Genomic DNA, 72,089 nt, shown 5'->3' with positions numbered 1-72,089 from the left:
CATCCCTCCCTTCCAGCATGTCAACAGCACTACTCAGCTTGGTGTCATCAGCAAACTTGCTGAGGGTGCACTCTATCCCACTGTCCATGTTGCCAACAAAGATATTGAACAGGGCCAGGCCCAACACAGACCCCTGAAGGATGCCACTCGTAACCAGTCTCCACTTGGACATCGAGCCATTGACCACCACTCTCTGAGTGCGGCCATCCAGCCAACTCCTTACCCACCAAGTGGTCCATCCATCAAACCCATGTCTCTAGTTTAAAGAGAAGGATGTCGTGCGGGACAGTGTCAAAAGCTTTGCACAAGTCCAGGTAGATGATATCCGTTGCTCATCCCAGTGCTGTCACCCTGTCATAGAAGGCCACCAAATTGGCCAGGCATGATCTGCCCTTGGTGAAGCCATGTTGGCTGTCACCAGTCACCTCCTTGCTCTCCATGTGCCTTAACATGGTTTCCAGGAGAATCTGCTCCATGACCTTGCCAGGCACAGAGGTGAGGCTGACCGGCCTGTAGTTGCCCGGGTCCTCCTTGTTCCCCTTTTTAAAAATGGGGGTTATGTTCCCTCTCTTCCAGTCATTGAGGACCTCACCAGACTGCCACTACTTCTCAAATACAATGGCCAGTGGCTTGGCAACTTCATCCACCAGTTCCCTCAGGACCCGCGGATGGATCTCATCAGGTCCCATGGACCTGTGCACCTTCAAGTCCCTCAGATGTTCCCAAACCTGCTCTTCGAGTACAGTGGGCGGTTCTTCATCCTCACAGTCCCTGCTTGTGCCTTCCACAGCTTGGGTGGTGAGACAAGAGCCCTTATCAGTGAAGACTGAGGCAAAAATGTCATTGAGTACCTCAGCCTTCTCCACGTCCCAGGTAATCAGGACACTGGTTTCTTTCTGGAGGGGGCCTACATTCTCCTTGGACTTTCTTTTGTCCCCTGCATACCTATAGAAGCTTTTCTTGTTGCTTTTTATATCTCTGGCCAGATTCAATTCCGTCAGGGCTTCAGCCTTCCTCACCCGATCCCTGGTCACTTGCACATCCTCTTTGTAGTCCTCCCAGGCTACCTGTCTCCGCTTCCACCCTCTATAGGCTTTCCTCTTCACTTTCAGTTGGTCCAGGAACTCTTTGCTCATGCATGCAGGCCTTTTTGTCCGACTTGTTCTTCATGGGGATGCACCTCTGCTGAGCTTGGAGGAGGTGCTCCTTGAATGTGGACCAACTTTCCTGGGCCCCTCTTCCCTCCAGGGCCACCTCCCATGGCACTTTGCCCATCAGGTCCCTGAAGAGGCCAAAGTCTGCCTTCCTGAAGTCTAGGGCAGAGAGCTTGCCATGTAGTTTCCTCGCTGCCCCATGGATCTTGAACTCCACTGTGTCGTGGTCGCTGCAGCCAAGGATGTCCTTCAGTTTCTCATCCCCCACCAGCCCCTCCCTGTTGGTGAGCACAAGGTCAAGCATGGCACCCCTCCTTGTCGGCTCCTCTATCGCCTGCAAGAGGAAGTGATCGTCCACACATTCCAGGAACCTCCTGGACTGCCTGTGCCCTGCCGTGTTGTCTCTCCTACAGATGTCAGGGTGGTTGAAGTCCCCCCAGTGTTGTAGAACCTGTAGCATTTTTGAAAACAAAGCTCCCCAATGCCTTTGTCATCATGTACTATGGATCAGTCCTCACATAGACCCTGCTCTGACAAGGTGTCCTTCCAGACAGGTACACAGTCTCTCAGCAGTTTTATGACTTGACCCAAGATGCACATGTAAGCTTTGGTCTTAATTTTAGACAATTGCTCCTGGCTGTAGAGTTCTGATGGAGTGATTTCACACAGCCTCGCCCAGGGTGAGTTATAAATCTGCCGTAGATTAGGCAGAGATCACTATAGCCATGGGGTGGATTGGAGATTGGAGCACAGCTGCTCCCCTTGCATGTGACGCGACGCATGTGCCACACCAGAGGAGCACAGACAGCCTCCCACTCCCTCCCCACCATCCACCAGCAAATCTCCTGGATTAAGCAAGTTCAGTAAAAGGTTGTCTGTTATCTGGCTTTATTTCATACAGATTTATTTTTTAATTCTGCATCTGAGCCCACTGCAACATTATTTTTGGTGAACTTCAATAATCTGTATTAGCTTCCAGATAAAGATTGGTAAAGGACATACTATGCATTTGTGCAGAAATATAACATGTGTGTTTGTGTGTATGTCTACAATTTTGCAAATCTCAGGAGGCAAATTAATGTAAACTATTTGTTGTTTGTCTTGTTTGAGTGGTTGTCTAAGGGCACTACATATAACAAAATTTACTTGCTAAAATGCTTCCTGGAAATTGTAAAGCTCCAGCTTTGCTTGCATAAATTTAAATCCTTGCACAGTCATAGTTGTCCTAAAGGATTTATGTGTATTTATCAGTTTTGGAAAAAAAAAATTATAAGAAAACTCAAAAGAGTAGATCATGACTGACATTCTACAATAGCAGAATAATAAAGACCAGCTAAAATTCCTCTTTCATCCATAGACACTCATGACATTTTTGTGATTTGCAGACATAACAATTTCCTATTCATGCAGCTGTCAAGACAGCTGTGGATTATAACCGACCTCACAAGTCAGCACAAACCAATTCTGACATAGAAAAAAATATTTGCAAGGGACTTTCTTTACTATTAAGACAACTTGAATGTTAACACAAACAAATCAAGCATGTCTTTTTATATACTTTAAAATATCTTGGCCTATTCCATAAGATCCACTTTTTCTAAAAATGAAGATGCTTGTTAGACTTACTTCTATGCAGCCCTATCCACTCCGGATAATGTGATAACGAATAACTTAGGACTTACAGACCGCCAAAGTTATTCCAGTTAGGAAAGAAGAAGCTATATAGCATGTGAAAGTGCTATAATTTTGAAATAACTCAAGAAGAGAAACACATTCAACGGACTTTAAAACACTTCTGCCTTTAGTCAAACACACAGCAAATCACAAACCCATGTTTAGAGTCTTGCATGGTTTTTTCAAGGGTGTTCAAGTCCCTTTTTGAAGTGTCCATGAGGTCCCTTTTTGAAGTGTCCATGAGGGATGAAGGGATGGGTCTGTAGGTTGTTTATTTGTAGTGCCTAAGTCAGTGAGAAAACAGCCATCACTGCCTTTGTGCACTTCCCTCTAACCATGGCCTTTCTGCGGCTTTCCGAGACCAGGCTGCACCCAGCAGCTGCTTCGAGGTGGTGAGGGCAGTGGGTGGCAGAGACACTCTCATCCCCATGAGAGTCTCCCCACCAGTGGCAAGCATGGCAGGCAATCAGAGGAGCGAGTGAGCATCCAAAACAAGATGCATACAGTCTGATAGTCAGGAAAAATAGGATTAATGGGGGCATAGGCAACACTTGCTGTCCGCTATATACTTACTCCCCTACTGTCCTGAACATGCTGTAGACATCTCAGCTAGGCAGAGTTTGTACAGGCAGGCAGGCACACACATGTGATTCAACAGTCCCTTCGTAAAAAATCACACTTCAGCACAGCTCCAGGCCGACGCTCAGGATGGAGGTGAGCCTGGAGGTGCAGGAGCCTGCTGGGAACTTGCTGGGACTTTACTAGGTGCTTGCTGGGAGCCCAGGCTGGCTGAGGGACTGCGCTCATCTCAGAGTGGCCGCACGCTGCTGCCCGTGGGCACGGACTGTCGTTGATAACAGCCAGCTGCCGGTGTGCCTGCAGCCACCAGCTTGTCCAGGCCAGGCTGGGCCTGCAAACATGACATTGCCACCACTGACAGTTTCTGCTATGAAAGCTGTCTTCTCAGCCAGCTGAGACTAAGCAAAGGCATTTCCCTACCAGCTACATCTCCAAAGAAGCTGTGCATCTTCACCTTTTGCTTAGCTAATGCCTGTTTTCACTCTTTTCCAGGTTTATTTTTTTTTTTTACTTTAAGCCTGTCTAACCAGACTGAAAAACATTTCCTTCTCTCTGGAAAAAAATATGAAGCAGGGCAATTTTGCCAGGAAGGTCTGTGCTTGTTTAACCTTTGAGGAGGCACGCCTAGCCCGGGCTCTGCAGGGTGGGGAGGAAGCCGTGGGCTTTCGTCTGTCACCTATCGTGCCATGGAAAATGGAACAAAATGCACAGCACTGGAATGCACCCCGAGCCAGGCAGCACAGTCCCCTGCGTGGGTGCTGCGTCCCCTGCAGCTGTGCTTGTTTGAGCACCTCAGCACCTCCTCTTGTCTGCTCTCCTGTTCCTATTCCTGCACAGCTATGTGTGCAATCTGTAGGTGCCAGTTACCTTTGTAGTGGAAACGTTCTTCCTTATGCTTATTTTTCCCATGTATGTATGTGGCATATAGTGGACAGACAATCCAAGTTGAAAAACATGTGACTTGCATTATTACAATGCTGGGCTTGAGCTAACAAACCAGGCTTGTCTTTGTATCAGACCACAAACCAAGCGAGTCCATGCCTGTCCATCATACGCAGAATAAACACAGAGAGAGTTTTCAAGTGGTCCCAAAGAGCTTCCAGTTTCTCTTGCTAGTTAAAGTATTCACATAGTTTAAGTCCACACTTTGACCCACTTGGATGGTTTTGTAATCTTGGGAAAGGTCCTCTGAAGTTCAAAAATTACTTCATATAGAAGCCACTTGTCAGCAGCAAAATATGTCTCCTACATTCCTGTTGCACACTAATTCTAAAGATCACAGTAAGAAACGAGCAAACTTTACAACAGCCCCCCCTACAAACATCCACTCAAGCATTTAAAACCACATCAGATCTGTGTACAAATCTTTTGCTTTCTATGAGTAACCAATGAGTATTATTAGAATATTATTATTTCCAGCAAACTGGGACAGCAGAGCCTATGAAAGCAGACTGCAGCAGAACACAGCGATCTCCCAATCTAGCATTTAACCAGTAAGGCCACCCTTGCTCCCACAGACAGGCTGTTGAGAGACCTAGCACTAGCATGTCATGGCCTTTTCGAAGCCCTTTGCTGGTCCCAGGACTGCTAGCCGGGTGTGTGACCCTACTCTGGCCTTCCGACTGACCTCTACAATGTTCTTCACCTTGGTGACTTTTCGCAACATTTTTGTGTCATGTCTAGGTAGACTGGAAAACATTGGGACCTCAAAAGGGTTTCAGGTTGGGTTTCAGCCCTGCATGACACCTTGGGAGCACAGTGCTTCCTTGGCCCTCCCAGTAACACCTAATTTCACAATAATTACAGTAGTTACTGTATAGGTGGAGGAGTCATCCATACATAGGTCTTCTAAGTCTGGGAATTGTGGTGTCTACATCAAAGCGATAACAAATGCTGCTGCAGCCTGGAGTCCTGCTGGGTTGAAGATTTGATGCACCTTCAGCAGCTGTAATAGTGTAAGTCTTAAAAAGGATAATGTTGTTTTGCCCAGTGTGCTTGGCTTTCCACTGAACCTGCCTCCGGTGCTGTGGCCTACTCAGCTGCCTAACTCCAAATTCTGATAGTGAGTGCACTACGTATAATGAGATAGCAGTTAAATGCTTGAATTTTTGTTTGAGTTTCAATGGCACAAAGCTAAATTGCCACTTCTGTGTAAGTATAATAATACCAAACCACAGACCTGTGTGCTCCATTACTACTAATGCACTTGTCACCTTGCAAACCTGAAGTAAAGCTCATAATCTGGGATGTGATATCAACAGCAGTCCCAGGTATGCAAGGAATGCAGGACTAAACCCTTTGTGCCACAATTTGCACTTTGCATGTTACAGACACCTTTTTTTTTTTTCTCATATCTAGGGTTTCAACATACCTGGGCAATAGATATTAAAATATTCCTAGTGAAAGACTTTAATGGGCACATACCTTCAATTATCCCAAACACAAAAGTTATCAGCTCATTCACTCCATATTATACGTCTCACTGTAATTGCACTAAAGAGAGTCAAGAGGAGCAGGTTTTAATGCAGTATTATGCCACTGCATTACTTACGCACTCTTTACCTGTTCATATCCGGACTACCCTGGTCACTGCTAAAGCTGGGCAAGTAACAGTCTGGTATGTGTCACTGCATTGTACTCACTTTTCCTTGTATGTGCTGGAGTTACTGTACAGTAGAAAAATTATCAGCAGCTGCAAAGGTAAACTGGTTCCAAGTTCTAGTTGTAAATAGAAAAATTGCACAAGACAATAACAGGACATTAATAGAGGAAGCAAAAAGTTATTCTCCTGCCACTGTAAATTCTGATGCTCAACTTTGTAATGACATCTGCCACTGCAATGTTACCCTGTCAAAATGCTTTTGTTTATGTTACTCCTTTTTCCAGCAACAAGTTTACTTTTCTTAGGTATAAATCTGATTTGTCACTGACTGTAGCCATGCCTTGATGACTTCCTCGCTATGCCAGCCAGCTTCCCCAAAGCATGCTACCTCCCCAGCCAGGTGGTGAGATGGTAAGCATGGTAAGGGCTGTAAGCAATTTCTGTTTTTTCACAGGTCAGACAGGAAGTGCCAGCATCTTAAAGATGTGCATTTACTCTGGCACAGAAACAGCCACTATTGTATGAAACTGAAATAGCTGGAAAGAACATAACGTAAAGATATGGGTCTGGAATTTAATCTTGTTCTTGTCCTGATTTCTCCATTAGGAGGCAGAGAAAAAGCTTAAAAGAAACAGGACTAGAAAGAAAGTGTGTGCTTCCATGGCTTGCTATAGAAAAAAAAATATGAAGCATGGCTGGCTGCTATCAGTATATTGTAAGCATTAATGAGGAACAAAGGGGGTTTGTGTGATATAATAATCCTATGACATAATAAATAGATTCCTGGGTTTTTTTACAACCAAAGCTAATTGGACTAGATCCTTTATATTTGCCTGTCATATAATAAAAAAGTGCTTAAAAGCAGAGGTTGTACTAGTTTATTTTCTACGTAGTTCCTCCAGGAATTGGCATCTTATTGAAGTTTCCTGTTTTCTGCTTTGCTGTGGTTGTTTGGATTTGTTACACTGCCAGTGTTATCCACATCTCCTATTGCAGAGTCCGGACACAACCACGACTATGGCAGGTAGCACTCCCAGAGCAGCTGACGCTCCCTCACTAGCTTGGCTTTGTGTGTCTCATAGGAAAACTGGTACAGCAAACACACAAATGCAGAACGGTGCAAACAGCCTTGAAAAGACATTCACACATCCATCAGGTATTATTGCTCTGAATCCAGTACAAGGATGCGTTGACCTTGCTGTCCCAGCAAAGTCAGTGGCCCAGCAAGACTGGGATTCCCAATATGTACATCCCCACCAGCTGGGGAAGAGGCAGCCGCCTTCTCCTGATTCAGTGCTGCAAGGGGTGACTTTTAGCTATACAGAGATAAACCAGTCATCTTTTTGATTCACTCTTTTCGATACTGTTTTCAGCCCATCTATAATTTGCTATCTACTTTTAAATTACCAACTTTTCTTGTTTAAGATAGAACATTTTGAAGCTGAAGAAGTAAAAACACATGTTAAGCTTTTCCTGTATTTTACCAAATTTACTGTCACAAAGGTTTACTGCAAGGCTCTCAAGGCTTACCAATCATAGATGATTAGTCATGCTCTGTACCGTTATTTGATATGTGGAATGGGACTTCATTAATTTGCAGGCATTCTTAATGCGCTGCATAAAGTCAAAGATTACTGGTTTCCCACAAATAAACTTTTCTTCGTCCACTTAAAAGGATTTAACAGAAAACCAATGCAAGTGTCTCTACTTAAGAGCTGCTTCTGCTGGTTCAAAGAGCCCAGTGCTGATCCCACCCCACCATCTACTGGAACTCTGCAGAACCACAGGACTGCCTGCGAGAGATTTGCTCTGCAGGCCACACTCTGATCAAGGCAAGAGACCGGGGGACTGCTCAGAGGAATTACCACTACACACTTGTCCTGCAGTTCACCAGACACTGCTGGTGAGTACTATTTCAACACTGCAGTTGCCAGGCTAGGTGAACTTTTGATCTGACCTGCAATAGACACTTTTTTTCCCTTACGTTATCTTGTAGAATGACCAATAACAGAATAAATGAAAAAATAAAACATGAGAGTTTGCACATAAATTTCCCTTTCCCTTTACCCTAACACCACATATGTGACATGCCCCGGCTCTAGCTCCTTGGTATCACAGACAGTGGAGTGTACCCAGGACAAACCTGCACCTTGACTCTCCAGGTCTTCATACCCAGCCTATCTGCTGCTCCACACCCACATCTGGATTACCCACTCCACCAGGCCCTTCACACCAGCCTTACACCATGCCAGAGGTACTGAATGCAGTTTTAGACCTGAAAATATCATGAGGAAGTCTTTGGAGGGTGACGAGGGAAAGCTACAGCACAGTAAAGGAGATAAACTCAGTGAGAGACTTCCCACTCCTTCTGAATTGGGCACAACAACCAGACTGAGAAAAATTTTAAATTTGGTTCACTTAATTACAAACAGATTATAATTTGGAAAACAATACCCATAAAACCAGTTACTGTTTAACAGCCCTAGGCTAATTACAGAGTGGACTCTCAGGTGTGATTGGCTTATTACTAAATTTGTCTCACAGGATGCCAGTGATATCCCAATAAATAGTACCATGGCAGATGCCCTGATCCCATTGAAAATAAGGGCAAAAAGTCATATTAACTTAGCAGAGGATGTATTTGGCCTTAGAAAGCAGGGAGCAGAGCAGAACAGATCCTCACTCTGTCTTACATTTCATGTGGGAACCTCCAAGATGTAGCTGTCACTTTATTCTTCTTTCTCTAGTCACTGTTTATCTTCTGGCATTTTAAGGGAGATTTTGCTCATTTGCATGGACCCCAGATCAGCCCCCAACAGAGAGCACAGCTGAATCCTTCTGCCTGGCTAAGGGTTGACTTCTCCACACATTATCAGATCATCCTTCCTCCATAGCATACTGTGTCAGGGTGAAAACGGATGCAGAACCTTTGCCCACTTGCCGATGTCCTCTGCAGGGGCAGCAGAAGAGCAGATGAGTAAAGTGAGTCTATGCCATGATGGCAATGTGGGACAGAGCAGTGGCTGTCAGCTGTAAGCACTGATCATCTCTCATCTTTCACTCTCTGCAATACTAGTCTTCAGCCGTGCTCTGCACGCCGGTAAATAACATTTACATAGCATTTGAATGTATGTTTCGACAATCCTCTGTGGTCTCACCACAATTTTTGCATTCACCTAATGAACAACAGTTAAAACGGTAAGCAGAGTTAACTACCCTACATACAGCCAAATGCTGATACACAGGAAAATGTGGGCAAACACAGAAAAAAAAAAAAGCTCTGTGTTTCTGCTACTCTCTTTTCATCAGTTTTCTGTACCAGGGCTTTCTTCCACTAAAAAAAACCACCCCAAAAAGACCCAATTACAACTGACAGTATAAAAACTCAGGAACACTTTGCTTAAATTAAAGAACCATGTAAATTAATAATATTAACACTATCATCTTCATCTGCTGTCTAGACCAGGCTCTGCCTCTTTTGTGGTTTTGCAGTCCTAGTCAGAGTTGCTTTCATAGCCACTGAGCACAGGATGCCCTGAGAAATTTAGAGACATTTGCTTCAAGTCTTCTAAAGAAGCAATAAAAAGATACTTACAGAGAAGTCAGTGACTCAAGCCCAACTCGTAAATCTCATCTTTTCTGGCAGCCTCTGAGCTGTGATATGTCTACCACAGCTGAGACACAGAGCTGTGTTCACCTGGTGCTCACATCTGCATGGGGAAAGGCATTTTGCTAAAGCATTGGCCTTGCTTCTCTTCTGATCGATGAGGAGGCCCGGAGTTGCCGGCTCTCAAACACGTTCTGTCCCTGCGGGCTGTGGAAACCTACCTCAGAGGAGGTGCCTGGCTCTCCCATAGCTGAAGGTAAGCTGAACCCCTGCCAAATGCACACAGTGCCATAGGCAATATTGTGCCCCACATGGGACCTGCAAGGAACCAGCTGCCATGTGTTCCTCCTCCAAATTCCCTGGCTGCCTGCCCGCGATGCACCTCCTTCCCAGGCTAATGCACTGCAAGAGTGAGACTGGAGCAATCTCCAAAGCCCATGCCTCCATCTCAAGAGCAGAATGGAAGGTCCAAGACCGAACAATGGTAAATGGGCAGGCAGAACAGTGAGTATTTAATTGATTGGATTGGGTAGAGGACTGCAGAGAGGCCAGCTAACTGCGTAACCTGCGTAAAGTAGCAGTGGCCAGGGCCAGGAATCCTGTGTACGCAGGGGACAAAGGGCCTCCTGCCACATGCAGGAAGCAAAGGCCACTTCGGGGGTCTTGTGAAGATCACCAGGGTAGGGGTGACAACTAGCAGTTCAAAATGCCTGACCCTGCTCTGGTGCCTCCTCCGTGAAGTCCGCAGCCGAGGCAGCACTTCGAGCAGAGCCAGGGCGTTAGGCCGGACCGACTGGACTGTCACCCCCGCTGTCACCCCCGGGGCCACCCTCCCGGCCAGCAGATGCCGGTTAGGAGCTGACCGGCTGCATAACGCTTGCTGTGGTCCCAGCTTGCACAGACAGCACTTGCCACACGGTGGATCCCTCCTCAACACAAAAAGGCCTGCAAGCAGCCAAAGCACAAACCCGTCACCAGCACAGAAACGAAACAGGGCCTGTCCTTGTCTCTGTCCCCGCAGTCCCACCTCATGCCTCTCCACAGCTAAGGACCCTTGAGCAGATCAGACTGCTGCATTGTGGAGAATTTCAGCTCTGGCCTTTCGTTTCAAGCTGTTGAGGCTGTACTTCTTCCTGGACCTGGACTATCTTTTTCCAAACACATACTTTGGATTCAGGTTCAGAAGCAGTTGCCTGGGATGTGAATCAGCTCCAGGTACAACTCCCGCAGTGTTCACACGTGCGTTATGTCTCCAGCATCCCTTGTAGCCACAGGAATCCATCAAAACACCAGAACAGAATAAACACAGTGAACAAAGTCTAGGGGCTTCTTAGGCTGACCAAACTTAGGCATAGCTTTAGTGGAGGTCCTGTCGGCGCTTTTGGGCCATAAGTGTCTCGCCTTTCCTAATTTTCATATATTAGTTTGCCTTATTCAGCAGTAGTGATGTGTGTCTTCCAGTGAACCACTGCTAAGTCAACTTGTTCGGTCCCTCCCATCCACCAGCCCCTAGGCGCTGTTGGTGATCCATTGCTCCACGTGAACTCTAAGTCAGCCCATTTATTGTTATTTCTTCCATGGAAACAACCAGGAAAAAAAATCAAAGCTCATCTGGGTCCCCTCCCCTTTACAGTAACAAGTCTGAGTTCTCAAGTTAGGGAAGCAGAGGCCCAGTCAAAAAAAAAAACAGCGTGAAGAGGTGGGTCTACAGTTAGTTTGGCAGACACTGGGTTTGGAGCATCCACTGTGAACTATTATACCTCTTGCACTATGCTGTTGGAGCTATCGCTATCCACTTCAGCCACGGTAATGTGCTCTCAGTTATTATCCCGTCATTATACATTGTACTTTAACTAACTGTAATTGGGTAGTAGGAAACTAAGGTGGAAAGGACTTGCTGATTTGTGTTCTCCATGCAGGAGTTAAATCAGGAAACAGGTAATGTCTGAAAACATAATTTCACAAACCATGCTCAGAGGCATGCTGACAGCACAGTGATACAGGCAGCCTGACCACCAGCTGTCCGGGAGTGCCATACACGCCGCTCGGCCGGCAGCGCAAGGATGTCTGCACCAACCTGCGCTGGCAGCTCTGCACATGCTCCGTCTGCCAGCCAAGTCCCACTCACCCTCTGAGGCTTGTTTGTCTACGGCTGAGGCTGGATGAGCTGCAGCATCCCTCAGAGCTGCTCACAGGCAGTTTCATTCGCTGAAGCAAAGGCATTTTTCAGAAGCTCAGTTAAGCTTCCAGGGATGTCATTTTAAGAGGGTCCATAACAATCAGAAAATACCATTTCCATCGGGCTACTGATAATGTCCTTGCCTTGACAACAACCTGCAGCCATAAAGCGAGTTTAATTCTCTGACAAGAAGATTGGCGACAGCTATCGTTGCATTGTTTACTGTAATATATGGGATTCTTCCCTGAAAACCCTGGAGATGGCATTTCTCTGGTCTGGTTGTAAATAATGAGATAGACCACAATGGATTTCAGTTCCTCATCAGTGTTTGATCAGCACAAAGGTAAGTCACCTGCTACTAATTTCAAAATCCTCTGGTCCTCCCATGCCTCCCATGCAAATGTAGGAAGATTACTTGACAGAATGAATAACAACAACTTTTTGAAAAGCTCAGGTCTCATAGAGATTTATTTTGATTGCACATGAAGGAATTTCTTCCATCAGTTTTAGAGACGGATATTTCAGCCTATTGCTACAGTGATTTTTAAAACTATTTTTTTTCAGCAGAATAGCAACAGCATCTGATTACTTTTATGCTTAACATTGAGAGATGTATGTATATATTTATTGTTTATATTACATATTGGTCCTCTTATGGATATACATATAAAAATAATTGCAATATTAGCAATCAGAGCAGTTTAAAATGGAGTAAAAATTTAACAAAAGCTGATTTTCCTAAGTCTTCTAGTTTGTATACATCAAAAAGACTAGATGCCGACAAGTGATCAACTTTGCTTCAGCAAATCTTAGCTATCTAGGTAAGAGTTGCCATAATTTTTAATTTAAGATATCTTTAAAAGCCCCAACATGAAGATTTTCTACACTGTAAGGTTGCTATGGAAATACAAATGTCTCTTTTTTGTCTGTTTTTAAGTCAAATGGTTGAATTTAATGTCTTTATTTGCCAATACCAGCTTTTATGTCTTACGGCTTAACCCACTATAAGGAAGGTAGTGGCATTCCTTTTATGTTCCCAAAGCAGGAAACTGTCATTGTTTGAATATCCGTGTTGCAACAAATTTCTCTTTAAGTCAGCTAGCCAAATAATTTGTGTGCAGTAGCCACAGTTTCCTGGCAGCACACCTGCCAAGTGTCCAAGCAGACATGGCCATGCTGGCCCCTCAACGAAGGTGCTGGCTGTAGAAAAAAAAAAGAAGGGCAGGAGCACTGCAGTGCTTTTTGGGTGGCTGGGTCCCACAGGTTGTACTTCTGTGCTTGCCTATGCTTCTTTGGGGAACCCAAAGTCAATACAGTCCACATAAAGCAGTGAGCTTATGGCTGCCTTTCAGCCACAGTAGTGCTCAAAGCCTGAAGCAACTCTACACCAGCCCGCCAGCACCTCAGCCTGAGTCGATGGGAAGGAGTAGGAAGCCAGCAAGCAAAACTGAGTGACAAGACAAAAAATACCAGCAAGGATAAAGGAGGAAGGGAAGTGAAACAGGAGAAGGGGGATCCGTACTGCAGGAATAGAGACAGGTGCTCCTAGGTCACGTGCAAATAGTATAAGGAGGATTTTCCCCAACAGAACAGACGTGTGGGGCGAACTGAGCTTCCGCAGCTCCAAACAGCCCTTCTCAAGCTTTCCATCTGCAGGCACTACAAGTGTGCTCGGTGCCACACGCCAATCCAGCAGTGCTCAGACTGGAGAGGGAGAGGGGAAACGCTGCACGCACAGCGCTGTGGGGATGGCAGCCAGGGAGCTGATGGAAGTGGTGCCAGGAATGAGGCTGGAATATGACCAGGGCTGGGGAAGGGGAAGTCATGTCTCCAGGTGGATAAAGGGGTGGACAACAGGAGACCACTGACCCAAACCACCTTATCTGGATAGAAGTGAGAGAGCTAGGAGGCAACATGTGCTTGTACCTCCCCTCACTCCTAATCTGCGGCCCCTCCTCCTGCCAGGCCACTCTCCACAGTGACCCATCCTTCTTCCTGTCCAGTGTCATCTCCAGCCCCATGTCACACTCCACTCACAGCATCTCTCCAGCAAGAAGGTCCCCTCCAGATAAATCCATCATCTCCCCTCCACCACCACTGCAGGGATGCTGGCTGTTTAGATGATTTGTGACTTACTGTTTGCCTTCCCTGGTAGCTGTGTGGGAGGCGGACGGCGAGCAGAAGCAGACAACACACAGTTAATGGGACACTGAACCCATTGGTTAGCATGCAAAGAAGTCTGTATTCAAAATTTACAGTGTATAGCAGATTTTATCTAAATAGCATGTTAATATCTTGGCACATTACTGATTTAAGCGGGCATAATATTTTTAGCAAAGAGAAGGGGTATATCTTTCATTGGAGCAATTTATAATAATGGAAGAAGACAGACTAGCTTTCAAACACACCAGATCAATATCTGTTGGTCCGATAAAATAATCCAACCCTCCCTACAGACCCTTTCTCCACCCTCACATTAGAAAACTATCCCAGCTACAGACCAAAAAAAAACCAGCATTCTAGGCTTGAAAATCATTCTGCCTCTTTGCAATACTTCCTATGGCACTGCTCATTAGTATCTTATATTACTTACCAATAGTAACAGCAGTAGCAATGTGAGACTTAAAGAAGCCAAACAACATCGGAAAGCCCTCCCCCCTAACAGTGCTTGGTGCCATTTAATTGTGTGTTGTACTTCAAACATTTTCCATGTAAACAGGGAAGCTAGACAAAGGCCCGGACTGGTACATTCACAGCCAGACACACACAGGGATTATTACTTCATTAAGCGATCAATAAATTCATAATATTAGAGAGTGAGTTACAATTTCCAAAAACTGCACTCATCCATCTCCCACTGACCCTTGACACTGACATGATTAAATCAAATAAACTGCCTAGTGTTGTGTCGTGCCGACAAGCTTTGGGAAATCACATAAGGCATCTGGCTGCCAGTGGAGACGAGAGGGTTTATAGGAAAGCGGGGAGTAAATTGTATACATAAATACTTCTTCTGCACAATGAACATAAATTATCCTGTTTTCCAGTCTTCAGTTTTCAAAACTTAGTTTTAGCAAGGTCTAACTCAGACATTGTCAAGATCACATACACTAAGCTTAAAAATCCAATGCAGGAGACAGCATGCACTTACATACATCTAACATGCACTTTGTAAAACAACACATCAGCCAACATCACAAATTGTGCAAAACATGCACTCTTCACAGGAGAGTCAGAGGAGAATTAATGTCATGAGCAGTGTAATTTCATTGCTCTGAATCCTATGATGATTCTGTGTGTTTCTTTATATACCCCCTTCCGACAAAAAGACAGTTACTTTATCTTAAAGAAATGACACATTTTTAAAATACTGCAGCTTATTTCAAATAGACTGGCTTTTAACATTTATTCTTTCTGAGGATTTTAACTACAAAAGAAGATGTCACAACCCTGTATGTCATTTGGTCTCTGCTCACTAAGATTCTTCCAGACCTTCCTACGCCACTGTTGTGCCAGCCTGCAATTTCTCCCTTATGCTTGCTCCACACGCAGTTTCTTAGCTGGAACTTCTGCCTTCCTGAAGCTGACTGACAGATTCCTTTCATCAGTAGCACAGCAATTTTCCCAAACAAAATGTAAAATGTATCTGAAATGGCACCAATACTCACTGGCATTTACAGAACTGCAAGATAATAAGCAAAGTACCACTAACACATTTGAAGGTGGAGGGTCAGGTATTTGGCTGCTCACAATCCCTTTATCCAACCTGGTGCTGGTGCCCCAGGCACAGCCTAACTCTACAGCAGGGTAAGCTCACAGATGGGACACAAGCACTCAGTGCCTCACTGTCACCTTCTGCAAAATACTCACTCTCTGAATCATTCCTATCCTGCCCAGGAAGGTGTCTACAAAAAGAAACAGCCGACAAGCTTTGCACAAGTCCCCTCATTCCTTGACAGGGTAGGCTGGAAGAAGATGGAAATGGAGATGTTGTGTCACCTGGAGCCAAGCGCATCCAGCATAAATGACATCCCAGCCCCCCTGGCATTTCCGCTTCCTCTCATGTGAAGCATCAGAAGACCACACATCTGTCTTCCTCCTCACCCGCCACCCAAAGCCACAGAGGTCGTGTTAAAGATACCTCACCTGAAATTGTGTCACCCTACAGGAACTGAATTAGTGTCAGTCTACTTTCTGCAGATGCACAATATGGGCACTCATCAATTCCTCCTGGCCCAGTCTCCTTTGCCAGCAGGGTCACAGCCTGGTCCACCTGCATCTCTTTGCTCTGACAGCTAGGACTCATGGGTAGGGAGGTGTCAATCTTCAATGTGGCCTCATGCCACCATCCCTTAACAGGAGTGGAGCCCATGTTCTGCGAGAGCAGGCGTGGGGAAAACGTCTTCATTCATTCATCCATCCATCCATTAATCCAGAATTAATTCATTAATTCCTCCTCACAGGAGGATAATTGCTCTAGGGAAAGCAGATTCAGCCCAACATAAGCAAAGGCACGGGGAGAAGGTGTTTTGGGTTTAGTCAGATGAAAAAGGGCAGAGGGAGTCAGAGATCCACATGCAGGTGTGCATCCATGTCCTCATCTTCCTGCCATCCTGCCCTCCAGGTAAGAAACTGCTCGGCTTGAGAGATGGAGAGTTTCCTTCTGTGGCTGGATTGCTCTGCTCCTGACTCATAGCAGGAAAATGTAACAGTACTTAGAATCATAGAATGGTTAGGGTTGAAGGACCTTTAAAGGTCATCTACTCCAACCCCCCTGCAAGGAGCAGGGACATCTTCAACTAGATCAGGTTGCTCAGAGCCTCATCCACCCTGGCCTTGAACATTTCCAGGGATGGGGCATCCACCACCTCTCTGGACAAGCTGTTCCAGTGTTCTACTTATGAAGCTAAACAGCAAGAAAAAATTTACACGTGTAATACCCAAAAGGAGGTGAGGGCCCCTTTGATCCACTGTCTGCCTGAGTACATCTACTGATTTTTTTCTCAATGCCAGCAGCATCTTCTCGGTGCCATTCCCCTATAATAACCACCACATACAGCCATGAGAGGAGCTGTATAGGTGCTCATGGCTGGCACCTCCTGTGTACCTCCAGAGACTGACCAAGAGGAGCAACACAACTTGCCTTGTCTCCTTGCCTTCCACCCAGCCCATTCTACCCCCCTCTTTGAGTAAGGGACTAGTTCAGTCCTGAGCTTGTTATTAACATGTCTTTGCTGAGTTTACTGATTGTGAGAGCAATCTGCAGATCTGGCACAATAAGCAAATCTGATTAATGGACCCTGTGGTAAAGTCACTCCTTTTTTCATATACTAGTCACCAATGATGACTCTCCAGAGGCAATGACTCTTAGTCTCTCTTGATCTCCCAAGGTCAAAGCTTCTGAGCCAAACGAACAGTTCCCTTAGCAACAGATTCCCCAACAGACTAAAAATCCAGTTAACATTTTTAATTTACAAAATTTATCAAATGCGTAATTTAAAAGACCAGCTAGAAGAAAGAAAATAAATTAAATTCTCTTCAGTTGAGTAGTGATGGAGAGGGAATCTGTGCACTGGTGAAGGCAGATTTAACATCAGCTTTCTAGTTTTCCCAAGCCTACAACCAGAGCTCCAGCTTTGACAGACTAACCTTTCCCAGGGTAAGAGCTGATTGTGTTTCCATGGCAGCCAAGTTTTGAAGTCAAGAGTGATAATTACATCCCAGGGAGAGAAGGTCACATGTGGGGAATTACGCTGGGCTGAAAACATGGAACTCGTGTGGGTTCAGTTGCAACATCTGATCAGAATGTGAATAGTGTAGCTAATACTATAAAATTAAAATTATCTTTAGACATCTTTTATCACTTAAAAATATATATGACAATATGACATATTGTCATATATATGACATATGACTTAAAAATATATATGACAAAAAATATATTTGTATTAATGTGTTAATAATAATGTATTATTTGATTATGAAAGACTTTTTGCTAACTTTTCAAAATCTCTTTGAAGGATCTCCCTTTTTTCTGCATAGCTTACATAGTCATGCCATCTCCAGAAGATACAGCAGTAAGGATAAGTCACCAGTCACTTGATCTGTCTTTCATTTGATCAACTCTCTAGCATGAATTAGGTGTCAGTTTTACTTTCTCCTGCTAATGAGGCAGTGCAGTAGTTGGATGAATGTTCCGCTCTGTAGCTCTCTCTCTGCCACAGAGGACAACACAGCTCACTGCAGCTGTACCTCTTTTCAAGATCAGAAACTCTTTTTAAGATTAAACATGAGACTGTGGCTGACCAGCAATACATATCTAGAGCATTTTAGCATTACATCAGATTTGACCCTGCACCAAAAAATCAACCCTTTTGACTCCTGTGGTTAACAGGTTAATAGTCCTCTTGAAGCCACAGGAGGTGTAGGCATGTGAAGCATGGGATGACCAGTCTGGAAGGAAGTTACAAGCAAAGAAGCAAAGAGAGAATTATCTCATTATCTAGAAATAAAAATCTGATGAGTGTTCAGGAACAGGTCCTACAAAGCATCTGCTTTAAATAATACCTCATGCTGTAACTGCCAAACAAAATAAACCTCTCCTGGGTTACAAGCAATAGTCCACCTTTCCTTTTTGCAGAAATTAACACAAAACCATTGCTGCCAGAAGTCCACTTTCCTGAGAAGAAAATTCCCCTGGACACCACAGGAAAAGGAAGTGAAAAGCGTCAGTCCTCTGACTGCTGCAAGGATAATACTGAAACTGAAAACACCTGTGTCCTGATTTCATCCTATCTCATAGAAGTGTAGCCATCAATATTATGAGCTGGTTCATTTATTACTTCATTATTTCTCAAGTCATGTTACATTAATGTTAGTATGATTCTTCATAAGAGGCAGAAACTTTCTGGAAGTTTTCTTACGTCCTCTCAGTGTCTATGTCTGACAGTTTGTGGAAGAATATATTACAAAAACAGAGTTTCAGATGACTAACAAAAACCACAGTGCTGTTTAGATACACTGTGTTCCACCTCGAGTTACGTAGTCATAAAAATCAGTGAAATAAGTGTCATTATTTTCACTGTTAATCATTTGTACTTGCTCTCCGTTTACTCATGGGCATACTCCTCCCCTGCAGGTGATGCAGCAGAAGAGATTGATTTGACTGTGGTTTACCAAGCAGCAGCTAATGGCGATGTGAACACACTAACTGCAGTGATTCGAGAAGATCCTTCCATCCTGGAGTGCTGTGACAGCGAGGGTAAATGAAGGCTAAGCTTGTTCTCAGGGCATTAGTTGCTTCAGCTTGTAATTAAATTTTCCATTTTTTTATCCTGATTTTTGTGTTCAGCAAATTATATATAGCAGCTGGAAATGCTCAGCAGTTTGGATACTTCTTTCCCCTTTATTTGTAAGATTTATAATATTGATACAAATAAGGTTTTTTACTATAATCAGATAGTACTTTATCAGGAATCTATTTTATCTTCTTCAGGGAGATGCTGAGAAGTTGTTGGCATTTCAGGGAAAGAAAAATAATATTTTTTAATCCAAGTCAAATGCTACACCTTCTGCACATATCTAGAGTAGAGCGTTCTGGTCTTTTGACTTAAAAAGTATGTGTACAGACAAAGTTTGAATGATTTTGTCATCTAACTGTTTGCCAAAGTGTTGGTTGTATAATGTGCAATGATCTAAATAATATTTTATCCGTGAAATGGTGCTCTTTTTTTCTTTTCTTTGTGCCCAGGTTACTATCTAATGTTATTACAAAGTGTTGTCCATTGGTTGGGTTTTATACATATCTATTTCCCAAGTGAATTAGAACCACAGCTCTCTGGAAGCTTCTCTCAAGGAAGAGTTTGTTTATTCAAAAGTATTTTTTTAATTGCACTTTCTTTTAAAGGGTCTGAACACTGTCTATTCTAATATCTACCAGCTTTTAGCAAGTTACCAATTTTTCCTACACTTTAAACCCAACATCCTAACTGTTATCTTTAAAACATCCATTGGTCAGTAGGGAAAATGCTTAATCAAGCTAACATGCTCTCAGTCCTGATCTTCACTGGAAGAGGGACTAGGTATGAAGGGCGGGGGGTGGCAATAGTCTGATCAGTAAACAGAAGTATTTCAGCTCCAGAATAAACGTGTTTACATACAAATGTAACGAAAGACCAGTCTTGCAAGAAAAAACATACGGCTCATATCCTGCACATACAGCAGGCTCTGCATAACCTCAGATTGAGCAGCATGTATTCACTCAGCAGTGTCATTGAATCCAGTAAGAATAATTCTTCAGTTCTCTAAGAAGTTTCTATTAGTCTTATAGTTTCTAGTATTCATGTTTATTCCCAGCTTAGTCATTTCAAATTGCTTTGTCAGATTCTGCAGGAAAATCTCTTGCTGTTATTCAGCAGTTAACAGAATGTAAGGAAGAGGAAGCAATTAAAGGATATCAGAATACTTCATGATGAAATTTGAGTATTAGGTTTTTTCCAGCACAGAAATTGTTGCAGAATATAAAATAAGTTCTCATGAAAACAGAAAAAAAAATATTCTAGAGAAAATCCAGTCCTTAAAAATAAGTTGTTGGCTACATAAAGCATCAACTCACACACATACACCTTCGCATGGGACAGGGCTTGTTTTCATAAATCTTTCGAATACACAGAGACAGAACTAAGCTGAGGTTTGAGAAAACCGGCCAAGCACCATCTAGCTACTAGTCACTCTGAAGAATATCAGCCTCCGAAATGGTGTACAAAGCTAACAGTTCATATTGGGAGCTCATCAACAGAAAAACACTTTTCCCTCCAGGAGTAGAGTTAATGAGGCTTTTGCTAATGAAGTCATGCTCTTTTTACAATCAGTGGTCAGTAACTGGCATAGCAGTTACTTCCTGTCTGCAAAAAGCTGAGTACAACTGTTGGACTGTTGTCAGAGAAAGGATTTGTTCATTTGCCAGTGCTAACATTAGCCACTAAGACAATATCTCTATCTTATGGCTTTGACAAAATAAAAATTGTTAAAGAACACTTGACTTTCTTCCCCAGGTTGCACGCCTTTGATGCATGCTGTGTCAGGACGCCAGGTGGATACAGTGAAGCTTCTGTTGAAGATGGGAGCCAATATTAATATTCAAGATGCTTGTGGACGTACCAGTTTATCTCTGGCAACTTATCTGGTACCAAGACTTGGGGGAGAAGGATGGAAAGATAGAGGGAGTGAAGGAAGTAAATGTGCAGACCAAATAAGTTTTCTGTTTGTACTACAGAAAGGAAAAAAGTACAAAACCTTTGGTTCTAGACAACAGTGAAATTGTAAACTTTATTACAATGCAAAGCTGGAAGCAATGATTATTAGGAAAGGATCAGGACTCCTTTCAGAGTGTCTTTTCTCTTTTGGGTTGTAAAATCAGTGCGTGGCATGGGGATCTCACTAAATCCAGGGTCCTCTGTGTAGTTTCAAGAAAACCACTTGTTTCTGTGCACTGGAAAGTCCCCTCTTGTTCTTAATACGCAGATAAACTGTTCCCACCCCACTGTCAGTATCAAATTTTTATGTTTCAGAAAGGGCATTGCTATTTCAAATTCTGGTGGCCAGCAGGCATGTTTTCCTGCACATTACATGAGCCAGGGCATTACTTTTTTTCACTATAGTGATAGACCTTGGATGACCAGATTAAGAACTTAACTTCAAGGTGCTGCAGGTGCTGGTGCAGATGCTCAGATCGTAAGCAATCCAATCCCCTAATCAACCCATATGCAAGCAACAGCAGGGGCAGACATCCCATTGAGAAGTTCGGGAAGGGAGGTATGGAGATCTGTCTGAAGCACACTAGGATGGTCCTCCTCTCCTAAGCCTTCTACTCCTCGCTGCAGGGAATTCAGGATTCAGAGAGAGGATGGAGATGAAGTTAGTTGGGCAGAGGGGTTGACCATGGGCTTCCATTATTAGTTGGACAGAAAGGAAGAAGGAATGTTCACCCATGCTTCATAGTATGAATTATGGCTGGATGACTGCCAGTGCATTTAAACCGATACCGTGCAGCCTAATTAAATCTCATCCCTTGCATCTAGTTTCTCCCTGCAAATTCAGGATGAAAACAATGCTTCTGCTCAGCTATGTGATATTCAGCCAGAAAATAAGTGTAGAAAATAGCAAAACGGGCAGTCTCATTCAGTGCAAGAAGCATGTCCCACTTACTTGAGAATAAACATTTCCTCTGCGAGATATTTTTTTTAAATACCATAATTAGTGTCATGCTCCTTTTTTCCTTCCTCTTTTCCCAGAGGGGAAAAAAATATTCTCTGGAAAAAAAAAAAAAACACTGGAAAATATTTCAACCACCCAGGCTTCGAAGTTTCCATTTCTGTTTCTGTGAAGGATATAATCGGACATCTAGAGAGCACTTGGCTGCAATGTCTTTACAGAGAACTGAATTTAGCAGACCTCCACAGTCATAAACACATGTAGAATTTAGTGGTCTTGTACTTCCATGTGAGCTGCAACAGGCACGTTCCAATTCCATCATGCCATACCTTTTCCCTATAAATGCTGGTAATGGCGATCTGGCATAGCTCACACAGGAGGGAATGGTCTTTATCGACTGCCTGCGGAGGTTTGAACAAAACACATAAACACATGTTTTATTTCCCTGGGACTTAAGTATATGCTGAAAGATTTATGCAGTCACAATCAGATTCTTTACTTGCTTTTTTGTTGAGGTGATCGATAGAAGGTTTTAGTCCAAGAACTGATTCATCCCATCTGTTTTGGTGCTGTTTTCAGTCTAGCATTGTCACTAATTCAAACTTATGCAACAATGTTTATAAGACCACACTCCAAAACTTTTTGCTATTGATTTGCCATCCCTGATAAAATCTCATAAATGAAATGAGATTAAGTGCTCATGTTCTTGGTTTAACCTAGCATAATTAAATCCACATGAAGGAATATGTGTAGCATTTGCTAGTGATACAGGAATTAGCAGGTTTTTTATTGCTGTTTGCTCAGTTGGTATTTGCCACAGCTGCAGAAAAAAAAACAAAATGCAATATAAAGAAAACACCTTATCACAGAAATGAATGACCAAGCTAGTCTGAGACTTGAACTCCAAAGGGAAACTGCTCTCAGTGCTGAGAGACCTATACTGGAGAAACAAAAGACCAGTTTCTCTGCTGGCAGAAACAGCTACAGTCATGCATGGATGCCAGAACCACCAAGCAAAGATCTGGCTTGATGCATTTCACTTTCCTCTTTGACATGCTCTAATTTCTTTTTTAGGGTTGGCTGGAAGGCTGTGTCAGCCTGCTCAGAAACGGTGCTAAGCAGAACATACCCGACAAAAACGGGAGGTTGCCACTACATGCTGCTACCGCAGAGCCTGATGTGAGGTACGTCCCAGGCTCCAACAGCATTTTCTGGTTGAACTTCAAGAGGTAGTCTCCCATATAAGCTACCCAGCCCAAAGGGGAGCCCAGGTCAGGAAGGTTAGCTGTAATAGTTACAGCTGTGACTTGCTTCTTTGTTTAGTGGTTATCATAAGGGGGGTAGAGTGGAGGAAAAGCATTGTACAACTTGTGTACCAGAGATACATGGCCAAGTAAGGTCAGGAGCCTGGTTTAAGATCACAACAGGGATCACAGCAGGAGGGAAGAAAAAAAAATTATAACAGAGGTTGAAACCCTGGGTTTCCCCTTACCAATTACCTTTCTGCTACCTCCTCACAAGAAACACAAGAAGAAGCTCCTTCTCTGGACTTCTCCTCTGAGTATCATGGCAAATGTGAGAAAGTTTTCCACACAACAACCTCTCTGAAAGCCCCTTCTGTAAAGGGGAAGCTGAGGTTTGGTGGATTGGCTCATTTCTAACTACTTTTACTGAAGGTGGAGTAGTAACTACAGAGTATCTTCACAAGAAGTCTTAACAAAGAACCTCTTTGTCTCATTCCAGCCTGTGATAATAGGAAGGTTTAACAAATTTTCATTTGTACATCTGAATAAATTAACTAAAAAAAATCTCCTAAGTAAATCATGTCTGGAGGGATAGGAAGACATTAGAGACAGGCAAAACATTTAGTACATGCAAAACGTTCATGAGACTTAATCACTGAGTCTATGGTTTTGCTGCTGTTGCCATATCAGACCAGCCCAGACCTCTGTGCATTTCTACTGATCTTGCTCTCCAGCTTTTTTTAACAGCTTTATTCATTTTCCATGTTATCATTGCTTTTCATGCATCACTTGGGGAAAATAGTTTGAGGTTTCTGCAAAAGTACAGGTCACTATTAAACAAAGTCTCCATAGAAAGAAGACAATGTTTGTACAACACTGCACATGCTGCTACTTGAAGGGGAATGGTAATCTACTTTACCAGCAGCACACAGGGCTCCCTGAATGTTTTTCACATTCTCCATGGATACGGGCACAGGAGTTTACCATTTGCTCAATTCCTTTTTCTCTGTCTTCTCCCTGGGTTTGCCCCATGCTCAGAAGACATGCCTGGAGCACTGAGGGAGAAGCTTTTCCACCACAGTCCTTGTCGCTCTTGAATCCCATGTCATTGCCAAGAGGGTATATGCAGTGGCCAGCTATGAAATGCTTTTTCATTCTTCTCAGCCAAGTCTGAAAGCTGGCAGCCCACTGCTACAACCCCATGTGCTAGGGGCAGAGAAAGAGATAGATGACAGAGATAGTCATCAGCCAACTTATGTATTGATTTGATAATTGATTTATGTGTTTCAGTGTGTTTTACTGAGCCTAAGGGGAAAGGTGGAAAGAATTAATGGACTTCCTGATCTACACCTGTAAGCATAGAGCAGAGCAATCTCAGCTGCATAGCTGAATATCAATGTATTTAAGTGGTAGCACTTATGTTGCCATAATGGTCAAAGGATATAAATGAGCCAAAGTTTGTTGTTGATAGACCTTTTACAATCAAAGAATGAGATTTCCCTCACATACACTAGTTTCATTGATTATGTCTGGGGTCAAACCACAGAACCATGTATCAGATTATAAAACTATGTGATAAATGAGTTTTACAAGGATATTATTGTTATCTCGCTACCTTTTTGCTCACTAGTCCATTTTTACCCAGTCTGTTTGCAGACACTGAATTTCTGAGATTCTGAGTCACTGTGCCAAATGACCATAAAATTTCTCTTCCCTTTTACAAATTTTTGCCACACTAATCCCACCAATTCTAAAATGCCACCCTTTTCAGAGTTCCTATAGTATGACTCCAATATGTTATTGGTTGTGTGATTCAGAAAAGGAGATGTAACACCCCCTTTCTACAAGTATGTGTATCATAAATAAATGGATTTGGGGTCCTAGTAAAGCACTGGGATCTGCCTAGTCTTCACCCTTTAGAGATATTCTAGCTAGAAAAAAAAATTAAATTTGGACTTCTTACACCTAAAGATGGCTTTACCAACAGATAAGCTTTTCACCTGCAGAATTGCCCAAATCATCCCTAAGCAGCTCTAAATGTCTTTCTTCTGAATAATCTAAATTATCTGGTTTTTTATTTTTTGAAAAAGAACAAATTTGTCAATGCAACATTCTCAGCTTGATCTGATCAACACACCTAAGCACAGTTCAATCCCGAAAGCATACTGGAAGTTGTTGAAGATTGTTCTGATGAAAAGCAGCAAAAGATTTTTATTTGGTTTCCTATGGATGGTTGAACAGGTTTATCTACGCATCTATCAGAGTTTCCTTATTGACACTTCATCAACTTTTAATTTCCTTGCAAAATGGCGTATCTTTTAAATGTTCATGTTTTGAAGGTTCCTAGCAAATTCACACCTTCAGATAAGCCACAGATTCATATTATGTTCTTACCTAGGCATTCAGTAAGGATATGTCTTTCCTTTGTCTACAATCATAAGAACTGTACATCCATGTTAGGATCTATGATATTTGGCTTTGTTACAGCTTGTGACAGGATGGTCCTTTTCATTTCCACGGTCTACCCATGTATATGATCCAAACACTTAGCACCCTATTATAAAACACAACCGTCTTCACCTAACCTATGGTGATTTCAGAAAGGATACTGGAAGGAAAAGCAAAATCCATGCAGTGTTAAAAATACCATTGCACTTGAATAATATTTCCTATAACTATTTTATTTTAACTGTTCCATCCACCAGAGGGGAGTGTTTGTAGTCTGATATTCTGTAAAATATGAATCAATGCATTGCTGTATTTTATACCATAACAATGGCCGTATCCCAGCAGACACACTGCCTTGTAAAATAGTACTGGTTTGTGTGTGCATAAATATATAGTATGCATGCATACACACACATGAACACTTACACAACATCATATTACTCCAAGAGTTAAGGAGAGAGAAAAATCCTTTTAGAAATTGGTCATTAGCATTTCTGTTTGTTTAAAATTTTATAAAATAGGATTACAATTAAGCTACCAAAAACTGCACATGTGTAGTATTACATATTCTGATTCTAGCCTGGCAATCAGTGCAATAATACTTTCTAGTGGATCTGCTTGTAATTCCCAGCACTAAGCTTCTGTTGCTACAGTAAGCCATAAAGTCCTACATGTTTTTCTAGTACAATAAAGCTCAAACCTAAGATTTTGACCTGTGCCCATCACTAATACTGATTTTTCTTGAAATTATATGTTTTGTTCCTCAAAAAATGTCAATTTTTCAGGTTGAGTCAGGAGTACAGCACACTGATTATGTCATTGCTTCCGCAGGCTTCTGAACGTTCTTCTGCAGCAGTCAAATCTTAGTGAAATCAATCACCAGGACAATGAGGTGAGTAAGTTTGTGCTACAAGTCACAGTCTTAGACTCAGGGGGCATGCAAGTAATGCTGTTCAGAAAGAGTCCACTGTACTATCAATTTTATGATGAGACTATGTGTTAGTCAAAAATTTGTATGATAGTTCTGCTGAACTCTGCAAAGCATTATCTCATTTTTCTACTACAAATGATGCACTTTTAGGCTAATTAACCTTCTCCTTATACTGCCAACTATGAGTGTCGTAGTTCCTCAATGTTCACCTTTACCAATCATCCTGTCATTAAAGTACTGTTCTCAGGAAAAATATTGGAAAGCTGTTATTACACAGAACAGCCATGGAGCTATGAAAATTTTTTATATCCTCTGGTCCTTAAAGAATTGTGCCTTGTATATGTATCTATAGTGTACACAGGAGAGTGTTGACTTCCCAAATATGTTCTCCCAATAGAGAAGTCAAGACACAGGAGAGACTCTGGATGTCTTTTCATATGTTTGTCTTCACTCTAAGGAAGATGTGTCCTTGCTAAAGGACCCATCTCTTCTCCATGGTGTCAGAACTGCCACAGGGTTCTTAATTTTCCCTCTTACCATGAACCTTCCTTATCCCCTGAATGGTTTGCAAACCCTGCTCACAACATCGTAAACTAGATGTATGCTTTGTCTTGGTGTTGAATTGTGTTGCTAACAAATTGCATGGAACCATGGATCATAATTTCAAGCTGTAATACTTTGCTATAATGCATCGCTACATGTAATTTGGAAATTTTAGTTCACCTCATTGTCATTTGGCACTGAGCAGATACTTGTTCAAGTGTCAGTAGTAAGCCCTGAACATCCTCATTTTCTGAAAAATGGGGATCCTCATGAATGATGGCAGCTAATAGAGCTGTTCTCTTGGCATAAGTAAAACACTTCGATTTTCCCATCTTATACTTGAGAAGAAAAACCCTGACGAATAGATGAATGTGTAAACAGTAAGAAATACATCTGGAGGTTTCGTAGTTTCCAAAACTGTGGCTTTCTGTGGGTTTACTTATGAAGCCTGTGAGATGACAATAAGAAGAAAAATTCCCTGAAAAAGCCTTGAATCTCAGCAAAACAACTGTTTCTTGATTTTTTCTCCTTTTGTGTCCCCTATTTCTCCTTATTTTTTATAAATGAGCAAATTTTGGGGTATCTCAGCTTTAGTATTATATTTTGCTGGAACTTCAGCTTTGACAGTTTTGATACCACTCTCATGCTTTCTCTCACTTGATATCACTCTCATGGTTCCTCTCATGAACAGTAGTCTATCTACAAATGGCACTCAAGGGTGGTATCACCATGCACAAAATCAGATGGGTGTAGGGTAAACAGCCATTGTCCACCGCAGCAGGACCACCTGTGTGTGTTCCCACTACAACCAGCTCAATGCTCTTTGCTCAGTTGGGTGCTCCGAAAGGACACGTGGAATGTACAAATTATTACAAAAGAAATAGAGAACAAAACAGGAGCAGCATTATGCTCTCTCTGAATCCTTGGTACACCCGCATCTTCAATGTTGGCTGCAAGAATAATCTAAAAAAGGATACACAAGAAAAGAAACAGAAAGGGACTACAAATATGGTGTTAGTTATAGAGTAGCTACCTTTCACAGGCAGGCTAGCAACTAGAACAAACTAACTGCAATAGAACTTTCAGCTTGGAAACTATGTCAGAGGGATGATATAATACAAGTCCATGGCATCATAAATTGCATGGAGAAGATGAAAAGACAACTATTATTAACCATTTTTTACAGCTAAAATGATGAGTACACATACATGAATTATCAGGCAGCAGTTTTAAAGAAAATTAAAATAATTACTTTTTCAGAAAATGCATCCTTACCTTGTGGAGGTCTGGATGTCATATAAAGTTTTTAGCCTGATTACCAAATGTTAGGTGACTGTACATCATGAAGTCTTGTTTCTTATCTTTTCTCACTAAGCATCTGCTACTGACCTCTCTGAGCTGCATTCCTACACTAGAGAGATCTTTGATTCCTACCCACAGTTCTCAATCTCTTACATTACAGCTGGCTCTGCTATTACCACAGTAGAAACAGAGAGAAAGGTGATTTTTTTTTTTGTCTGTATCAACAGACAGAGCAGCTGACAGAAAGCTGGCCTGGCATACTGTAGCTTCTCCTCTTTCAGTTATTTTTCCTGCTCTGCAGGAGTTAGAGTAAGGACCTGTTTCCCAGCTGGAAATCACTTTACTGAAGCCTCACTTCACAGCACTCACAGATACTGAGTGTTCATCAACAGTACAAAGTCACTTGTGTCAAAACCTTGGTCCACTGATGTCAGTGGTAGAGCTCCTGTTAATTTCAGTTAAAGGAGGATTTTACCCTCATTTTTCGTTTTACAAAACCAAAACCCCCATGATTAAGCTTTGCAAAACCTAACTAAAACCAAAACTGATCTTGTTTAACTGCTATATTTTGTCATCACCTACACTTAAGCCATCTGGGGACCTGAAAAGCATTATAAGATACCTGATGTGTGAGAGAAATTAATGTTAGGGCATTCAAGCTTTTAGTTAGAAAGTCACTGCTAACAACTTCCATTATTAATGCACTGATAAGCTGTCTGCATCAATGTTTTATAGCTCGTACTTTGTCTGGGTTGCTGCCAGTTGGCTTTATGGGGTTCTATGTCAAGCTGTACTTTCTTTCTCACTCCACCTTTTTTGCCTTTTTATCATTTTGGAAACCAGGCAAGACTCTTGAAATGCATTTTCCCTGATAAGAAATAATAAACAACACCTGCTTAAAGTAAAACATTGCAACATCTGAACAACACAAGCAATTTTTAAGAAACACATTGAATGAGTAGATTTATACAGGAAATCTTTACTATCATGGATGTAGAGTAAAATACACTCTACATCAGCTGATGAAGGTGTAAATACAGGCCATGAATTCTCTGATCTACCAAGACTGACTGATGGAGATGAATGGATGGAATGAAAATGCAGGTCAATAGCTTACCATTTGCTTTGTTTTCTCTTTAAACAGTAAATATGAGATGTTTATATTGTGACTTTTTTGTTGACATCACTTGGCCAGTTCCTTAGCTTTCTGATTCCTGCCAGCTAGAATACTGGCTTATAATATTTATTTTGGATCAAAGATACGAACTAAAATAAACATCACACTGTGTCATGTCAAAGCACCAGTCTAAAACAGGTTTTTCTCACAGGATCCAAACTGAGGAGTGAGCCATTGTGGTCCTGGCCATACATTACTTATAACAGGCTATAGTCACGTATGAAAGAAGCATTTGTATCTGTATTCATTTTCTGTAATAACAGTGAAAAGCTAACTGCTTGGTTCCCCCTTATGACTCCACTAATTCAGAAGCTGTTACTAATCACTCCAAATCAAGAGGGAGAGGGAAGAATTTGTCAGCCCTGAATGGTTTCAGAACTGTCTAGCTTGTCTACAGAGGCTGGAAGGGTGCTCCTGTGAGTGACAATCTTTTGCTCTCTGGGTTTGTGACTTTCAGGGAATGACTTCACTCCACTGGGCAGCTTTCCACAACAGGCCCCAGCACACCCAGACCCTGCTGCACAAGGGAGCAGACCTGACTCTGGTGGACAAAGACTTCAAAACAGCTCTCCACTGGGCAGTACAGGTGAGCCACAGCCACGGTTTCACCAGGCAGTTGCTTGACCTGAGCTGGCTATTGACGTGTCCTAAATACTCCAAAAGCAATTATTTTGGCTCTAAAGTGAAGAAGATGGGTGCTAGGAATGCCCACTAAGAGCATTTTGCCAGTGGGCGCGGATCAAGGATCTAACATCTTATTTGGAGAGGAAGGCATATTTAACACAGGCTCAGCACTGTTGACCTAGACAAAATTATGATTCATATCACTGGGACTATGTCTATGCTTTATGTTGAACTCATGCTTAAATTTTTTCACTAAATCACAATTGCAGAAATCAGCTGCTTAAATAGTCTTGCCAATGTCTTTGAGAATAAAATAATATAAACACAAGTTAAAATGTATTTCAACAGCTATCATTGTTGAAGGGTTGAGGTCCTGCTTCTCCAGAGATTAAGGAAGACAAAAACGCAACCACAATTCCTGTTGAGCTGTATCTTCCTATCTCCTATGCAAAAAAAAAAAAAAAAAAAAAAAAAGTCAAATTGCTAAAAATTACTCAGGCCACCATCAGAAAAGAAAAACACACAGGTTTAATGTGGCACTAAACACTGTATTATGCACTTGGTAGCAAGTGGTCTAAAACACAGTGTAATTTACTAAGTTATGCCTAAACTCTTCTGCAGGAAACTTCCCAGATGAAATTATATAAACATGTTTTTACTTGCTTACTTGCCATAGCAAGTTGCAGTATCAGTGTTGAAAACACCTGCACACCAGATAAGCAGAAATAGAACTTGCACGAAAATCCAGTAACATTTTCCTACAATGACTAAATATTTGCATCCTCGCCTTTAGTCTAAGTTCACTCATCTTAAAAAATGTGTCAACAAAGAAATTTAAAAGCTCTGAATTGCCACATACTATATTTGTAAATTAGTAAGGACATCTAGGATGAATAATCTCTTTCCTTTGACCACAGCCTCCCACAGGTGGTTCACGTACAATAGGTTCAACTTCTGTTTTTCTGAAGTAGAGGTATATTTTGGCCTCTGCAACTCGTATTATTTTGACACCAGTTTTGTTCTTCTTTATTCCTAATCAGTCTGAAATAGTGCGACATCCTTTGCTATTTTACCTTAGGAGAATAAAGGTATCTACTTTAAAATATGTTGCACATTTTTACTAGGCTTACTCCAACACAGGCTGCTTTCAGTGGGAAATCCCTGAAACTGACACAAGCTCCTGCAGGCTAGGCAGTGGTCTGGATCATAGTTCTGGGAACAAGGTATCTCTCAAACAGAAAGACAAAAATCCACTTCATATCAGGACTCCCAGAGTTCCCTTCATACCTTAATCTTTCACGGATTTTGTATTTTGTAAATTTTATTATTTAATTCCACCATTAACTCCCACCTCCCCCTTTCTCTCATAAAAGTGCAGAATAACCCTTGAGAAAGGGGGAAATTAAAATTGCACGAAACCCACTTGACCTCAAGTGAAGGCACACCACAAATCTCTCTTCTTTCTCTCTTTAAACTGCTCCCAGAAATCAGAAGAAACATATGCAGGTTGACCAATCTTTTTTTCTTCTTTAGAGATTCCTGCTATGAAGCCTTATATATTGCTTCTTCCATCCACATACTTCTCCATATTCTAGGTCCAGAAGGAGTAGTTGAAATACCAGAGCGTGGAATACATCTGTTAATATTTCTCTTACTTAAGCTTGATCAAGAAAAAATACTTCCAGCCAGCGCTCTCTGCTGCCCTATTAGGCCCAGGAGAAATAGACACTGTGGACAAGCATGACTTTGCTCAGACAGAGAGCAGAACAACAGCTCTGCTGGATGGGATTATCGTTATGTCTAACAGCCTCCTCCGTGGCTGCCGGAAAGGGGATATTTTTCCTTTAAGAAGTGTATTAGTGCCTTCAGAGCACAAGAGACCCACAGACCTCAGGCAGCACCAGCTGCAGGGGTTGTTCTCAGCTGAATAGGGCCCTGTGTTTAATTTCATTTTTTAAAAGTGCAGCAAGGGGAAGACCAGGCACTGCACAGAATATCTCATGTCACACTTTTCACACATGCAGTATTTTTAAGCGCTGGTGCAGACAGGGCTGTCTGTCTCAAGAGGTATTTCTCCCCTTTCATTGCAGCCAGCAATAATTGCTGTAACGAAAAAGAAAGACATCTTTGCAACTAAAAATTGTTAGCTGACACTGGAACAAAGCGTAAAGTTGTGCTAAAAGTTCTAGATAATGATGTCATTGAAATCCTAGCAAAATATAGTATATACTATAAAGTATACACTATCATACTACATAGTACAGTGTCACAGTAGTATTAGTAAGTGCCTGAGAAATAGCCTGGGAAGTTTTGGACTCTTTCTGCATTGCCTTGCCAGTTGTCACAATTTTTACCAGAAGTTTCTTTGTCTCTTGCTTAAAACTCTGGCTCCCAAAGTCATATGATTATGTAAAAATATCAGCTTTCATTTAAAGTGTAAACAAACAATCAAACAAAGATTTATTCTGAAGTGAAGAAATGCAAACCTCTAGGGGTAAAACAAAGGCAACTAAAAACAAGCCATTAAAAATAATATTCTGCCATGTGGAGCTGCACTTATGATTTTTTTAATAGGTTGATTCAGAGTGCAAAGTTTTAAAAAATTACGAGCCTGCATATTTGCTCCATGGCAACAATGCAATTATTTCATTCCCCGACTTCCTGAGAGCAGAGCTAAATACCTGTATATCTTAAACACATTGTAAAAGCAAAGCATAGGCAATTATTCAGTTTTGTTTGGCTGAGCAAGCATGGCAGCCTCTCCATGATTACTTGGAAGGTGAGAGCATACTTAAATTTAAGGATCTCTAGGAAGGAATCTCTCTATTGCTGCAGGGCATCTCAAGGGCACGGCTGGCCACCCAGCCAGGGCAGAGGAAGGGGCCAGGCAAGGCAGTGGTGGCTTGGGGCCAGGGTCTCTCCTGCGGGATCACTGCGGTCCTTCTCTCTGCCCAGCACCCCGTTTTTTTTCTGTGGGCTGCCTACAGTGGAAGAATTCAGAGAGACTTCCAAAGACTTCTTAAAACTTAGTGGGCATTTCTCCATGGCAGACATGTTCGTTGTTGGATTCAGCCAGAAAAGATGCATTTGCTAGGCACAGCGCACAGTTGGGTTGGTTTCAGGCAGATTTCTTTCACTGCAAAATTGTACTTGTTTTCTTCTTGTTTCATGCAGTTTTCTAGAGATAGCTAGAAAGGGAGAGTAGTGATTTCTTCTTTTATGTCACTAAGCTTTAAAGACAATTTTGACTGCTAGCAAACAAATTCGAAACAGATGCCATTTCCATTTTTAAAGCACACCCTTAAGAAATCCCTTTCTTGTGTAAATGTTGTCATTCCAGCAAAGGTACAGCTGCTGCTCATGGAGGCTGGAACGTTGCATAGCACCAGGGCTCCACAGAGCGAGCAAAACAAGGAGGAAGAGAGTTTGCAAATAGTTTTGAGTAAGAAATAAACTTGCTCCAATACCATTAGAAGCTTTAAAAAAAAAATTAAAAAAAAAAAGTTGTGACAATATCTGCAATAGCAAATTAAATGTGCTTGAGTCTTGGCTCTGGCATCGAGGCCAACTATCACAGGACAGCCTGTGTCCCTAGTGCTAAACTCTCTTGTTCTCTGATACGTTTGTATGCAGACTGCTTACTGGGACTCGTCTGTGGCCCACGCTAGCTCCTAAACTATGTCTAGGAGCTGGTGGGGACAGTGTTAATTGGCCCAAGCCAAAACCATGCCAGGGAGGATTTTAAAAATTTTCCAGTACAGACAACCGAGTTCCAAGGTTCAGGGATGTTCCCTAGTGCAACTTATTTTTTTATATAGGTGTAACCTATTTCTCCACTTTTTTTAATGTCAGTTCATAAGCCAAAGCCCTTTATGTGACTTGAACATGTATTGATATACAAACTCATAAATACAACCAGATCATCAGAAAAACTGCCTTTACCTGAAATAATTTACTGTTAAACAGTAAGTCCTTCAAGTATGAGCATACTGTTGACAAAGTAATAATTCATGCCAATCAGATTTCCAGGGAAATCAATTGCAGAACTCCCACCAAGTTTAGTAGGAATTTGTCTCAGGCAAAACCTATATAGGTAAGTCCAGGATAATTGCCAGATTTCTTCCCAGCGTACAGTCCATGTGTAACTCTGCAAGTGGATGCCAGAACATGAGTAATGTACATGCACCACACTTTTTGCAAATCTATAAATATCCTGATCTCTATGCCTGACAAAAAGGCACTGGAAGACAAATGTTTCCATTTCTCTGACAGTAGTAAAGAATAAATCCTTATTCTACTGCAGAATAAAAGATGAACTCTTTTTCAAAGCACATAAACAGCTTATCCAGGGAAATCAGTCCTCATAACAATGTACTAGCAGGGGAAAGCTGCCAAGTAATTTTAGTCATAGCCATAGTCATTTACACAGTAAATCATACGCACTTATTATAGAAGACTCCAAGTGAAAACAAGTTCTCAGAGAGACTTGGCCAGTATGTCATGCAGTTTTTTGTTTGAGCAAAGAGTGAGGGAGAGAGGCAGGGACATATGATAGCCATAGAGGTATGCCTCCATGACTGCCTTTGTCATTTGGTAGCTTTTTCCAACACCCACTAAGGCTGCTGAGAGGACAAATACTTTAAAAACACCATGTCCTCTGGAGGCAGCAGTGCCCTGAGGATGATGGGGCAAAGTATCCTGTGCAACAACACGTTCTCTTTCCAAGAGTACTGCAAAGTCAAGCCAAGCTGGGTGTCTCTGAGTCTGCAAGAGACACTGTCTCAGTGGGTGTCTGAAGCTGAAGCACTAGGGTTAGGAGAAGACAAATGACCTCTCTCTGAGCTGGCTGAGTCTCACCAATGTAACTACAGTGGCGTCAGTAGAGTTGTTGTTGATTTATATTGGTTTGCCATCAGAAACACACCCTGTGAAGTGCCTGGGCTGCATCCAGGCAATTCCTGGCAAAGTTTCCCTGGCAGGAGGAAAGCTGAAGATGGTATTACGGATTGTTCCTTTCCTCAGCACAGGGTCCAGTTGTCTCTGTCCCCTGAGGACAGAGAAACCACAGGGTACTCTGAATTTTTGTGCTGGTTCTCTGCTATTACACAGCCATTTGGCATCCAGGGCATGGCAGCAGTGGTCATACAGTGAAGGTCCTTCCATTCTTCTGCTTTCCCTAGTCTGGGATACAGAGGAGGGATGCTGGAAGTCCTTAAAAATGGGAGAAAGCTCCCGTGTGTGCAAAACTCTTCAGCAACCCAAGCTGCCAGCTTTGTGGACATTTCTCTCTACACTATGTTTGCTGCAGACTAGAAGGAGACATATTATGTCTCTGCTCTTGAGTCTGGCATTCTCCATGTTTAAAATAGCAGACACTGCATCCACAACGAGACAGGGATGTGTTGTTCTGATACAGCCTGAGTATCTGATTCCAACCAGTTTTATCCTCACTGTTAATGCAACATTATGTTTGTCTTGCTCTGATTCTAGGATGAAATTCTGAACTTGTGTTACAGTAAAGGTAATGACATAATACACTGCCATGGTGGTCTGAACATGAACCTGAGGAAAACTGCACTTCAGTGAAACTAATCCCGTAAGGGAAAAAATTGTAGTGGAGGAACAGTTTGGTTTTGCCAGTATAGCTGTAACTCAATGCAGGACTTCTGCCAGCAAAGCCTTGAGTCAAAGATCAAGGCTTTTCAAGCCCCAACCAACAGAGCCATGTGGGAAAAATCTGTGGAATGGCCTTTTCTTTCAGTAAATACTGAATTTCAGAATCAAAAAGGAAAAAAAAAAAAGGTGACTTTGAAATGAAAGATGTATTTACCAATGTAATAACCTCAACCTGAGCTACAAAGGAAAAAAGTTCACAGACTAGTTATTTGTTCAAATTTTGCTATGGGTTGCTCAACTAATACTCAAAATGGCTCATGTTTCTTTATTTCAGGAAAGAATAAAAAGATCTTTGCTTTTTTTTTTTTTTAATGGCCCTGTTACAGTCAATTTCATATTAAAATATACTCTATGTGTCTGTTTGTGAAGGATAAGAGGAAAGATAAAAGAGTTGGGAGACCAGTCAGAATTCTGTAACATAAAACTCAAACAGCACCCAGTGGTGCACAGATGGTTTCCAGGAGGAAGCCCAAAATATTGATGCAAATTTTACTTAATCTATAGTAATTTATGGTGCTTCTCTATAAAAGTAAGTTACCCCCCAGAGCAGTGCAGTGGGAATAGTATTTGCTTGTTGCTGCAGAAAGGAGTGAAATAATGGTTAAAATGTCAGGCAATTTAGGGTCAGAGCAGAAGGACATCAAAGAGGAAGTCAAAGCTTTGGATTCACAGGTGTGGAACTGAAGGAGGAGGGAATGTAGAAAAAGAAGAGAGACTGTCCTAAAGTGCAATGCTAATGATAAAAAGCAACATCGAGAGCTGCTAGTGGGGAATTTCCATCCAGCAAAGCTGGCTATAAATATAGGAAGGCTTTAAACAGCACACTAATACAAAGAGACAGAAAATACAGGAAAATATAACCTAACCACAAAAATTCCAAAGGCATTTGCTTGGAAGAAAAATACTTTATCAGGGTTTCCTGAAAACAGTTAAGTGGTCCATAGCTTGTCCCTCTCCCCCTTCCACCTTTGCATTGCTGGTAGCCCCAAGCCAGCTTAGCAGACTTCTTTCACATGATTCTTCTCTTTGGCATCAAAATATCTAGTGTGCTAGAGTATGCTGATGAGGGGGAAAAAATAACACTCCGTACAGTGCAGTGAACAAGGAAAAATATGTGCTATGTATGATTGAAGATCTGGCAGAATAAAATGCAACATTATGGTAGAACATTACATAACAGACAATTAACTTTCCAAGTAAAACTATCCTTCTACATATCAGTTGGACATACAAAGGGCTAAAGTGTAAGAAAGGGCTGTGGTAACAATGGGGATCAATGAGTAGACATAGGTGAAAAAAGTGTCAAAACCAGAAAAGTGTCTCAAACTTGCACAATTCTCCTCATGGTACTTGATTCGGTGGATATTTCCTGAAGAATTACTTTCTTATTTTGAAAGCACTGAGAGATGCAACTGTGAGAATTTGAGCTTTTTATTAACCAACATAAAGAAAATGGAGTTTTAATCAAGTGCAACTGAGAGCTAATGACCCTTTTAGAGAATTTGTTGTTTGCCACTGTCTGGAGATGACAGAAATTTCAGACAAAAACTTGCATAAACAACAATGAGAGTTTGTCTTGCAAGGGCTCCTGGATCAAGGCTTTAGGACATTTCTTCTTCATCAAGTAAGCCCAATTTAGATCAGTGATCTAAGAAAGAAAAGTTCACTGAGGAGAATGAATAGGCAGAAGCAGATAAAGATGTGAGATGGGACCAAAGCGTAAAGAAAAGTGTGGGGGGAGCCCTGCAGAATTATGTAGAAACATATAGCAAAAATAACCAATAATCTCCAAGAACATTGATGAAAAGTATTTGAATAAAAAAAAAAAAAAGGAAGATGAAATGTAGGGATACATACAGTAAGGTTACAAAAACATGTAATTTTCCTATGGTAAATTTACCACTGAACATCCTGGTCTAACAATAGTACTGTGGTTCATGGTAAATTTACCGCAGGAAGACTACATTTTTGGTGACCTCAAAACTATCAGTCTAAGAATAAGGGCAGTGTAAGCATTTTAAGAGAATTTTGTGTGCAACTTTAAAAAGCCAAGATGAATGTAAAGATAAGAAAGCATTCCTAAGAGAGAGCTGGAAAGCCACAGAGCAGCTGGCCAGATATCTCTTTCAAAATATTAGGAAACATCCTTTGATTATCTAGAAAACATAATTAACCATTTGATTGAATTGTTAAAATAGGACAGAATTTTCATAGCTGTCTTCAAATCAATTATTGCTTCCTCAGATAAGAAGCTATTAGATATAGCATGTCTAAATGCCAGTTAATGAGTTTAATACCATCTAATAAAACACAGAACTACTGGGAAAATGCCAACAAGACAAAGTTCATCACATGGCACAAGAAAGCTTGTTAAGCAGGTGGTGAATAGAGTGATCATAAAAAGTCCAAGTCTTTGTCCCTTTCTGGTTTGAGCGGTACACACAGTTTTAATCACACTGAGTGACACCGATAGCACAATTTCTATAAGTACAGCCTGCATTCATGCATCCAGAATTCAGCTCAAAGACAGGATGTCTCAGTGGGGAAGAATAAGGAGTAATGCGATCAAAATCAACCCAGGGATTCATATCACACATCATATATTCTCTATCAACCACATTCAGAACAGTTCAAATAATCTTTGGAGGTGGACATCTCACAGACCATCCAACCAGGGATTTATCATAAGAATGTTTTAATTGGTTCCACAGTGAGGTGACAAAATACAGAACATGTATATAACCCACAGCTAGAGCCAAATTAGAAGCACAGCAAGCACTTCATGCATCAGGATGAAATTCAAAATTATTTTGATAAATTCTAGGAATGAACTTAAATTAATAAAACAGCACTGTGTACAGAACTGTGAAAAATTAAAACCATTTGCACAAAATGAAGAGTAGTAGAGTAGCAGACTAGTGGATCACAAAGTGAGTAGGAGTTTAAATTACGGTGTTGATACAAAATAAACAAACATCATTCTGGGACATATTAACAGAAGTGTGATACATGTGGGCTACAGGAAGTAGCAATGTCATTTTCAGTGTTAGGAGAGAAGCCTCAGCTGGATAATTATGTCATTTGAGGTGCCATGGTTGAAGAAAGATGTAGACAAACTGGAAAGAGGCCAGAAGTAAGCAGCAAGTATGATAAGTGGGTTGAAAAACTTGACCCATGAAGAGAGGTTGAAATGGTTTGTTTAGTCTGGAAAATGGAAGATTGGTGGGAGATAGAACCATCTGTAAATGTATAAAATGCCAGTAAGAACAGTGGGAAATTTTTTATGCAAGTGCTGAGAGTTATGCAAGAACACTGAAGGACTGAAACTGTAGGTGCAGGATGTGAAATTTGGACTTAGCAAGACAGTATAAAATTAGAGAAATAGTAGTGTCACTAGAACACAAATACAGAAATAGTAAGATACTGCATGTTAATAATTTTTTTGTATCAAAACTGAGTTGGAGAAGGATGGTAATAGATAGATGTTTATTGTGGTAGTACTAGAAGTATAAAATAGATTTCTAGATTCAGTTAGCCCTGAATGTGACTAGAGATGTCTTTGACACTAGTGACAAAAAAAAATGTAACCAAGAATTACGCTAGTATGGAGGATGTTGACATTTGGCATAGGGACTGAAGAACAAAACCAACAATTATTCATACAACCTTGGTATTCCTGAAGATGGAGATCAACACTCTTTTTTCATTAGACATTCACACAACTATAAATTAATAATAATTTTAACACGGTTAAGGAGGACGTTATAAAATGCCTGGTCATAGAAAATAAGCTTGGATGGCATGATCATGAGTAGACTCTAAATTAAACAGGTGAGTAAACAAAATATATACAAAATATATATACAAATATATACATTTATAATATAAAATATTTCAAAGGGACACATTTTGGTAAACTAAGGTAACTCTCAGCTGGACTGAGAAGTTCCGGGACCAGAAGGTTGCAGGGACCTGGAATGCATCCTGTTAATGGTGCAAAATGTAGCAGGAATCTGTATCCCAAGAGCGGAGAAGAAAAGTGTGTAGAAGAGGCTTGAGATATAAATGATGACTATCTGTCTTTAAAATATATATTTAGAATAAGTAGATATCTTAAAAAAATAACAGGCAAAAGTACAGAGAAGCAAAATCAGTCATATCTCAAAATCATGAAGTCAGGAGTAATAATTAAATATTGAATAGAGACTGGATGGAAATTATTTTCAGGGATAAGGCTTGAAATGTGTCTTGCTCTGTATTTTCATGATAACTTGGCATGAAATACAGAGGCTTTCTGGTGAAATCTGTCAATATAAAAAATTGGAAGACATTAGCAGAAACACGTGGGGATACCATATAGGGGAAGCTGGATCATCTTCAAGTCTAGCGTAACACAAATGGGACAAAAATGAATAGAGTAAAATGTTTAAGTCATATACTTGAGTGTTAGCAACAAAAGGTCCTCCCAGAAACTAGAAACTCTATGTTTGGAAACAACTATGGAAAAGAAGCACCAAAGTATAAAGGCGTATTCCAAAATGACTAGAAGCTTCTAATGGAACATAGCCGTGAATAAGGCAAATGCTTTTCTATAAGATAACAAAAGAGGTATTTCTAACACCAATAGGGAAGAGCTAGTGTCACTGTACAAAGATCTGGCAAAAACGTCTGTGTATGACTAGGCACAATTTTAATTGCCCCTCTCCAAGGATACACCAAAAAAAGGAGAAGGCCTAGTAGATTGATGAGAGAAACAGAAAGCATATTTTACAAGGAAAACCTCTAAGACCTTGATTGATTAGAGCAGCAAGAGAACAGCTCAGAAGGGATATGATCATTGTCTATGAATACATCTGAAGAACAAATACCAGCTAGAGGAAAGAAGTATTTAATCTAAATAATCATGCTGGCACAGAAACAAAGGGAGACAAATCAGCCATGAGTATGAACAGAAATTAGAGGTACTAACCATTAAAACAAACAAGTTCTTGAACTGCCTTGCTTTGGGAATAATGGGGACAAAAATAACTAATTGCTTTTAATGGACACAGTAAATTCATGGAAGGGATGATGTAACATAGCTACAAGTGACTGTGGGAATTGAATTTGATGAACTAGAAAGACTGTTACAGCTTTGTGTTTCTATGTTGTTATTAAAAAAATCATTCATTCTTTTTCTCTATTTCCACGAATTTAGGATAGAAAAAGTTCAGTATCATTTGCAGGTTAGAGAACTATGTCAGCTTTCTATTAAGACACTGAAGCATTGCAGCAAACTAGCTAAGAAAGTTTTCAAGAACCACTTGAGCAAATATTTGACATGGCTTTTCTAGGTGTACTTGGAAAGGTTCACAGAACTGGGCTGGTCTTTTGAGGTCCTTTCCAACCCTAAATTTCTATGAGAAAATATAGGCTCGTATCTTTCTGGACTCTGGCTTAGTAAAACAGCAAAAACCCCAAGTTATTTCTGAGAAAGCTGCTGAGTAATTTACACTCTGTAACTTTTGGAGATATTTGCAGTGGTACATTATTTATTATTTTTCCAATGTTCAAAGTGTTCTAGGAAATTCATAAAGCAAACCCAATTCCCAGCAGGAGACTGGAAGCTTTTGGCTTTCATACCTGGGGAGTCTGGCATACGTAAAACAAAATATCATTGTTGTATTTAGCATTCTCTAGCACAGAAAGTGCAGTTTGGTGTGTGCTCTATTCTAAAATGCTTTTCTTGTCTGAACTTCCTTCCAGAGTGGCAACAGGATTCTGTGTTCCATCATTCTGGACCACTACCAGGGACCATCAATAATAAACTATGATGACGAGAATGGCAAAACATGTATGCACATTGCTGCTGCTGCAGGCTACAGTGATATTATTAGTGAGTTGGCTAAAGTCCCGGAGTGCAACCTGCAGGCCCTTGATGTGGATGACAGGTAACCATGGAAACTCTGAAACTGAAATTGCTGCTTCCTTTCTATTAACCTGAGACTAGCTCTATTTGTTCTATAATCGTGTTTCCTGTTTCACAGGCCATGGCCTAGTTAATGAGCTGTACTTAGAGAACCATGCTTGCTCAGAAACGCCGCAAAGCAATCCAGTTCACATGTATCATATCTAGTATAATAACTGACTAGTAGGAATGTTCTTTAACTCTGTTTCTGGTAGGAAGTGATAAGGTTATGTGTGAAATGACTTTGTAGCCACTTGACTTAACTTCTTTCAATCAAAAGTAAACATTCCTTTCAAAACAATAGAACAAGATCCTACAGCTTGAAACTGGGATCCTGCTGCTATTTGTATTTAAGAAATGGCAATGTTCCCTTGTTGCATTTAAGATACTAAGAGAGTATTCCTATCGGACCAGGGGACTTTCACTTTCCATTCTGACAAGGCATTTGATTCCTTCCAGGATGAAATCCTTGTATTATAAGTGCAGAAGAGTCATCTTCCTTCCTTTTTTTCAGCCCACACCTACCTCCCTTGGAACTTTGCTTGTAAATTTATTTAATGCAAACAGAACCAACTGGCTGTTTGCATTGACCATCCTGCTCAGTGGAGCAAAAGCCAAGGTTTTCTTGGCTTAGGTGTTCAGGTACTTAAAATAATAGCATTCTTCATGGAAAAGGGAAGTAAAATGGAACAGAAATAAAACCAACAGGGTTCTGGAGAACTTTCTAAACATCAGTAAAATGTAGTTGAGAAGCCAGTGTTTCTATGGAAAGAGGGTGAAGGGAGGCATTTAACTACTCTTAAGAGCTCAGTAAGACACAACCTCCTATTACATGTTCTCAGATATTTCCATAGAAGGTACTATACTTGAAGAGGGGGAAAGATAAGCTGTTCACTCTAAGCACACAGTAGATTTCCATTCTGCTGTGTTCCTGACCACACCATCCTGAAATCACTGCAAAGAAATAGGCAGAGAAAAGTCAATTTTATTTTTTATTCTTGCACAGTTTTCTTATGGTGTTTTCTGTGCTTTTCACAGGAACAAAATATAACAATTTGGAAACCGAAAAGTTTCCAAAGACAAGATGCAAATTCTCTGCCAAGTAGAAAATCGGTTTGATTCCCCTACACAGATTCAAGACAATTATATCTGCTCCAGTCTGTGCTCATCAAAGAACACAGAAACTGGCAAAGGGGCAATGACCGTGTGGTAGATGTGTCCAGTCCTCCTCATTCATCTGGAGGAGACTTCTTCTCCTATTATCTTCACAGAGAGCCCTGAGCCAACCATTTCTAATTGTGTTTGGTGTAAAGATGAGAAGAGTTTGTCCCTATGCAGTGGACACTACAAAGATTTTTTTCAAATTCTGCTCTGGAAACTTCAGAGAGTCCTCCCACTCTGCAACTCCAGCAGTGGAAGACATGCTGTTACATAGCGTGTATAGGCATTCTGCAGCTCCACATCTGCTGCCTCTGCAGCTAAATAGGCGCACATAGAGAGCTGCCACTCTATGGCCTTATCACCACCGCTGGCAGCTACATCAGTGCAGGGTATGTTGCTGGAGAATTCCTTAAAATGGATGTCTTGAATCTGGTCGAGTAGCATAGGAGCACACCTCATTATGCCATTAATAGTTTCAATAGTAAATTTGTTTATCTATTTTAATGATAGTCCCCCTTTTCTGTAGGACACCTTTGCACTGGGCTGCAGCAGCAGGGAAAGCTGACTGTGTGCAGACGTTGCTAGAGCTGGGGATAGACAGCAGCCCTCGAGACATCAATGAAAACACTCCTCTGACATATGCAATGTACTGTGGGCACACAGCATGCATCAAGCTGCTGTCTCAGGAGAGCAGGTAAAGCAAAAGTTCACATCTTGCTCACACATTGCCACTGACTAGAAAACAAATGCGTTGCTTTTTGTATGCTACTGAAGGATTTGAGCCCTGGGTGCTGTCTCCTCGACTCATATGCAATACTCAGTTCAAGTTTTCCACCAAAATAGCAATGTTAGAATTAGTCATCTACTGAAGGCTCATCACTGCGGTTACAGTGCTAGTCTGCTGAGCACCAGTAGGTTCTGAACCAAGAAAACGTGAGTACAGCTCCTGCTTAGTTACCTTAAGACAAAAGGAGCTTTGCCAAATAATAAAATAAACTTCACGTTTTCATCCTCAGGATAAGGGTTTGGGAGTGTTTTCCTAGTTGTCTTTAGTTCTCTACTTTCATTATATCTTATTATTCTGAGGGTTTTTTTCTGTTAAAAAGTATAATTCTTTTACCATTGCTTATGATCTTTCTTTCTTGTTGCATTTCTCTGGTTTCAGCAGCTGTCATTTAATTGATTTCAGTTCTTTAACTTCGGTAAATGAGCATGTACTTACAAAGACATTTGTCATAACATTTCTTTATGCTTTCCCCTCCTTTCCAGTCAGCAGTTAGTATTATTTCCTATGTTACACATTGTAAGACATGGGTAACATTATCTCTTCTCCTCCCGCACTCTGTCTGTTGGAATGGGTCTAAAATGTTGATTAGTCAAAATCACGTCTAAAAGTCACTACAGCAACACTGCTGTAGGTAATTATCTTGATAGATCTTCTGAAACTGCGCCGGGCCTCTTTAGTACAGGCAAGGCAAGGCAAGTGCAAGGGAGAAGGGGAAGGGAAAAGGAGATGGGGAAAAAGGAAGGGAAAAGGCAAAGGGAAAGACAAAGGGAAAGGGAATGAATGGTGCATTAATGCCCTTGCAACAGTGTTGGCAGTGATTGTGCTGTTGGAAATACCATTTTCCAAATATGACATAATACAAAGACCACTTGGTTTTAAAGATCCCAGCATATTATTGTTATTACTGGATCTTGCCTCACCATTAAGACTAATAATTCTGCAGCTAGTAGATGCTGAAGCCAGAAAAGTTTGTTTGCTTTTTTTCCGATAGCTGCATTGAGCCTACATTAAGATGAGTGTAAGGCAATGAATCCCACAAGAAAGAGTGAAGTAACATAGTATAATTTCCAGTCTTTGTTAACTCCAAATTTGAAGTCCTAATTTTCTGCCTCCTTGAACTACCCCAGCAAATGTATCTGAACAGTATATACTCCATTTCATGGGCTAACACAGGCAGTATTTTTTTCATTATTTGGCAATAATGACATCACATTTTCATTTGCAATTCCAGTAGATTTGAGCCAGTTCATCAGTTTCCCTCTCAGAACAGACTCCTAAAGAAAGAAGGACGATTCAGTATGCTGAACCACATCTTCTCTTGCAAAAAGAAGAAAGCTGATCAGGAAACCAGTCAGAAGGAGAGAAGCAGAGACCAATATCCTAGAGAAGAGACCTCAGAAGTAGATGACATCATCACCACTTTTGATTGCATTATGGACACAAACTGCAAAGATATTCCAGATGAGTGTGTGACCACCACAGACTTTAAAAGAAGGAGCACAGACACAAAGTACCTCATACCAGAAGAGAAGCAACCAGAGTGTCAGGGACTTCTGCCCATCAGAACCCAGAGCCTCCCCCCAATCACTGCAGGCAATTCCTTCCTAACTGCTTCCCAGAGCACAATGTCAAGCTTCTCCTCCAGCACCCACCATTTTGCACACAAGTCTCAAAAGAGTAGGAGTGAACACAACTTGTTGGACCACAGAAGCAGCAGCCAGGCTTTGTTGGATGATCCCTGGAACACAGACTCTAACCAACTACTCTCCTACAAAGTCTGTGCTAGGACTCCTTCAGACAAACTGAAAAATGGCTTAAACTCTGATAGATCTCACCATGTGCTTTTGTGCCCTCCCTGCCTTCCCTCACTTCCCAGTTCTCCATCAGGTAATTTCTTTCTTCTCTGTCCCCCAAATCCTATAATCTCTACTGATGTGGCAAGCTGAGTCAGAAAAAAAATAGGTAAGTCTGACCCATGATATTTCTATTTCTTTAATATCTTTTCCAGTTTCTTCTCCCTGTATGTAGTAGCAGTCACAGATGGCATATGGATAGGACATCAGCTGACAGCTGAAGCAAGGTGCTTAGGTGTAGGAAATAAGAGATTTAAGTAGGTCTGATGAGCAAGCAAAAATGCAGGGAGGTAAGAAGCATGTAAGGTACCCTGAGCAAGGTAAGTGCCTCCAGGTTATATATGTGGTTTGTGAATGGCATGTTAACACCCACTGCCCTGGCTGCTGCCTTGTGCCTGCATTTAGTCCTGGAACTAGATGTGCAAGAGAACAGTACTGCACTCAAATCCCTAACTGTGCTAAGAGCAGCTTCTGGATCGGAGCACGTAAGTCCAGGTGTCCCATGCTGTACAGCTCTGCACTATGCCACTTTGCCCTTACAGACACATTCTGACTCCAGGCTGTAGTGCCACCTCTTCCCATTCCTCCCACCATGAGTGCCAGCTCTTTCATCTAATGTGCTGTTCTTACAGTTTCTTCAAAGCTGAATTTAGGTTGTTAAATTTACAGAGATGGAGTAAATGCTTTTATGTTGTGGTTTGGAAACTAATGCAACAGTAATGAAGCAGAGCATCAGAATTCTGAAGTAAAGTCAAAACCAGGGTTTGGCAGGATTTGGGATCTAGTACTTTGTTTGACTCACATCCATGTTTAAATTAATCTGGCTGGCTGGCCTGTGTGCTGGAGTTTACTTCAATATATCAGTGTCTCCAACTTCATCTCCTTTGGGATTAGTCCCATGCCAAAATTAAGCGCATCTAGCATGCCTTCCAGCCACTGTAATATGCAACTGAAAATGAAGCAAGCAAAAGCAATCCCCAAACTTACCAGTACACCATTGCAAGGAGTAAACATTACACAATAAATTAATCTATCCTCACCCCAACAGACATGAGCCGTTATCCTCCAGTGGAAAGAGAAGTTAACACGATAGTGCAAACTGTACTGACTGCTAAGAGAAGGGATCTCTAAAACAGCAAATCTTTTTTCACATCTCTAATAATGAGAGTAGAGATTACAATTTCGGAATGACAAGTCATCCTATGTCGTGCAAATAAAGACTGGAAATAGTTTTTCAGGGTAAAAAGGAGCTATTCAAAAAGTTCCACTTCCTGAACATCAGGCCAAGTTCCTGAAAGCTCGATAGACATGGTTTGTAGGTGTTACTAGTTTTTACTGTGCACTCCACAGCTATTCACTCAACCATAGAAACCCCAAATATGGCTAGCAAGAATTGCTCCAGCACAACTCTTTCTACACTGAACTCTGCAAGGTTCATCTCACATGTAGAAGGCAAGGAAACCTGCAGGGCTTCTTTACAACCTAAATATAATAGGGTACGGTGAGGCTGAGATATTTGAGATCATGCACCTGATAGTAGGAGCAGGAATGAACTTAGACTCAATAAACCAAACCCGAGGACAACTATGGGGAAACATTTCTTGGTGGAATTAGCTAGACTATGAATATATTTAATGTGGAAGTAACTACTGCCTTATTTAAAATGTGATCATAGGTGTTTCTTAAGACCATAGAATACTGTATGGTTAAATCCTTGTTTGCTCTGGACAGAAGGACAGGTGGTTTTATATTAATATCCTATGACAAAAAGCTGCAACCAGCTGAATAAGGACATACCTTGTGCATCCACTCAGTGCTCCACGATCTGCACAGGGACTCAGTGTAGGACCAGCAATCTACATGCATGAATGAGGGCAAAATAATATCAATTATGGGAAATCTTCTAATTCTCACAATGGGAGCTGTCTTTGCATGTTCAAAGGAAAAGTAAATAATTTTATCCCTGACAGTTTAGTATCTCCCTCAGAGAAAAAAAAAAGCCAGAGCCTGCTTTAAGCCCAGCTGTGTACCAGCTGCCTTTAACAAAACTTTCCTACAATAAAAGGATTCCTGTAGGTGGCAAAAGCAACTGCCACTGAAGCACGTGAGTTAAAAGCTTGTTAGGAAGCAGAGCGTGTCTGACAGAAATGCATTGCATAACTGAGATACTGTCTAACATTTCTTTACGATAACAAGATCTGCTTATCCCTCTTCACCCCTATGTGTGTGGTTTAAAACTGCCTCTGTAATTAAAGCCACCTGACTTGCTGTGAATTAGAACTGCATTTACTGTATGAGCTCCAGGGCTCCCAGGTCTCCAGTGCATTGTGCCTGCAGGACTTACAGGGATCAGAAGGAAAGTAAGCCTGGCTCCAGCTCAGCCAGCAGCACTGTGCAGAAAAGGTATTTCCTCGTTGGGTTGGGTTTTTTTGGTTTTTTCTTTTGCAGGAGGCCTAGCTGAGGGGAAAAAACAACATCTGGTCTTTGAAGGACACTGAAGTGTTAATACTTCATTTCTCAAGTCATGACTGTGGGGGCTACATGAAATTTCCTAATCACTGAATATCCAGGGCAGGATTAAGAGTATCAATAATCTAGGTGAACACAATTTGAAAATTATTTTCTCAGCTGGCACATAGTGTTGATTGCCTTGCATGACCATGCCTTTTATTAAAGTCAGAGCCATTTTTTGTTCTTACTGCTACTAAGGCAGCTGGCACAAAGATAGGGATTTTTGGAGGGTTTTTTTGTTTTGTATTCTGCACTCTTGGAAAGGAAAGCTGAGTCAATTTACTAGCTGAGCCTTAGCACTTAGATAAAAGGGAGACGTTGCTGTAGGTAGCAATGAGACTTACCTTACTATCATGCCACCAGCTTCTCTCGGAATAACTACTTTGTCTTGCCCTTCACAGAGGAGAGTAAAGATAGGCTGTACCAAAAACTACTGACAATATTGCAAGAGTGCTTGCCAGCCACAGTGCTGAGCTGGCATCCATAGTCTAAAGCATTTTGTATTTATGAGCTTTGCAATCACCTCTTTTTGCAAAATGTACTGCCATCTACTTTCCACAAGGAAAATGGTGTAAGCAGAGAAATTCCAAGTGATATGGGCAAAAGGAAGCCTGTCTCAAACGTAAGGCAGCTCTTGGTGTCCTCTAACCAGCTGGTGCCTCCTTCTGTCACGCACTCATCATTTAGATTACTAACCTTCCAGGTCTAAGGCAATACTTTATTACAGGCTTTGTTACAGCAGCCCAGTACCTTCTATTTGCTTCAACAAGTAATGTAAAAAAATAGGCTATTATTAAGCTTATGCTTGCATAAGCAGTGTGGTATCCTCCAACAGAAGCACTTCTTGGCCAGGAAAGAGTAGAGCAAAGCTGATCAGTGTGGCTGGTTGTTTCTCAGGCTGAGAGACTGATTTACAGTGAGACATTCATCGTAACACTTACAACTTTTCCACAGAGCACACTACAGTATGGTTCACCTACCTAAATGCAAAGGAAAATCAAAGAACAACCTGTGAAAAATGTCAGTAAACAAAACTGCAGAACAGCCCTAGATTTTATAATAATGAAATTCTCTCCCTTCCATTTCTTTCAAAAATAAATGCCATCATAATTATGCTCTTGGAGATGACAAAGATAACATCTTAAAGAAAGAAAAACTTTTTTCCCTGATGTCACATAGTGCAGATAGAAAGGAAGAGAAGAAGAATAGTTCTACTTGATGCCAGAACTTTTAGACAACAAGGATTCTTTTCCAAGCATTCATATCAGCCTTGCAAACATTATTATATTTTGTACTGTTGCTTTGCTGCCAGATACCCCCATTTGTGAAATAAACATATCTCTTGATAGAAAAAACAACCTCCCATCATCAAAGCCGTAATGGTACATACATAATAAGCCATTAGTTCTCAGCATAAGCATCACTGAAACCACTGTAACTCAAATTGCACTAATGGGAGCAGTAGGCTTGATTCTCTGCTCTTTCAGAATTGATATATTTATTTGTTTGTGCACAGTGGACGTGATGTCTAAGAAGAAATGTACCAACTTTGGCACCCACTTTTTGATCACCCTGGAGAAGTGTTAAAGACTAAAGAAAGAGTAAAACATAGGGAAAGGAAACCAAAGACAGTTTCTATTAGATAGCTCATACATAACAGATTCTTCATGCTTTAGCCCAATATGCATCAGCTTTACCCACGGGATCCAGCTGAACACCATTTGTGTTCTAGCACTTAGAAAGGCTGAGACCCTATCAGAAAAGCTAGCATACTAAAGCTTTGATTCCAAAATAAAATCCATCTAGTTGAATATTTCTACAAATACAGTGTCAAAATATTCTTACACAAACCTAGCTATTGGACCATGCCTGTTTTAAGACCAATGACTATTTATTATAAGAAAGGAAGTGATAACGGTACACATGGAGGTTATATTAAATCAGGTGCTCTTTTTAATGAATGTTAAGAGAACAAAGCAACAGATTTTTCAGTAGGTGGTTTCTTGTTATTTCTGATAATTACTAAGTTTGTTTTCTTTTTTTTTCTAGAAGCCAGAGATCTACAGTGCACCATATTATTTACAATTATTTTCATATGGTAACAGATTCTTTTTTTCTTTCACAGGTAAAAATTTTCAACAGATGTCCATAGAGCAAACCAAAATAAAAAATCTTACTCCTGTACGGAACAGCCTAGCTCCTATATCCAACCACTGTGCTCACAAGAGTAAGTACAGGCAAGTCTCAGCTACAGTATCATACTGTGTGCCTCTGTCACTACCATCTGAGGACTTGAGAGAGGTTTCATGTTCCTTTTTCACAGCATGGTAGAATGGCTGAGGTTGGAAGGCAGCTTTGAAGATTGTCTAATCTAGTCTAATCCCCTGCCCATAGAGAGGTCACCTGCAGCAGGTTGCTCAGGATCACATCCAGTTAGGTTTTAAATACCTTTAAGGATGGGGACTACACAACTTCCCTGGGTAACTTGTTCCAGTGTTTGACCACCCTCAGAGTAAAATGTTTCTTCTTACTTATTTGTTCCCATTGATTCTTTTCCCTTCATAGGACACCACTGAGAGGAGACTAGCTCCCTCTTCATTACTCGCCCAATCAGGCACTTAAACATCTTGACAAGATCCCCTGAGCTGCCTTCTCTTCTCAAGGCTGAACACTCCCAGCTCTTTCAGCCTCCTCTTTGAGGTTGTACACTCCAATACCTTAATCACCTCCTTTGCCCTTCATTGCACTTTCTCCAGTATGTCCATGTTTCTCTTGTACTGGGGGCCCCACAACTGGACACAGCACTCCAGATGTATCTCGCCAAGTGCTGAGGGTAAGACCTCCCACAGTCTGCAGGCAACACTTTTCCTAATGCAGCCCTGGATGCTGTTGGCTGTCTTTACTGCAAGGGCACACCGCTGGCTCATGTTCAGCTTGTTGCCTATCAGAGACCCTAGGTCCCTTTCTGACAGGCTCCTTTTCAGCTGTTTGATCCTCAGCATGTATTGGTGAAGAGAGTTAAACCTTCGCAGGTGTAGGACTTTACATTTCCCTTTGTAAGGGTCTTGTCCATCCATTTCTCCAGCCCATCGAGGTCTCTCTGAATGGCAGCATACTTATCTGCTGTATCAGCCACTCCTCCCAGTCTCATGTCATTTGCAAACTTACAGAAGCCCCATCATCCAAGTCACTAATGAAGACATTAAATAGTATTAGCCTCAGTATCAACTCCTGGGGTATTCCACCAGTGATGGGCCCACCTCCAGCTGGACTCTGTGCTGCTGATCACAACTCTTTTCTCCAATGAGTTTCATAGACTTGTCCTAGTAGAAGCAACGTACATCAATATAGAGGAATCATAGAATAGAATCATAGAATGGTTAGGGTTGGAAGGGTCCTTCAAAGGTCATCTAGTCCAACGAGCTTGGTTCTACATTTGTTTTCCAGAGCAGAGGTGACTGAGATTCTCACAGGCACAGGATTTTTCACTCTCAGTTTCACTCTTGACTGCATGTGCTTGTATGACTCTGGTAGCTTTTCACAGAGCGCAGGGCATGATGTAATATGGTGACTTACAGCATGTAAAGAGATGGATGACAACACCCTAACAGCAGCATGGCAGAGAAAGGTTGGATATTTGAGATGAAAGCCAGGATAAGGAATGACTCTTCTGCAGACAGCACAAAAAATGACACTGATTTTTGCATCCTTTTGCTAGCAAAAATTAGAGGGATGAAGATCATCCCGTTTCCAGAATTTTTTGTCATGTTCTGAATGTTACATAGGTGAAAAGATGTTCTGTCTCTCTCTGTCTTGAGCACAGCAGATAGATTAGCTTTTACATGAGGATGAGAATCATTCATTTCCCTCATTCTAATAGCAACTGGTTTGGCTAGTTTCCATAACATAGGAGCTACAATAAAGGGATTGAGACAGCAGCAGCCTTTTTTTCCTCTGCACTTTCAGCCAACTCCTCACTCCCAAGGCAGTAAGAAGCAAGGTCCCGAAGCGCAGGGGAAGCCTCACCCTGCTCCCACAGCCCTGGCAGAGCTTCGAGATTTAGTGAGTGTCCCAGGCTGGATCCAGCCAGCAACTGGGGTGTTCTTCCCATACAAACACTAGCCCTACTCCCAGCAGTGTCCTGCCCTCACATTCTTGTGTTCCACTAAGTGCAAATCCCCCAATGTATTTTGGATGAGGATTTTTATTTTACTATTTGTCCTCCTGCAGATCAGCCATGTCCTCGAGCATTCACATTTCAGAGCTAAATTTAAGACTCATTGCCTCTTACGGTCTGAGTTTCAGAAGCAATTCTGCAGCTATAACAATATTACTAAAAACGAAACAGTAGAGGTGGCTTTATAGGGAACATCAGATTGAGTAGGGGAAATACAGAATCCTGCACTGCTGCTGCACAGTAAATAAGAGAGGAAGAAGAAAAGTAGAGATATGTGGAATACTGAGGCAGTATCCTCTGAAAATAATTCAACTGCTTTCAAAATCCCAGCTCCAAGTCTTCTATTTTTAAGTTTTCCACTAATGTTCTCTATGTGTTGTAGTCAAAACATAGTTGTAAGCAAAATCCTAAAAAATATTATTTCACAATCACTGGTGTTCCTGCAGAAATTCATAGAAACAGCCAGGATTTTAGTTCTAGTCTCATGCCAAAACCTGTGTTTTACAAGTAAGATACAATTATCACAGTTAATAATCATAGCTTAATTAACTAACACAGCACATTTATCCAGGTGCCATTAGTGCTTGGACATCAGTTCAAGTCAATACCAGGAAAGCAAAGTTATTTGCAAAATAGGTTGCATTTTTTCGTTGTTAACACAAATGGCACATTTGATCCTGGAGCTTTCCAAATAACTGTTTCAGAGCCAAGATTTCACTCATCCTCCATTTAGCCCTAAAAATATTACTGTTCTGGACACAGTCTTTATTTAGGCAAGTGGCTCCAGCAACGAAGTTTGAATATAAACATTAGTGTTTCTCTAATATTTCTGTTACATAAGATGTGTGTTAAAACCATGCCACAAAGACAGTGGAAAAAAAAAAAAAAAAAACAACCAAGGAACTAGAACAATAAAATAAGCATAAATTAGAAAGAGAACTGAAACTATTTAGAGATTAACAGAAAGAAGAAACATCTCCCAAAAAAGGAAGGGCAATGAAAAAAGGAAGAGATGCTTTAATCTCTAAGCAGAAACATTTAAAAATACCAGTTATAAAGAGGATAATAGGAATGAAACAACAGCCTAGAAAAAGAGCACTTGAGTAACTTTAAACCACAGTTTACAAACTGCTACCCTCCAGATGTTCCCAGGGCCGAAGAGGTCCCTCACATGGCTTCTCGAGCAGCCTCAGCACAGCCTGGCATCTCTGTTATTCTGCATGGTGCTGCACCGTCCCCAGCACACCCTTTCTGTCCCATCACGCGACTCTCCCAAGGACCCCTGGAAAACAGGTTTACAACTATCTTGCATCACTCACTCAATGATATAATTTTCCAGAGAAATATGGGACTTCTAGAGAACTCTCTGCTGCTCTCACTTCTCCATGTGGCTCAGAAGGTTTGAAGCCATAGCAAGGTTATTACTTGTTGAACAACAACAGAAAAAAGAGATCTATGTCTGCAGGTCATTTAACAATATTTTCTGGGGATCAGTGGTTGTTTTTGCTATTATTCATCATGATTTGAAGTTTCTCCCTTCCCAAGTTAACAGCAAAGGACCCTCCTCTCTGCAAAGGGCCACCATGGTCCAGTGCTTGCAAAAGGAAGAGAGTCTAAGAGCCATCCCTCCTGCTGTAGTACATATTCCTTCGGCAATGCCTCCCAGCAGCCTTATTCTCACCTCTGCAGTTTTTAATAGCAGCCTGTCAGGAGTCACTACCCAGTGGAAAAGGCTCCCTGAATTAGTAGCTCTTATTGTATGACTAGGTCTTCAGTAGCTGACTCTGCCCTTAGCTTCTGGATGTATGGCAACCAGCCTTAAGTGTTCTGTCTCTTACAGACCTCAGTGCTGGGTCCAGGCTCACGTGTTTCAATTCATATACTAATACCCGCCATTATACATATTATTTCAAAGCCATCCATGCACCAGTTCTGAAATCCTTATTGAATATCCAAAACTGAGTACAGTATGTACGACTAGTGGAAAGCATTGATGTTTGAATACTGTTTTTTACTTTCTTGAATGAGCATGGGTTTGTGATGGCTGCCCAGTCATGGGGGTGAAGTTAAACTACACTGCTTTTGCCCTAGTTAAACCCATCATTGAGGGCTTATCTAGTACATAAAGTGTTCTGGAGGTATTTTACACAGGTGTAATCTTTGCTTGCATAAACATATGGCTGTGGTTCAAAGAGGGAAACAAGTGAGCCTCTCAGTATGCATTAGGTTTACATATAAAAATTTCAAGGAACTGAAAGCATTCTATCCATATCCATTGCCAGAAAGCAAATGGGCTCATTTATTTTATTTAGCCCTGCCTGATTCACACAAATTCAGTAAAAACAAAAGCAAAGTATTCATGGTTTGGTTTTTTTTTTCATGGAAAAGAGAACTAATCAATTTCCCAAACTTCTGAACATGAATGAATGAATATGACCCATGAATTACACTACAATTCCAAAGGCCAGGCAGCTCTAGTAAACACTTCCTGGACAGGCCATCGCAACTTGAATTGTACTGAAATTAGCATGGAAAGAAAAAAAAAATCTACCATTTCTTTTTTATTCTCACTATAAAGACTCTGCTTTGCCCCAAAAAGATACCCAGTGAGTCTTAGAGAATTACTGCTCCTGACAAATAAATAATGAATTATGAAATTAGTATATGGCATATCATAGAATCATAGAATGGTTAGGGTTGGAAGGGACCTTCAAAGGTCATCTAGTCCAACCCCCCTGCAAGGAGCAGGGACATCTCCAACCAGATCAGGTTGCTCAGAGCCTCATCCAGCCTGGCCTTGAATGCTTCCAGGGATGGGGCATCCACCACCTCTCTGGGCAACCTGTTCCAGTGTCCTACAACCTTCACTGTAAAAATTTTTTTCCTAATATCCAATCTAAATCTACCTCCCTCTATTTTGAAACCATTAACCCTAGTCCTGTCACAACAGGGAATGCAGCAAGGACAACTTCAGCCTCTTTTGTACAATGTTTATAGTAAAAAATTACATAGATTAAAAGCTTGTTCAATGCCCACTGCACATGTGAGACAGGTAAAATTTGTTTTCAACAGGGCAAATTTCCTGTATACTAGATAAATCTACAGACAAAGAATGGCTTGCGTGACAAGACTGGTGTGCTTCTGCTTTGCCAAGGCATGGAAGCTGCAAGGGTTTCTGCTTGAACTTCTTCAGTGTCTTTCTGCCTCAAGTACAGTCTCTATCCCCAGTTACTCACAGAACTATTACCCTCCTAGCCAGTTATTCTCCATCTTACATTTGGACTTTTGGTGGTTTGGAATTTCTTTGGTTTTTTTTTGTTTTCCCTAAGTGTACTGGTTTGTATTTGCCTTTGCTGAGTTTCGTTATCTGAATTTCTTACTGTTTCTCCAATTTATCAAGGTCATTTTGCATTGTAAACCTGTTCTCCAGGAAATTACACCTTTTTTTTCATCAAGTGTGTGTCCATGTTATAGTAATGTATTTATCTTATTTTTAATGAAAATTTGTGACAAAGTTAATAATCCTTTTTTATTAAAACTACATAATTTCTCACTTCCCCTGCATCCACTCCACTAGTGTCACAGTTATTCTTTTTGATGTTGCTTGCCGAGCAGTGAGAAGGCAGACTTCATAGTTTCAAAGAGTCACTTCTGAGAAGTACCAACTGTGGGCAGGATTTTAGGTATTTAGGATTTTTTAGGTTAGGTTAACTGACTTGAAATTCCTCAAGTCCGGTTTTCTTGTCTTTTTATTCTACAGCCCCTAAGAAACGCTATCCACTATTGTACCTATGAGTTCCTTAAGTGTGCTGAATGTTTTGTTTGGTTTGGTGATTTTTTTTAAGATCAAAATTGACTTGTAAAGTCCAGCTTATCACAGGTGCATTGACTGCAGTAGTAGTCAGTTCATACCAGTTGATTATGTGGTCTGTTATTTCCAAGAAAAATTAGTTTATTTATCCACTTATCCTCTATCAAAATGGTCCAAATCTAGATTAACTTCAGATATTTCTCTGGAATTCCACAACATTTTCACTAGATTAAGAGAGAATACTCTTCTCCACTCCTCTTTTCTATAGAATTTCCCTGAACAGGAAAATTGCTGTCAGAGATTATGAAAAAGGAACAATCAAAGGGGCTGCCAGGAAAAATGCAAACACAAACCTTCCAGTTTTCATTGGAGTTGACTAGGAAATGGAATCACTATGACAGGCTGAGATGGTCACTTTTTGAGCAGGGTGCTTTATAGTGAGGTTCTTCCTGCATGTAAAGAACCAGCACACAAGCACAATACCAATCTGAGGACAAATGGTTGTCTCAGAGAATGGTTTTGAATACCTGACCCCTAGGAAACGTTTGTGGTTAGTTTCAAAGGATGAAGCCAGCAAAATAGACAAAGAATCCCAATAGCCTTCTGGAGGCTGCCATGACTAGTAAGATGAAATTCTAACTACAGCATCTCAGAGGAAAACATTAATAGCCTCTCATATATTCATCACAACAGATGCAGATGGAAGGAAATCACAGATTGAATGAGAATGCAGCTAAGGAAAAAATAATGTGAAAAATTGCAAGGAAGATTCTGTAGCCAAACAGATGGTGTCAGGACCAGTAGAGAACTCTTCACAGGGTTAAACTGAAAAACACGAACTGTTTGTATACAAAGAGCTTGTGAATAAAATGGAGAATTAAATGAAAAGAAGCTAATGCTACTCACAATAAATTCCAAGACAGAGGAAAATAGGCCTAAAATTAAGGTTTTGAATTCTCTTTGTAAAAATTAGGAAATTAGTTAGTGACTTGCATGAATGAAGGAGCCTGAGGATTTCCAATTAGAGAAGACACAGAACCATATTAACTTTAAAGGACAAACAACGTTACACTGCTAAATTTGAGGTGGAGATTAAGGATTATCTAAATCCACAGTTTCTTACAAGACCCCTGACACACGAGACATACAACAGCTGTGGCTCTTGTGTTTCAGTGTGGGTCTTAGTGTGCTACAGGGTAGTGGGCCACTTTTGTGGCCTGTGCCTTGCAAAGCACGTGTGGACTTATCTTTACCATTAGCTGTGCCTAGAGCAACCCAGACACAGTGTCCCACATTCTTCCATTACATCTTCCTATGATTTTGATCAGAATTTACCATAGGTAATATAGCATCCTCCCACAAAGGTTTTGTTAAAAATAACGTATTCCTGTGGAGCATTTCTGTTTCAGTCAGCCTGTGGTTTTTGATGAGAAAAGTCTTGTGGTAATCTCTTCAAACAGACCAAGTCTCCTTCAGACAAACTATAGATTCTCTGCTTATCAAAAGCAAACCTTTGAACTTATCAAGTCTTATTGATCACCAAACACAAAGTAAATCACTTCACTCTGGAGTTGTTTTCTTCAGCTGAAGATTAGCCGTGCCAGGCTTTAGTGATTTTTTACTCATATTTTGATCACATTTTTCAAATGCAGGTTTGAGTACAACACAACACAAGACAAACAAATAACAGTTCAAAGAAAGTATCAAACTCATTTTTAAAAATGTCATGCTTTTCACTCTGTGCACTCTGTCTCTCTTTTTATTTTTCTTCTAGTTCAGCTACCATCTCAGGGTGCTAAGAAGTTTAAGTCCCTGCCTTTAAATTCCCTAAGGAGTGGTGCAGTTATTCTCCCACCAGCTCCAGCCTCCAGATCCCAGAAAATGGGACATTCTCAGAGTCATTTGCTCTATTCTCTCTTGCCTGGTCTATCAGGAGAGCTTCTGAAACCAAGCCGTGTCCTGCCTGCTATCCCAAGCCAGAAGAAATCTAACCCTGCAGAAGAGCTTGAGAAATCTCTCACCAAACCAGACGTTGAAAATTAACTCACTACACTGGCCTCAATCAGTTGAAATATATCTAAGAGCTTGTTACAGTATCACTGTACAGTAAAATCTCATTAATTTGCACTAACGATGCTCTTGTGAACTGGAGTGTAAGAAAGAGTAGCACACCACAAAAGCTGCACTGTGTATTTGTATAAGCATTTTCATTATAGTTTTCACTTATGATGAAATAATTAATTCAATATTAAATGTGCTCTAAATCTATTTTGTGAATGGAATCCTCATAACATGCAATCTTGTTGCAGCAATGTGCTGTTAAGCCTTTCATAGAAAACAGAAACAAAGAGTAAGTTTTTCTGTATGACTGAAAAGCTTGAATTGGGGAAACATAAATTGATGGGGATTCTCTGTAGTTTGTAAATGCAAAGGTGCTGATTCTAAGGCTGTGTGCCATCAAAAATATCTTTTTAAGATTAAAATAATAACCTCAAAATAAAACACAGTTTTAGCAAAAGAGAGGCTTTTGCTCTTTGTTTTTCACCTATTTTCTACATTGAAGTTTGTGGGTTTTGTGAATTCAACAAACGAAAAAAGTAACATGAAACACTAAGTCCTGCAGGACAGACACGGCTATAGCACACACTATTCAAAACTGTTTGTTACAGTGACAGATTTATGTCTCTGTCATTTGATTCTTCATGTTCCTCAGTGACAAAAAAAAAAAAAAAGCAATTATGTATTGTTATTTTAATAAAAAAGGACTGCACAGTCCTGAGTTATCAGGCGTTACTTCATCACTTTGATCACCAAACTGAAGGAGGAAATCTAATTAGAGTGCTGTTCCGTCAGGAGCCTTGGCAAGTGCCATAAGCCTTTGTCCAAACAAGACTGTCTTTTCCTAGAGGCCAACAAAGATGCCAGCCTCTGCTTGCTTCGGGATTCTTATCCAAATCTTGCTGCTATTACTCCAGAGGCTCCCCACTTCTGATTATGGAGGGGCTGCAAGCATTACTGTGGGTCAGGGCGGAGGGGGGCTAGATAGTCCCCTTTTGTCACCCCTTCTGTATCACCATTGCTGCTAAACCAGTCCTACATTAGCTCTACATCAGCAGCTCATTCAACCAGGACATGGCATTTCCGTTTATCTCTAGATAAATGTTTTATTATCTGTACAAACATTTCTTTTGCTGTGTCACAGTAAAAGACAAACCTGACATGAAAGACAACACAATCATGTCGCAGTAGCTGCAGCTTCCAATTTCCTTGCAGTAATGACTGTAAATAGAAGGATGGCTGGTGGCTGTCACAGTCTCAGAAAGAAAAAAGCAGAGCACAAAAGCAGCTGCTCTGACACAACACAAGGAAAAGGGGACTTCTGCACACAAATAAAAAGGATATTTTATTTTTAAACCTCTAATCCCAATGTCAGGGTATAAAGTTCAAATTCAACAAGTGGTGTAAATTTCTAGCTTCTTGCTAAAATTTGTGAGAGTAAAAAGCTCATGGGCTTGTGCCTGACAGGCAACCTAGCCCCTCAGGCTAGAGAGAAAAACTGCTGCATGACAGAAGCACACTCCGTTAAAGGAAAAATCAATTCTGGCATGCTCTATCTTTGCACCTGACCAGTCCTGCTCAGTCCAGCCTTACTGAAAAGTCCAGAGTCCCTCCTAAGGTGTAGCAGACTGGTATTTGCTCCATGGGGCCACTGTTTGAGCTAGTCTGCTCTCCAGGGCCTTGAAGCTTCTCTGCCCTGGAACTCCACCAGCAGCAACCTCCAAATTCTCTGATTCCAGCCCTTCTGTGCCTCTCCCTGTGGCCTCACACAAGAGGCGAGTGGCTCATAAGTCAGTTCCTAGAAAAACTCAAGTTTCAGTGCAGACCTTAAAGTCACTATCAAACGGTACAGAGCAGATGGGTTTGGCACAGACTGCACAGAGAGGAAGGGAAAACTAATTCATACAGCTCTGGCTGGCAGTGAATAACCTCTCTGTTCACCCCGATAGTCAGTGTAGACATTACGAGAATGAAGCTTGTCTTCGCAGAGTGAGAGCCCAAAGTAACCACTCCGGTAGAGATTAATTATCTTTAGTTCAACATACTGCTTGGGAATAGGCACAGTGTGTAGAAGGAAGAGAAGACCGAACAGCACAGCAAGGAAATCCCAGTGAGGTCAAATGTTTTTAAGTCTACCGTGACTCCAGCCCTTTTGAGTAAGAAAGTCAAGCTTTTTGCTAACAACTGGGAAGCCTCAAAAGAGGCAGGTGACATGCTGCGACTCCATTTCTCCTGAGTAGAAGGTGATCCTCATTGCTATTATGAACTTTGAGAGAGGGGCTGAATCTCTTTCATCTCTTGTGTTACTCTATCTGTCTAGGGACCAGGAGAGTCCTGGGCTGGCTAATGGCAATCATACAAAAGCTGTGGTGGCATCCATTTGTTTGCCAGCTGTGGTTCCATGCTGGAGACCAAGATACAGGAGCAGTCTGTGTTGGCTTCCCATAGGGGCCTGAACAAATTTCAACTATTTCTAGTATTACAGCAAGAGAGAAAGGGAGAGACATTCCCCCATGTCTCAGTGAGATACTTCCATTCCCAGAAAAGAAGTAATCCATTTTCTGGTTTTCCTCTTCAGCAGTGCTTTGTTAATGCAGCATGGGCAGACAAAGGTAAATAATGAACAATTTTTGAGCAAAGATAACACTGTCTTTCAAATGAAATTCCTTCAAAAATACAGAATTTCAGGTGCAGTCACTTGAAGCTAGAAAGACATATTACCACTTTCTCCTCTCTCTACAATTAGTTTGCATGACAGGAGACATCTGCTAGCTGATTTTTCCCTATTATTTCCCCCTTTTTTCCTCATCTTTTTCCAGGAAGGAATGTTTTTTTTTCCCCGAGTCTCCAACCCAAGAAATAGACTTTTTCAGGAAAGGAATGCAAATCTAATCACCTGTTCAAAGGTAACCACAGAATACAATACTTGCCTGAACAGAGAGTGTCTTAAACACATGATAATCTGAACTAAGATCTAGGTCACTTTTCTTATGTATTTCTTCTGTAGACTGTCAATAAAGTAGTTAACAATTTACCAGGTCTTCTAAAAATTAATGCTCATAGAAAGCACTAAAAATTATTCTCAGAAATGTTCACACCAGGAACTATTCTTATCTTCTGGGTTTGATAGCTAAATTCTACAGTAAATAAACAAGACAAATCAAGTTGAAGTCTTTCACCTTCAGAGGACAGCAGACTGTTGACTGCAGCATACTGCATGAGAGATAACAACTGAACCAATACCTACTTAAGCTACACTGACCTCTTGCTTAGACCTTTCCTGGAAGATAATGGCAGGAGACAATAAAAGGCTAACACAGTTGATTAGCAATTGCCAAGAAATGTCTGGTCAGTAGGTCATGACAGAGATATTTTTTTACTCTGTGTAGTGATTAAATATCTCTGGCACATTCTTCTGTGGCACTAGTTGAGTGTTAACTCATAGAGCGTTGCAGCAACCAGGTGTCTGGGGAGTTTGGCTTGGCACAGAGAGCTGAGAAAATATATATACATACAGGATATGTTTTCTGACCAAAACACAATATACTTCCTCACTGCAACAGGCTCTGCATTCCATATATCACTCTTACGAACGGAATTGGAAAATGCTTTTAAAAGTGGTGTAGCCTTTATTGCAGTGATCCATTTATTTATACACTGATACTGAATGGAGTGGTCCACTCTTCCAGTAAACTGTGCAGGAGGTCAGCATTAGTCCATTATTTAAAACAGAGAAAAATGTTCATACATAAAACAAAGGATCATCCATATTATGGGGATCTTTCAAAGGCTAGTCTGTTGATGAGCAGAGTATCTGACGAGCAGGCTAATTTTCTTGTATAATCACCTAAAGAGGAAGCTATACCCTCTAAAATTCAGTTCTAATAAAGCATTTTAAACACCTCCACCACTGTCAAAGACAGAGATCTCTGTTCCTTCACCCCAGCTACAGTGCATTCTTCTACCTTCACCAAAGAGGAGTCTGCACAATCCGTGTATTTTTCCATCGTTACCACTTCAGAACATAAAAGCATAGCAACTTTTCAAACAATTCTAACAGGGCTGTAAGAGCTCATCTGAACATACTGTCATCACGAGTCATCAGACCTGTTACTCTGCATTTGCATTGTAACGATGATTTAGGAAAACACAGAAGTATCAAAAGTATACATTCCTTGCCTCTGTATTTTAAAAGTGGAATTTTTTTCTCATCATTTTCATAGAGTTTTCCTATGTTCCTTAGTTTCACAGAAAGAAAAGATTTTCCTGTGCTGTCCCTATTGGTGGAAAAGCTCAGCATTACAACAGAGGCAGTTTAGACCAGAGGCTGTCAGGTGTCCAGCATCAAAGCCCACTCTAACCAAGGGGGTAGTGAGTAGCACTTGACATGAAGCAGTTGACACAGAGACAAGAAATAAACTCCAGGCCCACTGGAGATCCTAAAGTCCAAGCACTCCCTCCCTGCCAGCCAACACTGTCAAGAGCCTGCCTTCTGCAGCTGCTGCTGAGCCCAGTAAGGTCTGCAGACACAGACATGGTACAGCCTCCTGCAGTAACTTTCCATTCCTCATCTCACTGTTTGTGGTGCTCTACGGTACTTGGCATCATGATTCTGCTGCTCTGCAAACACCAAGAAGAGTACTTGACTTTATGCACACGTGCCTTCCTGCACCTTTGTGCCTGCTTCTGTGCTCAACATGTAGGATCCCATCCTTTGGAAGAAGGATGTGGTGGAGTTCCTTGTATCACACAGGAGCAGACTAAAACTGTCTGAACACATCAATGTAGTAAGAAAACACCCAGTCCAGCCCTTCCAATGTGTCTCTATAGCCATGATGACTATTACAAAGGACCTCACAGTCATAGCCTTCCCTATCAAGACTACATGGAGAAGATTAGTTTGGTAAGAGTACAAGTGAGGGGAAAGAGCAGGAGAGGCAGATCCCCTGCTTACACACAGTGACACAAACTTCAGCTATAATTTCAGCTTGTCAACTGAGCTGAAAGTAGCTTTGCATAGATACTGAAAATTTCGAAGGGAAACCTTCCCACAGTGCGTGAATTGTTGGCTGCACTTAAATGGTTGAAAAGAAATGGGACTGTATCTTTCACACACAGAAGTTGAGCGTAAATATCATCTGAGGAAGGTAAAAACATAAGGTTTAACCAGAAAGGCTATACTAAATATGGAGTTGTAAAGACTGCATTTTCAGTTTCTAAAATGTGCCAATCCTATCCTGTTTCTGAAATGACTATTTGTAGTAGACTCTTGAAAGTATGCCAGAGATTAATTGCTAAGAACAGCTAAACCAAACAGTCCCTATCTGTCCAACTCCTAACAACAGAAAGATAGACTTTTTTCTGATCTGGATGCATGGAGCTTCTCAAAGGTCCACTCACTCTGCAGCTGTTGATCCAAAGAGGCATCCTGTGTAAGGAATTTATCAGAGAGGGCTTAGGATGCTTTTGAAAATTCAAATACTTGGAACTCTTGGCCTCTTGCACTTTGGCCTCTCCTGTTACAGTGTCTAGAGTTTTTTCTACAGTTCACTATGTCATGATCTTACAGAGATTTTCCTCCCATTGTTGATTTGAGTATTTTTTTCAGTATGTCCTAGAAACTACAGACTGAAGCCACTTGAATATTGTCATTGTCCTCGTGGTCTTTCTCTCTCAGCTAAACATTTTTTAAATACTTATTTTCCTGTAAATAAATTTGCCATTTTGTTTTTGTTGTGGATTCCAAGATCTGTCCTGAGAAAGCTGCTTCTGATTTGCCATCACTTAGGTTTCTTCATGAGACACAAAATCATGCCCACTAAAAGGGTTCATGATAATTAACAGACACGGAAACTTTCAGTCACAGATGTAGAGACTCGTCAGTGGCATAGGCCATGAGGAGCAATTTGTGCCCTTGCTGTCATTCTACTTCCTTTTGTAGTGTTAAGGTTTTTAATGCTCAGTTAATTTACATCAGGCTTCTATTGTTTTCACTCTTACATACATGCCTACAGTATATTTAATCAAATGCTGCATTTACAGGCACTTTAAAAGCACAGCTCACGCCTCTCCTATGCTGTTCCTGATGCAGAGCTCCTGCTACTTAGTTTCAGAAATGCAAAAATCAGGACTTTGAGCTATATTACTCCTTTCCTTGGGGTAGTCATGGAGAATTTAGACACCACCTTCTTAACCACAGTAATTTTGAGGTCCTAAGTCTCTTGGCTCACAACGGCAAGAAATACTTTTCTGGATTATTTTTCACAAAGAAAAATTCATTTGACATCAATACTGTCAGATCTATCAACATGAGTTTTCAATGTTATTTTTGTAAAAGTAAGATCAGCACATGTCTGGGAACTGTCAAATACAGATCTCAAAGTTGCAGCAGGAACCAGGGTAAGCTCTTTATCTAAATGGAAAAAAGCAAGCACCAGTTTTTGCATGCTTCTGGCTCTCTCTGGTAACATGGTAAACAGGAAGATAGTCTGCTTTCACAAAGGTTTTATTCTCCTCTCAGCTTTTATGTAAGGAGAGCACCTGGTTGCTAAAATCCACTGAGATCTTGTAGTAAACTGGAGGATACTTTTCTATGTTCTAATAGAATTTAGCACTTAGCAAAAAGTAATCACTCCATCACTGAAACCTTCCTGGTAGGGTAGTAAATAATATTATCCCAATGTCACATATGAAGAAACTAAGGCATAAAGATATATACTAAATTTCCAATAGTGGCTTCTGAGAGCTGGAGTTGGAGGGCTATCTTCGGTGCTTAAGGTGTTAACCCTCCAAAACGTGGATTCTGTTTTCCCTCCTTACGGGAACTTGCTTGTGAACATTCAGAATTTATGACAATCAGGTGGAGAAATGCAGGAAGCAAATTAAGGGCTGAAAAGTAAAGATTATAAATGTCTCTCCTCAGGGCACAGTGCAGAGAATCAGAGTCTGACAGCAGATTCTGGCCACCGGCCTATGCTTACTGTTGGCCAAAAGCCACCTTGGCCAGCTCAGATGCAAAGTGCCTGCTCGGGAGTGTGTAGCAGTCACAGTACTATCAGTGACAGTCTGAAGAGCAGCATTACCTACGGCTATGGACAGTTCATGCAGGACACTGGGGATCTTGGCCAGGAACCGCAGCCCCAGAGCAGCAGTAAAGGACTGAGAAAGAGCTTTTATTTTCAGGAAAATTAAGTGACAACCTTCTTCATGGCAGTTACTTTGTGTGATTACTGTCTGTGCTAGCAAAGGCGTAGAGCTGCATTGGATAAATTATCTGCCAGCTGAGATTAGCTCTTCCTTTGTCTCCTTGATCCTCTTTGTACTCTTATCTCCTCAGTGTCGTTAGAGGTTGGAAGAGACCAGTCAGAGCTTTTGGAGTTGCAGTACCACTCTGCCATCCCAAACAACAGAAAAGAGATTAAACAAGTTAATACATAAAGGGTGTGTTCCAGCTGCTCTCCTGACAGGTTTTCTGAATTCTGACTGAACTCACCATATAATACCTACAGCAGGTTTTCTGCAATAGTCACTGGACATCGACTGCTACCACACAGGAGAGCTGCAGCTGCTTTCCCAGAGAACAGTTTTCTTTCACATCCTCTACCTGATCCAGATCAAAATGCTGCTGCCCTCTGGTACTGCCCATGGAGGGACACAAAGATGAGGTCAGCATAACCTTTCTTGGGCAGCATCACTTGGTAAGCACCTCAGCACATCATTTTCACCCAAAGAAGATGGTGAGTGACCAGCACTTGGGAATGCAGACCTGTATTTACAGGTTAACTGCAGGAAAGTGCTGAGGAGGTGAGGGGTTGTCATGTTCTCTGTTTGTAACAAATTGAAAACTCTTGCAGTAAAATCTAAATCACAAGTTCCTTTCGTCCTTTTACTTGCTTTTAAGATTTAAAAGCTCAGTACTAACAGTACATAAGACTGTCTTCTGAGAACTGAACCAAAATCATCAACTCAAATCACAGAGGCCACTGGAAAGCTATAGGATGAGCTCAGTTCTTTACTGACACTCTGTTTCAGCTAGTAGTCTACTCTGAAAAGCTTATTGTATTACTGAGCCACACAGACACACGCAGCCATGAAAATAAAGTCCAGATTAGCATAACTCCTTTGTTTAACATTCTAAACTCCATAATCCTAGTTTAGTAACACAAATGTTGGGCTAAGTTCAACAGTTGGGCCAGTTCAGACTAACAAGTATGAATTGTTCCAAGTGATGACTTAAATTATCTTGGTTTAAAAAGTTAATAAAGCCTGTAGACCTTCCTCTCTGCACTAACTTCATTTGTTTATGGTTTTCTTTGAATATGCCACTACATGAGTAGAAGCTTTACTTATCTCCTGGCCCATCTTCTAAACTCTGTCAGAACATCAAGCTAATTCTCACACTCATGTGGATTTCTGCAAGTTCACAATCTGCAGGATCATGACAAATTCTGCATTCCACACAACAGAGTTCAGGGGTTTTTTTTTTCTGCTGGTTGCTATGCAAAACCACATTGTATTATTTAACCATGTAACAGTATTACATCAACATTTAAGTTGATTTTTCTATTCCAAACATTGTTCAAGAAACATTTTAATTCCTCAGTTGCCTTAGGCTGAGATATGTCACAGATCTGTGTTAAAATGTTCTCCGAATAAACAGACCTTCAAAGAAATGCCACCACAGGTGTGAAGTACTTCCTTTCAAGCACATCTACCAAAAATCTCAATCCTAGAGTTAGTCTGAGAAACCAACTCTCAAGCTATTTTTAAATTTATTTTCATAACAGAAATCATATCTCAGTTCAAGAGATAATTTTTAGAGAGAAAAACATCCTAGTGACATTTTTTTTTAGCAGCCATCTGGATTTCTTCAAGAGACTGAATTCTGCTGAGGAGTATTCCTTTCTTCTGTTTACGGGAGATCGCTGAAAGTAGTCAGCACTGACTCTACAGCTGTTGAAATGTTATCCACATGGTAGGATGAACAGTGTTAACTCCTCAATGCCATCAACACACAGTAATGTGATGCATTATCAGAAATGATGGCACACCCATTATATGGCATATATGTGACAGCAAATGGTTGCAATTAGTTCCACCACATCAGGGTATGGTGTATCATCTCAGTCTAATGACATGTATTTGTTCAGGCGTTATTTTTTTCAGCTAAAACTGCCAGTCTGTCATTTTTAAACTGATTACCCATTCTTTCTGGCAGGTCTCCCAGAGTGTGTAGTCTTGTCTGTACAGTCAGTAAGAAAACATTGAATAAGAATACTTGGCGATGTGGGGTGGTTGGGTGGGTTTTTGTTTTGTTTTTCATGGTAAAGGAGTGTCAGCTGAATGTTTAAATTCTAGGAAAACAAAACCAGCTATCTCATATCACCAGTTAATTTCTGCTGTGTACTCTGAAAAAAAAAAAAAGTCACTTTCTTTTTAAAAATGACATGCTATCTTCCCTTATTTCAGTGGCATTCTCAATGGATTAGTAAGATATATTATTTTTAAATCAGAACCTGCTTCCTGAGGCTTACACTTGCTACCCAGCCCTCTGCAAAGAGGAAACGGTAGTGCCCAGTTTGGCACAACAGACCAGCATAGCAACAAAATGGAAGGAAAGATGACAATGTGTTGAGCTCTGAGTCCCGCATGCCCATACAGAGGCACACTGGAAAGCTATTGCCAAGGGAGAAGGAAGAAACTAAGGAACAACCACAAGATGCCACATTTCCAAGGGGAAGCTCAGTGTGATTTCAGCTAAATCAAGATCTTCAAGGAGGTATTCACAGTGATTGTGAAAGCAACTACTGCCACCAGACCCTAAGTGACTAGCAAATAAATCAAAACAAGATATTCATTAAAGGTAGCAGCATGGTCTCTGACTTGATCTGATTATCTTTCAAGAATAGCTGCAGGGTTATGCTTCCTAAATGCAAAGAGACAAGCACCTAAATACAGTTCCAGTTTCTGCATTCAAAAATGGGAACCCACTTTCCAGACAGAGCCAGAAGAACTTATTCCTTCTCTTCACATTGTCATCCTAACAGTGACTCTCTCTTCTCTTGTGGATTCCTGGCCACCTTCTGCTGTGAACAGACACTGATTTTCACACCACGAGTTTATATTGGCCAGCACCAACATAGCCGCCTCAGGCACCACCTCAGGAATGTGTTTTATATACATACAAGCTGTTTAGCATCATGCACCTGTGCCATATAGTGCCAGGACTGTGCTAACAGTTTTAACTTTCTGGGAATATCTATCCGATTTAAAGTAAGTTCTTACTGGCAAGTACTCTTAATAGCCTCTAGCAAGAGTTTAAGAAAGTAACCAATAAATACATTTATGAGAGAGTGGAATGTCATTGAGCAGCGGGGCACATGACAGTAAGCTGTACTGGGATTTATAAAAGAGAAACCATTTAGGGTGTGATTTGTGTGGTTGGCTTAAACAGAAAAAAAAATGCAAATTTCATTATGCAAAATATTATTCACTTTGCAGTCAGCCTAACTGGAATTACAGCTTGTGTCAGAAGCCAGCATTGCCTCAGACTGCATCCATCCTCTCCCAAGCTGCAGGCAAATCTCTGGCTATTCATTCTTGTTCCATTAGACTCTAATTGCACTGAAGTCCAACTGTTATACATCAGATGTGACTAGTTATTTAACTGTTTGTAATTTATTTACTTATATCAAAGTAGCACCTGAACATTCTAGTGAAGATTTAAATCTCATTGCGCTTCTTACTGTGCAAATATATTACAAGAAATAGTCCCTGTAATCCCAAAATTTATAACTGAAATAAGCAGGTTACACATACAGTAGCAAGAGTAACAGCAGCAGTGAAATGAAACTAGTTGGTCAAGATGATACAGCAAAGATGTCTTGGTTGGTTTCTTGATTCAGCCATATGTATTGTTAGTAGCTTTCTGAAATTGCAAATATGATGCTTGTCTGCAGTTAATGGCTGAAAATAGTGGTATTCTCATGTTATTTTCCATTAATATCAGTCATTCTGGTCAAAACAGCTCACCAGGAAATGAAGTTTACAGAGTAGCAAAAAATGGTTTGTCCTTTTCTGTCTTTGCTTCAGATCCTGCAGCTGTAAAAGAATGTTATTTGGAGAAAGGAAGGCTAAGCTATCCATTTCTGATATCAATTAATGACAAAGAACACTTACTGATAGCATGTTGTAAAATTTGCCTGTTTCTCCATAAAACTACATCAAGAAAATCAGAAGAGTCATGAACTTCATTCTCCATTGTGTTTTTCTTTGTGAGCTCTGTGAAACAACATTCAGGAACATTGATGAAAACTTTGATGAAACCACTCTAGTGTGAAAGATCTGCTTTCTCTTTCTTACACCTCTGGTGGTTGTTTTCCCTGTAACACTACTCTCTTGGGGCCTTTTAATTCTCAAATAGACTGAAACCATTCATACTGTCATTGCAATGCAACAGGGTCTTCCAAATAAGACTAACATCTTGCTACTTGACTTTCATAAGTTTATACTGTCATATTCTCCTTTCATCTGAGCACAAGATTTTATGAGTGTTTTACAGACGTTGCGTATGCACTGTATGTCCTTCCTACTTACATACTGTGCATACGATTTCACCTTTCTGTGAAATGACAGGATAGATCAAATACATACAGCCCTTGTAGTGCTGACAAGCCCTAGGAACAGGCTGCACTTTAGCAGGGGATAAAATATAATCACCTCATATGCATAATTCCTTAGGCTTTCTCTACGTATTAGCTATTTTTAAATTAATAATAACAGCCTGTACTCCTCTAAACATGTCAGCAATGTATATAAACTAAGAAATCCATGTTCTTTCAACAGTTACATAGCTTCACTCTTTTGAAGGATTTTTTACACAGAGTGAACTTTAATCCTCCTGTAGAGCATCTCTTACCCCTGACCTCATTCCCATTACTATTTCTAGCAGCCAGAGACTTAAATGTATTCTCTAAAATGGAAGATAGCATTTGGTGTAGGGCAGATACAACCAGGCTAGTTGAAAAATACAGCTGCTTAGATTCTTGCATATGCCAGTACGAAATCGCTGTAGAGGCACATTGGGCAAGTCAGAATCATGCAACTGATTTAGCTTCAAATGTTCCAGTCAATTTTAAAATAATGTTTGTAGAGCTCTGGGATGCTGTTGGGCTGCAAAACATACCAGCAGATACAGGCACCAGGGCTTTCAGAACACTTTTTGTCTCATGTCACAAGTTTCAAGGGATATTTAGTATAAATTCTTGATGTTTTGTTAGTATTACAAAGCACTTTAACCATTTTTCTAAATATTTGGGATTTTTAGATTTTTAAAACTTTTTTTTAGACTCATTTACACTCCTGAGGTGAGACGAAAAAAAGAAATACAGGACAGACCCACTTGCAGCAATGCTTACATGACTTGTTCATATTAAAGAAGAGCATTACAAGAAGTAAAGAGGAAATACTATAATCAGCCCCCACAAGCTTTGAATGATTTAATGTAGAAAGTGAAAATAGAAAGACAAAGTTCTTCTTTGCCCAAGTATTTCTCGTCCTCTTTAGGACAAACACCAATTTGTAGCTGAACAATATTTCCAATGTAGTTGAAGTGTTTATATTTTAAAAATCACCAAACAAATATATATTTTGTGTTCCCTGGTGCTTTTAGAAAAAAAAAAAAAAGTTTCTCTGTCACAGAATTTGAGGCTCAAGGCCAGCTAGAAAGTGTGGCAGCTGTTCAAGAACTATTTGAGGTCAACTGCAGACAGAGGTACTTTTATACACGTAAAATCACCCCTCCCTTTTCAAACCAGAAAAACGGGCAAGATGCCAGGAGCTACAGGCTATGAGCATGTTTGTGAAGGGGGAATTCACCTGCCAAATCATGAGCTCCTTGAGGAGTGCACGACCTTCCATACCCTCTCTCCCAGAACTCAGTCTGAAACAACCTCTGCCTGTGTTGCAGCCTGCAAAGATTTAAAGAAAACAAAAAAACAAAACAAAAAAAAGAAACTGTGATCTATTCCCATGATCCTTCTCCGGACTTTCCCCACTAATGTTATTTGAGCCTATCCTGCGTCCTGAATAATAATTCTCCAGGCACATATAGAGAGGCCTATCATGTAGCTTCACTACCCACAGCTTCTCTTACAGTAGACTGAAAAGGTTCAGAAACCCCTATGACAGCTTTCTAAACTACACTGACTTTAGTCTATCAGAACTGATATGAGACCTGACCTGGATGAACAAGCTGATGAAAAAACTGGGAAAGCAGACTTCCTGTGTATTTAACCACAAAGTTCAGATTGATGTTTCTATTTTCTTTCTTATCTGTACTTCCAAGGCTCGGAACAGAATTGTTTCACTGCAAAGGTAGTAAGTTGGCTGCTGAGAACACTCCTTAAAATAATCTTACACAGGTACAACTTGAGAGTGAGCCACAATATGTATAGTGGAAAGCAGCAGTATTTCTTCTTTCTGACATTACGTTACAAAGGTGAAGTACAGCACCATCTTCATCACTCTTAACAGGAAATCACTTCAGTGTCAACACAGCTTCAACATAGCCTCACTGGTTTCACAACACTGCTAGTACATGGAAAGTTTGTGCTTTCCAATCTTGCAAAGGTATTGATTCATGTATTTAGAATATAAATCCTGTATGCTGTCGCAGAGAGTGTTGGAAGCCAGGTCTCTGACACAAAGCACTACCAAAACCGCAGGGTTAGTCTTCAGATATAAGTCCCCATAGCATGCAAATGTGGCACTCTTCCAAACCAGGAGAAAAACTACAAATAACATTGGTTTGGTTTGCTTTTTTAACAATTCTT

The 72,089-nt window shown here is 40.9% G+C and overlaps 1 protein-coding gene across 1 annotated transcript; it reads left to right on the top strand.

The window, feature by feature from the left end:
- Positions 1-12,011: 12,011 nt before the first annotated feature.
- ANKRD55 (ankyrin repeat domain 55) lies at positions 12,012-58,615 on the top strand. Its single transcript, XM_086770921.1, has 11 exons — positions 12,012-12,138; positions 18,934-19,056; positions 20,849-20,979; positions 23,082-23,191; positions 26,531-26,591; positions 30,110-30,238; positions 41,698-41,882; positions 43,587-43,754; positions 45,079-45,734; positions 50,337-50,438; positions 57,974-58,615. Exons 1-11 carry the CDS (start codon positions 12,099-12,101, stop codon positions 58,240-58,242), a joined length of 1,974 nt encoding a protein of 657 aa, XP_086627047.1. The 5' UTR covers positions 12,012-12,098; the 3' UTR covers positions 58,243-58,615.
- The last annotated feature ends 13,474 nt before the right edge of the window (positions 58,616-72,089 follow it).

The sequence above is a fragment of the Chlamydotis macqueenii genome, chromosome Z (genome assembly GCF_036417535.1).
Source record: "Chlamydotis macqueenii isolate bChlMac1 chromosome Z, bChlMac1.mat, whole genome shotgun sequence".
Taxonomy (NCBI): domain Eukaryota; kingdom Metazoa; phylum Chordata; class Aves; order Otidiformes; family Otididae; genus Chlamydotis; species Chlamydotis macqueenii.
The sequence above is the reverse complement of the archived record's forward strand: the minus strand, read 5'-3'. Positions and strand labels throughout refer to the sequence as shown.

Coding starts and splice junctions, on each gene's coding strand:
- ANKRD55 (XM_086770921.1), top strand. CDS start 12,099: ATGGATTTCAGTTCCTCATCAGTGTTTGATCAGCACAAAG. Junction 41,883..43,586: donor GCCCTTGATGTGGATGACAG/GTAACCATGGAA, acceptor CCTTTTCTGTAG/GACACCTTTGCACTGGGCTG. Junction 43,755..45,078: donor CTGCTGTCTCAGGAGAGCAG/GTAAAGCAAAAG, acceptor TTGCAATTCCAG/TAGATTTGAGCCAGTTCATC.